The sequence below is a fragment of the Globicephala melas genome, chromosome 10 (assembly GCF_963455315.2).
Source record: "Globicephala melas chromosome 10, mGloMel1.2, whole genome shotgun sequence".
NCBI classification, from domain to species: Eukaryota; Metazoa; Chordata; class Mammalia; order Artiodactyla; family Delphinidae; genus Globicephala; species Globicephala melas.
In genome coordinates, this window is record NC_083323.1 from 9,411,985 (window position 1) to 9,473,886 (window position 61,902).

At 55.0% G+C, this 61,902-nt stretch overlaps 2 protein-coding genes across 3 annotated transcripts; both read left to right on the forward strand.

Moving 5' to 3' along the window:
- Positions 1 to 368: 368 nt before the first annotated feature.
- Positions 369 to 23,812, forward strand: NPTXR (neuronal pentraxin receptor). Its single transcript, XM_030855425.2, has 6 exons — positions 369 to 389; positions 1,604 to 2,506; positions 15,166 to 15,391; positions 16,221 to 16,468; positions 19,033 to 19,212; positions 19,498 to 23,812. Exons 1-6 carry the CDS (start codon positions 369 to 371, stop codon positions 19,726 to 19,728), a joined length of 1,809 nt encoding a protein of 602 aa, XP_030711285.1. The 3' UTR covers positions 19,729 to 23,812.
- Positions 23,813 to 32,840: 9,028 nt separating this feature from the next.
- Positions 32,841 to 44,875, forward strand: DNAL4 (dynein axonemal light chain 4). 2 transcript variants are annotated; one of them, XM_030855948.2, is made up of 5 exons: positions 32,841 to 32,944; positions 40,396 to 40,603; positions 42,192 to 42,275; positions 43,503 to 43,601; positions 44,656 to 44,875. In XM_030855948.2, the coding sequence occupies exons 2-5, from the start codon at positions 40,535 to 40,537 to the stop codon at positions 44,824 to 44,826; spliced, it is 423 nt and encodes a 140-aa protein (XP_030711808.1). In that variant the 5' UTR covers positions 32,841 to 32,944; positions 40,396 to 40,534; the 3' UTR covers positions 44,827 to 44,875. The 2 variants fall into 2 exon arrangements, with proteins under 2 accessions (XP_030711808.1, XP_030711811.1); XM_030855951.2 differs by lacking the exon at positions 44,656 to 44,875 and having other exon boundaries at positions 43,503 to 44,642.
- Positions 44,876 to 61,902: the final 17,027 nt, after the last annotated feature.

Genomic DNA, 61,902 nt, shown 5'->3' on the forward strand with positions numbered 1-61,902 from the left:
AGATCCCGGCCCACCTCTCCACCGGGGAGGCGCTTCCTCCGAGCTGTGCTGCTTGGCGGGTTTCCAGGTCACTGCTCCAATGAGTATTCACTCGCATGCACGCACATACGGCTCTGGGGGTTCACCGTGTACAGAGCTGTCATTTGATTTGCTCCTACTTTACAACTCAGGTAACCTTTGACTCCCAGAGATCGGGTAAGCAGGGCAGGCATTATTCCTGAGGCTGGGGGTGGGGTGGGGTGTGTGGAACATGTGCCCAGGGACCACTGGGCACGATCCCCACAGCCAAACAGGGTCTCCCAGGGCTGTTGCCTCCTGAGGAATGTTCTGGTCTCTCCCCGCCACTCTGCAGAGACCACATGGCAGCCATGGTGGTCCAGAGCCGCAGAGTGAGCCTTCCCTTCAAGTCAAGAATGCAGGCTTGGAAGGTTGACAGGCCTGGGTGTGGCCTCGGCCAGTGCTCGCGCACGAGCCATAGCCCCTCTCCTCTATCCCAGCCTTCCGAACACCCTTCCAGCTCTGGGAACCCATGCTGGTCAGGAGATGCCTTGTGGAAAATTGGAGATGGAGCTGGACTGTGAAGGATGGTAGAATTTTTTTTAACATTTTTAATTTTTAATTTGCAACAAAATATATATAGACTTTTTTGACAGGAGAAAGTAGAAGCCTCCTGCATCACCCCCGCACCAGAGCCCTCTCCCACGCCTGCTTGTTCCTGCCAGTGCCTGATCCACATGCCCACCAGGGTCTTGCCATGCTAATGTAGTCTGCAGTGGGGAGAGAGTTCTTCTCTGGGACCCTCGATGTTCTGTGCTCCCAAAGATTCAGAGGAGGGAACTTGTGCTGCTCTCTGAAATCACAGGAAGATTTTTCTTTTCTTTCTTTTTTTTGCGGTACGCGGGCCTCTCACTGTTGTGGCCTCTCCCGGTGCAGAGCACAGGCTCTGGACGCGCAGGCTCAGCGGCCATGGCTCACGGGCCCAGCCGCTCCGCGGCATGTGGGATCTTCCCGGACCGGGGCACGAACCCGTGTCCCCTGCATCGGCAGGCGGACTCTCAACCACTGCGCCACCAGGGAAGCCCTTTTCTTTTTTTGAAGGGGAGTGACCTCTGCTCCTTCAGGGAGTTGGGGGTGGGAAATGACAGGCAGGTGGCCATAGTATAACGAGAGGTTGGATCAAAATCTCCAGTCCCCTGCCCCCAGCACTGGCCTCTTTCCTTGTTCTCCCCACGCCCACCCCAGCTCCATTCCATAGTCTGGGTCCAGTCAGATGCTCCTGAGCTCAAATGCTGCTCCAGCGCAAAGCAGCCGCGTGATCTTGGACAGCGACCTGACCCCTGTGGGCCTCAGTTTCCTCATTTGTACCGTGAGTGTGTCCACGGTGAGGCTTAATTGTAAGCAAGCTCCTGGCTCCCTCAGCACAGAGCCCGACGCGGAGAAGAGCTCCCCGCAAGGTAGCGGGCGGCATCATGGGTTCCGGGAGGGGGCCAGAGCACAGGTGGGGTGGGGTGGGGGTCGCCCGGGAGTCCGCCGCCCGGCCACCGGGTCGCCGCCCTCTGCGTGGTGACGGCAGCGGATAAGGCTCTCGCCGCATCCCGGGCAGCGCCCCCACTCGGCGCCCGGCACGGAACTGGTGCGGGGCTGGGCCGGCCCGGAGGAGCCGGAGGGGCGGGGCCGCCGCGCCAGCTCCCCTCCCCGCCGCCCGTCGCCTTCTCCTCCTCGCGCTTCCCGGGCTCAGAGCGGCGGCAGCAGCGGCCGCGGCAACAGCTTTGGCTCCGGCTCCTCCCGCTCCCGCTCCGGCCCCGCTCGGCCCCACTTGCCCGGGCCCCGCGCCCCGACCCCGCCGCCGCGCCTGCCGGGGGCCTCGGGTGCCCCCGCCGCCCGCCTCACGCTGAAGTTCCTGGCCGTGCTGCTGGCCGCGGGCATGCTGGCGTTCCTCGGTGCCGTCATCTGCATCATCGCCAGCGTGCCCCTGGCGGCCAGCCCGGCGCGGGCGCTGCCCGGTGGCGCCGACAACGCCTCGGCCGCCTCGGGCGCCGCCGCGTCCCAGGGTCCGCAGCGCAGCCTTAGCGCGCTGCACGGCGCGGGCGGCTCGGCCGGGCCCCCAGCGCTGCCCGGGGCTCCGGCGGCCAGCGCGCACCCGCTGCCGCCCGTGCCCCTCTTCAGCCGCTTCCTGTGCACGCCTCTGGCGGCTGCCTGCCCGTCGGGGGCCGAGCAGGGGGACGCGGCGCCGAGCGAGCGCGAGGAGCTGCTGCTGCTGCAGAGCACGGCCGAGCAGCTACGCCAGACGGCGCTGCAGCAGGAAGCGCGCATCCGCGCCGACCAGGACACCATCCGCGAGCTCACCGGCAAGCTGGGCCGCTGCGAGAGCGGCCTGCCGCGCGGCCTCCAGGACGCCGGTCCCCGGCGCGACACCATGGCCGACGGGCCCTGGGACTCGCCCGCGCTCATCCTCGAGCTGGAGGACGCCGTGCGCGCCCTCCGGGACCGCATCGACCGCATCGAGGTGAGCGCCGCGCCACGCGCCGTCGGGACCTGGCCGGGGAGTGGGAGGGGCCGCTCGAGGGAGTCGAGAGCGTCCCGGGGTCCCGCCGCCACCGCCGGCTGAGGGACCCTGGGGAGCCCCCGCGAGTCTCGGAGCCTCGGGTTTCCGTCTGTGCAAAGGGGATGGTTGGTCTTGCCTCCCAGGGGGAGAAGGGAGGAGTCCGGTAGCGCACACAGGCCGGAGACTGACACTGTGACTAAGGCACAGGAGGCACACGGGAAAGGCTCGCTCCACATCCTTTCTCCTCTGTAAGCCTCAGTTTCCGAGTCTGTAAAATGGGTATAACGGTGTCCACCTGTAGTGTGGATTGATGAAAATGTAGGTACGTGAAAATGCTACGCACGAACTAGGACCTCGTTAAATGTCCGTTTTATTTCCTTCTTTCAGACACCCCCAAAGCTGCACCAGCCACACACTCAGTCCCTATGGTCAGAAGATAGGAACGCTGTCCAAGGGTCTCAGGGTCCTCCTCTCCTGCGGAAGAGCAGGGAACAGTGTCTCATAAGCCAAATATGGGTGCCCCTCACCGCCTCCACCGCTAAGCCCCCCACCTGGGCTCGGACCACGGGCTTGATAGCAGGAGCTCAGATGGTGGTAGCCCAGACAAAATGCCTGGAAGCCGGCAGCTGTAGGGTGGGGGCTGAGTGAAGAATAGGGTCCCACCTGGGTCTCTCCCCCTACACTCACCTTTTTCAGATGTTCCTGGCCCAGGCTCAGGATCAGACAGAAGGGGTCCAACAGGGGGAATCCGCTCTTGGCTGTCCTGTGATCCTGGGCCAGCCATTTCTCCTTTGAAGCTGCCAGACCCCTACCTCCCTGTGAGAACTTATTTGGGGCCACCTGGAGGGGAAGCCGGACACACTAGGTAGGACAGACATCTGGAGACACTGACCACCCCCAGCCATCCACGACTTCAGACTGCAGGGAAGGGGGTTAGCAACAAAACTGGATCCGTGGAAGGAGGGGGGAGAAAGAGGCCACAGCACCAGCTGCCCCCTTTATTACCTCCTTGAAACTGAGCGCAGCTGTCAAAGGGAGGAGAATGGCTGGAAGGAAGGAAAGACAGGGACTTCTCCCTCTCCATGGCTTTCTCAGTTACATCCCTGGCCGAGCAGCACAGGAGATGCTGCTGGTATGGAAGGTTGGCCGTGCCCATGGCCCAGTGGCCCTCCAGAAAGTCCATGTTGGTGTCAGCACCCACCCTGCAGGGTGTCAGAGCACAGCCAGGCAGCTATCACAGCCAACCCCAAACCTGGGGCTCAGAGACCTCCTAAGGTGAGTGACAGAGACAGGAGGAAAACCCAGAGTCTTACCTGCTGGCAACATCCCTTTTCCCACTCCAGCTCTGGGGATTTCTAGGATAAGAGCTGAGAGCCCGAAAATAATCAGGGAAACACGGAAAGTCAACAGTGAAGGGAAGTCTCAGTTTTCCTCACCTGTAAAATGGGGACAGTATTAGCACCTACCTCATTGGAGTGTTAGGAGGATTAAGTGAGTTAATCTTTTTGGATTGCTATTTTTAACATTAAGCTCTAATATTACCAATTTTTTAAATAGCCAAAATTTAAAATGGGAACAAATCCTCCTTTTAGAAATAGATTTTATTAATGTAAAAAAAAAAAAAAGATCTGGTCTTCAATAAACTTCCCCTTGCCTGCCCTAGTCCCTGCCCCCACACCCAGATGGCGCCCATGGTTCCTCCCACGTCTGGGGCTGGCAGGGCTGGGCTTGCCCTGGACCTGCACCTGTGCATTTGGCAGGGTGGGCTCCCTTCCGGTTAGCCCGCTGAGGTTGGGGGTATCCTGGTGGCTGGGATTTGGCACCAGGTCAGCCTCCTAGGTGGGGGAGTCCTGCTTCCCTATACGCACTCCTGCTTTCTGAGTGCAGTGGACGTGGAGGGGCTGCCTGTCCTTCTGAGCCTGGCAGCCCCCAGAGCCAGTCTCTTTGGGGTGTTTGGCAGGGGTCAGGGTCTGGATCCCGACAGACTCGGGGTCAGACTACTGGTCTCAGCTGGACCCCATGCACCTTTTAGCCACTGACTAGTTTTTCCCTTGCCTTCTCATCCAAAAGCCTCAGAAGGATGCCCCCAGGTTTTCAGGGTGTACTTTCTCACCACTAGTCTCTCTCCCACTTTGGTACACTGAAAGTGCTCGTGGTGACGTCACCACAGTTGATAGATTGAATGGGAATGTTTCAGTCCTTATCTTGCTGGACCCCTCTCCAACATCTGACCCCATTGATCATCCCCGCCTACGAATCTCCATGCGGTTGGCTTCTAGGTACCTGTCACCTGCCCCTCCACCCTCTCTGCTTCTCTGTCCCCTCTTGGGTCCTCCTCCTGTAACATGTGTGCCCCTCCTGGCCTTCTTCTCACTTTCCCTGGGTGAACTCAGCCACACGCTGAGGCTTTCCAACACCATTCCACCGTGATGCCCCAAGCCAACTTCGTCTCCAGCCCAGGTTTCTCTCCAAGCTTCAGACCAATAGATCCAGCTGCTTCCTGAGCACCTCCCTCTGGATGTCCCACCAACCCCCTACCTTCATCATGTCCCAACCTGGACTCAGGTGCGCTCTGAGAAGCCCTGCTTGGCTCCTCCCCTCCCCCCACTTCAGTCGGCCTCGGCCTCATCTCTCCGCAGCTCCTTGCAGCAGCCTCCATGCTGGTCTCCCACCTGCCCAGACACACCCCTCCATCCCTCCTCCTCCAGGCAGCCCCAGGGATCTTCCTTAAGCCCACCCCGTGGAGCTCCCCTGTGGTGCACACTCAGCCTGCCCCCAGGCTGCCATTTTGTATCTGGCCCATCTCCCAGTTTCTTCTTCTTCTGCCTAGATTACCCCCAACATATCCATACTCATCATTTAAGTCTGCTCTGAGTACACCTCCTCCTAGAGGCCTTCCCTGCTCACCCTCTGTCTCCTTCCTACCCCCACCCCTGCACATCTCAGCACACCCCTGCTCACCTCTCTGCATCCCTCCCTTCCCCACCCCACTGGGCTGACTACCAAAGGGGAGGAAAGGTCCCCCTCGCCCACCCTCTCTCCACAGGCCTCAAGTTGGAGTCACATTTGAGGGCTTAGGAGAAATTGTTTGTCTTCTATGTTTTTATCTTTGTTGTTATTTTTGTTGTTAATTGAAAAAATGTCAGAAGATTTCAGGGGGAATTATATTTAATTCCACCATTTTATTCGTTTTTGCAGCCCCCCTTTTGGTCCTTTATCCAAGTGTAGACATTGTTCCTGAGTTGCCGGGTTGCTGGTAATTACCATTTTAATGATGCCCATAATATCCTCACATCCATCTCAGGCTCCACCATCCATCAATCCTTTGACCGTCTCCTGTTGCTGGAGATGTAGGTTGTTTCCGATTATTTTTGCTTCTAGATGCTCATTGCAGGATCGATTTCATGCAGATAGTTGTTTGTTTTTTTCTTTTTAAGTCTGTTGAAGTATTTGTTTAGGCTGAATTCCCAGGAGTGGTATTACTGGGTCAGATGCTATTGACTTTTATGGCTGTGGCCAAAAACCACTTTTCAAAAGGACCATTTATGGGGCAGCCAGCCATGTATGCATGTTACAGTGTTCTGTTTTTGCACTAATTTATGTGTAAAATGAAATTTCAAGATAGATTTAAGCAGCAATTTTTGGACATAAGTCACATTCTTAATCCTGCCTGGCAAGCTAGTTGCCTCCCCTCATCTTGGGGTGGAAGCCATGAAAAGGAACACCCTGATGATGGTCGCAGAGGCTCCTGGACTTAATAACAATTATAGCTCATGCTTCCTGAGCACTTACCATGTGTCAGGTGCTGTTCGCTATCTCATTTAATCCTGATAAAATCTCCATGAGGAAGGTACTATTCTATCCCCCTGTCACAGATGAAGAAACCAAGGTTCAGAGAGGTTAAGAAACCGGCCCAAGTTCACACAGCATTGGAACCTGGATCTGACCCTGTTAGTGTTTGGCTCCAGAGCTCTTGTTTTTCATCATTAGCTCTAGATCCATCTGGAGGGGTCAGACCTCACCTATCTTCAGGAGAGTGAGAAACACAGGTGAGGGAAGTGCCTCTTGTTGGAGAGTGCCCTGGACCACTTCTGCCTCAGAGCGTATAGAACGAGAGTGATGAGGGCCAGTCCTCAAAGGCTTGTCGTGCTGGCTGGCAAGATAATCAGGAGGCTGAAAACAATAAATAATGACAACAAGTGATGTTTATTAGGCACTTACTATGTACATGTTAGCTTATTCAGTCTTCAGACCTATGAAGCAGGCTGTATGCATTCCCATCTTTCAGATGAAGAAATGGAGGCTCGTAGAGTCTGGAGGAACCAGAGCCAGACAAGTCACCTCCCGCCCTCCCCACCCGCGGCTTCCGTTTCCCCTTCATAAAATGGTCAGTGGGCAGATGCTCCCTAAGCACCTTGCAGCTCTACATATTCACTGAAATAGGAAGGCTGGGTGGCGTAAAGTTGAGTTCTTCTTGCTTGTGACCTTAGGCTAATCACTTTCTCTCTCGGGGCCTCATGTTTTTAATCTGTAAAATGGTTAGGAGGGGCTGGGTTTGGTCTGGGCCCTTTGGGCTCTAAATTCTGAGTTCTTGGGCCGATGTTTCCTGATTAGGAATTGTAGTGGGGAGTATGCAGATTCCACGTTTATGTGGCCCCCGACTCCCCAGCCACACACTCTCAGACCGCCAGTTCCTCAGCGGAGTCTGCAGATAAAGCGGCTTATAGAATCTTTTGGTGCCTTTTTAAAAGTCTGTTGGTTGCTTTTGCTTTCCTCTTACATTCCTGCCCACCCTGGAAGCTTCTGCTCTGCAGGGGCTGGTTCCCTTGACCCTGCCTCTTTGGCCACAAAAGGGGCCAGCAGAGTGCAGTGAGAGAGCTTCTGCCCATAGGCCTTTTGTTGGAGGACGTGGAACCTAGTGCCCTCTAGGCCACCTGCAGACCCCGACGGCCCCTCTCCCTGTGGCTGGCCTCCCCCCGTCTCTAGGTGGGGCATCCATACTGAGAAGCCCTTAACCCCTCCTCCTGCCAGTGTGGAACCTGCATTCTAGCAAGAAACCTTGGTTTTAAAAAACCCAGCTCTGCCACCTGCTCATCGTGACCTCAGAAAATTCCTTCTTCTCTCTGCTCCTGTTTCCCCATCTGTCAGATGGAAGCGTGGGCAGGACACCCAGAGAACCCCTCTTTCTCTGTCATCCTGTGCCCTGGAGGCCTCTCATCGCTGGCAGGCCCTCGCCTGGGAAAGGGGACCCTTCCTGCCATTCCAAGCCTGGCACGAGCTGCTTGGGCGGAAGACAGGGACTTACCTGTGGGCCTTTTTTTTTTTTTTTTAAGGTATATCTTACATTCAATATATGTAAGAGCTCACATATCTTACTTTAAAAAGACACAAATCTTAAGTGTACAGCTCAGTGAAAATTTATGTATGGCTGCATCCATGAAAGCACCACCCACATAAGAGTCAGGACATTTCTGGCACCCCAGAAGGCTCCTTTGTGACCCCAAAGTCCATACTTCCCCAGAGGTACCACTGTTCCAGTTTCGGTCACTGTAGGTCAGTTTTCTCTGTGTTTGAACGTCACTCAGATCGACTCAGAGAAGCTGCACCCCTTTGTGTCTGGTGTTCTCTTTCAACATTGTCTGACCTTCAGTCGTGGTGTGTGTGTCTGTGGTTCGTTATTTTTCAGTGCTGTGTAGTGTTTCAGTGTGTGGAGATACCCTATTCCTCTGTGGATGGACATTTGGGTTGTTTCTGGTTTGGGGTTATTACGGATAAAGCTGCCGTGAATGTACTTGTGATATCTCTAGTTGGCTAAAAGTCCTCATTTCTCCTGGATGTATCCCCAGGAGTGGGATGCTTGGGTCCCAGGAGAGGCATATATTTAGCATTGGGAGTTTCTGCCAAACGCTTTTCCAAAGTGGCAGTGAGTGTTTGCACACCCACCTGCTGTGAAGCTTGTCAACCTTGCTACGGTCATTTTAAAGACACTCCCCGTCCTGGTGGGTGTGTAGTGAACTCATTGTGGTTTTAATTTGTATGTCTCTGATGACTCATGATGTTGAGCACCTTTTCACATGTTTTTTGGCCATTTTGCGAAGACCTTGCCTGTGGGAGGTGGACCGAGATCAGTGGCTGGTGTCCCCCACCCCACCCCCCCCCGAGTGACAATGCCGTTGGATTTCCCAAGACAGTTGGGCACGTGATCCCTCCTGAACTCGGGACAGAGATCGAGGCAGCCAACCCGAAGCGGAAGCTCTTAGGTGCCCCCCACACCCCTCGTTTGACTCCAGGGGAAGCTGAGGCTCAGAGAGGCTGAGTGACTTGCCCAAGGCCACACAGCACGGCAGAACTGAGCCAAGATGACAGCCGGGATTTTCTATGAAAATGGGCTGAGGGTGGGGTCCTCAGCCTCTGCTGCAGATTCTTGGCCAGGGCCCAGACGGTGTGTGGGCAGGCAGGGCCTGAGAGAGAATTTTGTGGCAGCTTGACAGGGAGTACTTGAAGGGAGAAGAGAAGGGGCCTGGGGTTGGGATGCCTAGTCACTTGCTCTGGGGCCTCAGAGCCCAGGAGGGTGTATGGGCACACCCTCTGTGAGCCATCTCCCCTTCCTCCGGCCTCCTCCCCTCCCACACACCGACTGGCCTGACCTGGCACCCTTGGTGCACAGAGGTCCATTTGTCTTCTTTCCATTCCAGCTGCAAATTGGCAGTGGGGACCAGAACAAAGATCAGTCCGGCCTCTGCCACCTGCTCTCCTGCCCCTTCCCTGCCAGGGTTAGATGGAGACAGAGCAGCCCACTGGGCCGGCTCCTGGGGAGGAAGGCGGGAGCAGGACAGCCCCTCTGAGAGGCCTTCTCCGACTCACCATGCCCCCGCCGCCCCACAGAGAGCTTCTTGCCGGTGCTGTCGCTGTCACAGCTCCCAGACAGCCTCCCCCCAGCTGAGAGCGCTGCTGTGGCCGGCGCTGGCCTCATTTGCCTAGGGAACCACAGCACCTTGCAGTTGGTAAGAGGCATCAGGGCTGAGCGTGCCCTCTGTGCCAGCCTGTTCTAAGGGCCTTACAACTTAGTCCCATGAGAACCATGGGACCGTTACTCTCCCCATTTCACAGATGAGGAAACGGAGGCTCAGAGGGGTAAGAACCTTGGTTAAGAACCGAGGCTCGGAGAGGTTAAGAACCTTGAAATCTGGGATTTCAATCCTTAGCAGTCTGGCTCCAGGGCCCACATCCACACAGTTACTACTCACCACGCTCTCCTGTTCTCTCAATAATAGCAGGAAATAATAATGGTTTTGACTCTCTATCAGCCATTTTTATATGCCAGGCTTTACATATTTTTTCATTTTGTATATCCTAAGATGTAGATACTGTAATTATCCCCATTTTACAGTTGAGGAAACCGAGGGTCAAAGGAGTTGAGCAGCTTGCCCAGGGCCACAGATCCAGTAAGTGGGGAGCCTAGGAATGACACGGGCCTGTCTGACCTGAGAGTCATGCTGGTACCCATGGCATCGTGTTGCCACAGCACATGTTGACAGATGGATGCGTGAATGAGTGAATTAATGAGTGAGTGAGGACTCACAGTTCCTCCAGAGACACCCTCTTTCCCTTTCCCTTTGGCGCATCTTAGCTGAGCCGTCAGGGAAGCTGCCATCTGGAGGGTGAGGAGGCATTGGCCAGAGGAGGTGGGATGGGGGTGGGAAGAGTGTTCTTGGCAGAAGGAACAGCATGTGTGGAGGCCCTAGGGTGAGAGGGAGCTGGGGACTTTCAGTCGGAATGAAGTGTAGCTTCTGGGGGTGCATCAGGGCTGAGATTAGAGGGGCGGGGTATTTACTGGTGGGAGAAGGGAGCTCTTGCAGGATTTCAAGCAACCTGCTTGGATTTGCAGTTAGGTGCCTGCCTCTGGCTCCTGTGTGGAGAAGGGCCAGCGTCGGAGCCTCACGATGGTGGCCTGGGCTGGGGTGGGGGACGCAGGAGCCGAGTGAGGCTATGGTTAAGATTCAGGGTTAGATTCCACCCTGAGACTCTGCTTTTGGATTTTCCCCCGTTTTTTTTTTTTTTTTTTTAAGCCCACTATATTTTATTTTATTTATTTATTTACTTATTTATTTACTTTTTTGTGGTATACGGGCCTCTCACTGTTGTGGCCTCTCCCGTTGCAGAGCACAGGCTCCGGACACGCAGGCTCAGCGGCCATGGCTCACGGGCCCAGCTACTCCGCGGCATGTGGGATCCTCCCAGACCAGGGCACGAACCCATATCCCCTGCATCGGCAGGCGGACTCCCAATCACTGCGCCACCAGGGAAGCCCTTCCCCCGTTTTTTAAAAGAAATTTATTGTGAAGTACCTCAGAGATATACAAAGGTATAGAGACTACCATCCAGGTCCCCACCCAGGCTCAAGACCCAGACGAGTTGCAGACAGCTGATGCCCCTCAGCGTCTCCCTCAGGTGCCAGAGGGTCACCACTGTCCCGAATTTGTATTTATCTCTCCGTGCATTCCTTCATGCTTTTGTATATACGTGATCTAGTTTGGAATTTTTGCAACTTTGTGCGAATGGCATCTAACTGTTCTTCTGTAACTTGCTTTTTTTCTCAATATAATGATTCAAAAAAAGATTTATGGGTGGAGGGGAGGCTCCTTCACGAGGTGTTTCAGTAGGTATTAAACATACATGTGTAAGTAGTAATAACCATAATAATAACTGACGCATAGCACGTCACGTGCCAACTCTAAGGGCGTTATAGCTATTAACTTATTTAATTCTCACTACAATGCTATGAGATAATATTATTTTTGTACCTTTTTTTGCTGATGGGGAAACCGAGGCATGCCAGCTTTACATAACAAGGTCACTGGGCTGGTGGAGCCTGGGTGTGAGCCCGGGCCGACTCACACAGGACTTGGGGGCTGAGCAGATGTGGGAGATAGGAGGCCTGACCCACACCGCTGCCGCCGGGCCTGCTCTCTTGCCACCCTGCCCTGCTGCCCCTGGAGCTGGGCCTTGTGCTGTCTGGGCGGGGGTGAGCTGTGCAGAGGGTGGGACCTTGACCCCAAAATCCAGCACCTTCCCTCTGCTCCCTCAAGGAAAGGAGTTGTCCCCACTGGGGACAAGGTGGTAGGGTCTTCCCCACGACCTCTAGCCTCAGAGCCACCCTGCGTAGGCAGGTCCCTCGCATCCAGGCCCCTCTGTGAAGCTGCCCCGAGGCACGGTCTGACACCACCTGCCATATCCTCCCAGCCTTCTCACGGCACTAAAACCTCTTCTGCTGGCCCTTGAGGCAGGCAGTGCAGCCGACACCGTGCCCATTCGGCAGACCAACGAACTGTCAGGGTAGGCGTGAAGAATGGAACAGGTTCTGGAATCAGAAGGGGCTGGACTGGGGTCCTGGGTCTGCGACTTCGCAGCGGTGTGACCTCAGGCAGATGACTTCACCTCTCTGAGCCTCTGCTCTCTCGTCTGTAAAGTGGGCCTCCTTACTTCCCCAGGTTGGCGAGAGGGGTTGTGGAATGTTTGCACAGTGCTTCTGGAGTGCAGGGCCTGGCACGCGGTGCGTGGCAAGGAGGACAGCTGCCTCTGTTGGCCTCTTGTTACTGAGCGCTAATGAGCCCAGCACATTACCTGAGCTGGACCCGAATGCTGGGCTCTGGCTCCAGACCCCACCCTGGACTCCCAGCACGACAGGAGTGTGTTCTGAGCCCCCATCAGGACCCTCGTGGGGTGATGGCATCATCGTCTCCCTATCGTCTTGTGCTGGGGGCCCACTTGGCATCAGGCCGAGCCCACGCGGCACAGCCCGCGCCCGCAGCAGATGGGAAAGTGGGGGGAGTCATGTTCTTCTGATTCAGACGTTGGGGTGGGGAGGGGGCCACACAGGATCCAGTGAGCCCACCTCCTCCCTGGCCTTCCTGCAGAGCTGGCGGCTCTGACAAAAGAACAGCTTGTGTGCCCACCTCCCTCGGCCTGCGCAGTGTCTCCTCGCAACAGCATTTGTGTAAATAGCACTTGACGTCCTGTTCCTTCCTGGCAGGTCTTTCTCGCTCCAAGGGAGGAAGACGCTTTGCTAGAGAGAGAAGGCTTTGGCTCCAGAAGGGTCAGCTTTGCCCAGCCCCATCACTGTAGAAAATTCAAAAGGACTTCTGTCTCGGTTTCCCCATCTGTGAAATGGGGACACTAAGAGTACCATCCAAAACAAGTGGCTGTGAGGATTCACGAGGAAATACATGGAACGTGCCGAGGGCGGGCCTGGTGCGCTGTTCTTCAGCGGTGTGCCCCTCATGCCCAGCTAGGCCCAGTGGAAGGAGGGAAAGTGAGGCTGGAATGGTGCTGGGGCCGAGGAGCCCCAGCCCCGGCCCTCCCAGTGCTGATGTGGAAGGCAATCCATGAGCTAATTGCCTCAGCCCAAGGTTCCCGAAAGTCCAGCTGCCTCAGATGCAGTGGGTGGCTGGCCCTATCGCTCCATAAGCTGTCTGTGGTCAAGGGAAGATTCTGGAGGTAGCGAGCTCCCCATCAGCTGATGTATACAAGCCTCACAGTGTGCATTCTGCTTTTACAGTCCACGAGGACCTGTTACTTCCACTGTTCCATCCTTACATCTGTCCTGTGGATGGACAGAGTGGGGCCCGTTGTCCCTGTTTTACAGAAGGGGAGACTGAGGCTTTGCGTTTAGTCAGCACCAGAGTCAGGATTCATACAAGGAGCCCCCCGGATAGTGGAAAGTGAAGATTAGTGTAACATGGGTGGGGCCGGGTGTACCGAGCAGCTTATCCATCCGTGCCCCGCCCCCCTCACCTGGCCTCCCCACCTGGTGGGCCAGAGCAGGCGTCTTAATGGGTGGGTGGCTGTGTCCTCTCTCATGGGACTCTGTGAGGGATAAAGTGGCCCATGCCGGGCCAGGCTTGGGCTCCCCTGATCACAGCCCCGCGAGCCAAACCCTCCAAGTCCCCACTTTATAGAGAAGGACAAATGACACCAGAGAGGTTAGCCCACCTGCCGCCGCTGTTGGGGTGGAATGGAGGAACCAAGTGTCAGTCCCTCCAACTCCTCAGCGCAAGGTCACGTCACTGTCTGTGGTGGCCGCTCCCTTCTCTCAGGCGCTGAGTGTGGCAGTGCCACTCTGCCTGCACTGCCCTCCGCACCCCCAGCACTTTGAAGCAGGGGGCACATTTATCCCCTCATCACATGGAGCTCAGAGAGGCTAAGGGAACTGCCCAATGTCACACAGCAAATGACCAACAAGGCCAGGATTGGGCCAGTGAAGCTGGGAGGGGTCTTCTGCACTTGCCCTGAGCTGTGGGGCCATCCCTGCAGGCACGTGGCACTCAGGGAATGCTAGGCTGTGCTCTTGGTTTTCTGTTCGGCCCTCGGCTGTCTCTTCAGCACCTGGTGCAGTGCCGAGCCCGTAATAGGTGCTCACTGAATATTTGCTCGGTGAAGGAGTCATGAGAATTCAGTGAGCTCAGGTCTGGGGCTAAGCCTGTGGTCAGGGCCCAGGGCAGGTGGAGTGGGAACCGCCAGGGCCCCTGGGCAGTGAGGAAGCATTGGGCTGTCAGTAGGGAGCGTGGAGGAGGAGAAAAGGGAGATAGGGGACAGGGATGGTCTAATTTGGCTCCTAGAAGCTCACTGAATTATTAATTTCCTACCCACGTTCCTGTGATGTGTCTGCCAGAGGCTGCCCCCCCCCCCACCGGAGTCAAGACTCGTGGCCTCACCTGCATTCCTCCACCCCAGAAGGGGCTTCCTCCAGCAGGGGAGGGGAAAGGAGAGGTGCCCTGGCTTCTGCCCCAGTTCTTCCCGCTGGGGTCTTAAGACAGGAAAAAGGGGGACTCTAAACACTTTGTCCTCATCCTGGGCAGGACGAGGGTGTCAGAGACCACCCTGGAACACGCTGCCCTGGACAGTAAGTGCAGTAAACGGGCTCTGTTCATGGGCATTTACCGCATGTAATCATCCCCACAACCCTTCTGAATAGGTACCGTTGTCCCGTGTTGCATGAGAGGAACCAGGGGTTCAGAGAGATGGAGGCATTTGCCCCAGGCCACACAGCAGGTTGGTTCTCAAGCTGGATTTTAACCCTGGGCTGTATGCCTCCAGAGTCTGTGATCTTAACCACATGCTAACCTGAAGCGGCCGCAGCGCTGGAGCAGTATTCCAGAAGCCCCTGATTTGTGTCCCCCCGGGTCTGCCCAGTAGAGAAGCTTGACATGTGACTAAGTGAAGACAAAGACATTCCACCCCTTCAGGGCCCATTGGGATATAGCCTGCCCACGATGAAGGACTCAGTAGTGGCTCTCAACCCCAACTGCACGTTCGACCCCCCAGGGGACTATTACAGCTCTCTACTGCCAGCTCCCCACCCCACCATATGCTGAGCCGTCCTGAGGGCAGAGGCCAGCCTGCTTTCAGCTCCCCGTCACGCATCAGCACTGGAAGCAGCCTGCTAGACACCAGTACACGTTTGTTGCCTGGAGCTGGTATTGCCATCCCATTTTACATATGGGGAAGCTGAGGCTCACCTGGGGTCACTCAGCAGGGGTGGTGGGCATCTCTGGGCCCTTTGTCTCTTTCCTTCCTCCCTCCAAGTGACCTCGTGGTCCCTTTCTGTGCCCCGTGAGCAGCAGGAGCTTCCAGCCCGGGTGAACTTCTCAGCGGCCCCAGCCCCTGCGCCCGTGGTGCCCACCGCCCTGCACTCCGAGATGGACGAGCTGGAGGGGCAGCTGCTGGCCAAGGTGCTGGCGCTGGAGAAGGAGCGTGTGGCCCTCGGTCACAGCAGCCAGCAGCAGCGGCAGGAGGTGGCGAAGGAGCTGGACGCCCTGCAGGACCGTGTAGCAGAACTGGAGCGCGGTGGGTCCTGAGCCCCACAGAGGGCGTGGCAGGCGAGGCCTTGGTCCTCAGATGGGTCCTCAGGGTGGCAGATTCACTCAGAAAGCATTTTCATGCTCTCCAGAGGCTAAAGCTAGATGGGATGGTGGGGAAGAGGCTGTGAAACACAAGAAAGAGAGAATAATTGGGAGAGGGCGTTATCATTATTGTTAACAGGTAGCATTTTCTGGCCCTTATTGTATTCTGGGAGTGGGCTAAGTACTTGATTCATCAGCTGGTTTAATCTTCACAGACCATACAGGGGTGGTAGTGTTATTATCCCCATTTCACAGCTGAGGAATATAAGGCTCAGAGAGGTCAAGTGACTTGCCCAAGGTCACACAGCCAGTAAGTAGCGGATCTAGACCTTAAACCAGGTCTGACTCCAAAGTCCATGCATTTAACCACCACCACAATAGCACCTTCAATGTCAGAATTTTGTCATTTGTTTAACACCTGGGGCTGGCACCGCCGGGGGGGTCAGAAAAACATGACATATTGGACAGTGTACAGGTGTGAGCATCAGGGGACCTGGCTCCTCATTCCACGGCTGTCACTGGCTTGCTCTGTCGCCTTGGAAGCTCACCTCCTCTCCCCAGGCCTCATTTTCCTCATCTGAAAGATGTGGATTTAGGACTCATGAGCTCTCAGGGACCTTTCGTCTTTTAAACTTTGTGAGGAGCACCCTTAAGAGGCTTATAGATGACTTGGGGCTGCCAGGGGACTAGTAACCCTCATTCTGGAGTATGCCCTGCCCACCCCCCATCAGTGTCCACTGACCCCCCCGTGTCCACCTTGCTCACCCCCTCAGGGTCCTCAGCCTACAGTCCCCCAGACGCCTTCAGACTCAGCATCCCCATCCGCAACAACTACATGTACGCCCGCGTGCGGAAGGCGCTGCCCGAGCTCTACGCCTTCAGCGTCTGCATGTGGTTGCGGTCCAGGTCGGGCGGCACTGGCCAGGGCACCCCCTTCTCCTACTCGGTGCCTGGGCAGGCCAACGAGATTGTGCTGCTGGAGGCGGGCCATGACCCCATGGAGCTGCTGATCAATGACAAGGTGAGCGGGGGGGGGGGGGGCCGAGTGGGGGGGGCGGGGGGCCCTTTCAGGAGCACCTGTACTGTGCTGGGCCCCAAACAGCTGGGCCCTTTCAGTTCTCCTGCTCAGCAGAATCAGCACACATGAAATGCTTCGTGTGTGCCAGGCTGGGTTTGGGGATTTCAAGACAAGCCAGACCTGGGGCTGCGAAGAGGAGCTCATGTCCAAGAGAGGCTGTCACCGGTGGTGCGCCGCTTACAGAGGGGCCTGTGAGGCTCACAGAGGTTCAGAGTCTTCCCCAGCGATGCAGCTATGGGAGCAGGGCTGCAAGTGCCTGCCCCCAGGGCCCTGCTCATTCTTCTGGACAAAGGACCTCTCTGGGGAGGGAGGGAGGAAGGGCGGGAGGGAGTGCTAGTGGATTCCTCGCCCCCCTCCCCCCTGCAACCAGCCCCATGCGCCTCCCCTACGTGGTGAGTAGGACACTGCCATGGTCAGGCTCTGGGCTGCATGCTGGATGTGAGGCCTCGTTCTGCCACTTACCCACTTCGTGACCTTAGACTAGTCACTTACCCTCTCCATGCCTCACTTTCCTCATCTGTAAAGCAAGAATAACTCTCTACCTCATAGGGCTGTGGGGAGAAATGAACGGCTTAAATACACGTAAAGGGCTTTGAGCAGAGCCTAGCATTTAACAAACTTCGATGAATGTGGCCTGTGCTACTAAATACTTTACCCATGTTACCACCCTTGACCCAACTGCACCAGGAGGTAGACACCCCATTATCCCCATTTTGCAGATGGAAAAGCTGAGGCTCAGTGAGGGCAAATAGTGCACCCTGGCCACATAGCCGGTGAAGGGGTGATGATGTGAATTGGGGTCTTGGGCTCCAGAAACCACCTCTTAATCCCTCCACTGTTCTGCCCTTGGGTCACCCATCTGCCCCATGCCCAGGACTCCCACCCCCTCACCCCTCCCCCAGCCTGGCTTCAGGGCAGGATAAGGTAGGGGGACTGGGGGGAGTGATGTGGCAGGAGCATGGCGATCAAGGGGGAAGGAAGGAGAGCATCTTATCACCCCATTCCCCCAAAATATCTTCCCCGGCCTGCCACATTGCTTTGGGTCTTGCAGGCATGGTGGTCTTTTGAGACTCCCTGAAAATGCAGGCAACATATATTGCACCCACTTGTGACCAGGCCACGGCCACAGAGAGCTGCTAGGAGTGGCTGACACCCAGCAGAACCCTGCTTAGCAGGAGGTGCCTTTCATGGGTGTCCTGAAGGAGGCAGAGGGAGATGGGCCCAGGGGACAGTGAACTTCCCTTGTAGCCCAGTAGGTCCTAAGACCACCAGGGTAGCTGGATGACATCTAGATCCTGCCTCCTGGTTCCCTTCATGCACCCCCTGGCTGCCATTTTTGCCTCTGCCCACGGTTAGCACTCAGTTCTAGTGAAAGGAATTCAGCACCCTGGACAGGGCCCAGTTCCCTGAACTTCTGGGACCTTTTGAGCACCAACCTCACAAGCTACTCACAGTCCTCATTTTATTCCAGCCTCTAAGCCTTTGCCTCTGCTGTGCCCCCCGCCACTTGCTTTGCCTTGCAGCAGAGTTGCCAGAGTCCATTGTACTTCCAGATGTGTTTAGCTTTCACATCTTCTGTTCCCACACCCCTCTCTCCCTCTGGGCCTTCACAGCCTCTGTACCTCCCAGATGGCCCCTGTTACTCTGTCTTGTAATATCATCCCTGAAGTGCTTCCCTCCTGTGCAGACTCAGCTTTTTTTATGACCAGGACCAAATCCATACCCCCAGTGTCCAGAACAAGGCCTGGCACCAAGTAGGCCTCAGAGAACGCTGCAATAAATTGTGATCTCAGAGAACTTGGGAGATGAAAGAGCCCTTTGGGAGCCCCAAATCCAGAGGCAGCGAGTACCTTTCATATCACAGGCCAACTCTATCAACCATCAGTGGCTTCTGAGAGCACTGTGATGAGGAAGGTTCCTAGGGTGAGTCTAGGCTCATGATTGATTAGCCATGTCTGCCTTGGGTGGAGGAGGAGGCAGAGGTGGCTGCATATTTGCTATCCTTTTCCCAAACCCCTGACTTTACGGATGAGGAGACTAAAGCCCAGGGAGGAAAGGGCAGCCTCCCCAGGATCCCACAGGGGGTTGGTTGGCAGTGCCCGGCCTCGGAGTCTAAGGCTTGTTCTACCGCCCCCAGTACTTCTTGAGCCCAGCTGTGTGCCAGGCACTGTGTGTGGTATTCAGGGGAAGGTGGGCTTGTGAGATTCAGCTCCCACCCTGCATGACCTTGCAGGCCTGTTAGAGAGTGAATAAACCACCTAGAAACAGCTGAAAACCAGCACTGAGTAGTCCCTTGTGATCTGAGTGAAGCTGCCTGATTGTACTGATATATTGTGGGGAAAGGGGAAAGAGTGGTCGGAAAGACACTGAGCTGGGAGCAAAGGGAGGGTCAAGCCTTGGGTCAGTCCCTGGAAGGAGGGACACCGGTCTCCCCATTCCCCATCCCACTGCTCCAGCCTCGGGCCTTGTGGCACCTCTGACCTGGGGCTGCGGGAACCTCTTTTCAGGTGGCCCAGCTGCCCCTGAGCCTGAAGGACAATGGCTGGCATCACATCTGCCTCTCCTGGACCACAAGGGACGGGCTGTGGTCTGCCTACCAGGATGGAGAGCTGCAGGGCTCCGGTGAGAACCTAGCCGCCTGGCACCCCGTCAAGCCTCACGGGATCCTTATCCTGGGCCAGGAGCAGGTAAGGCTCAGGGTGGGATGCAGCTAGATACCCCACCCACTTAGGGCCCCTGAAAGCACAGCAGTGAGCTCTCAGTCTGGCCCAGCCACTCTGCAGATGGGTAGACTGGGTGAGACCCAGGGAGAGCAGAGACTCACTCAGCGGGCTAGAACCTTGGGGCGGGGCTAGAACCTGGAGGGGGTGGGACTTCAGCCGGGACAGGGGGTTGACTTTCTGAGTGCCTGCCTGTCTCTGCTGCTCCCTCACTCCATGTCTCTCTTCTTTCTCTCTGCTCTTTTGGTCCAGGATACCCTAGGTGGCCGGTTTGATGCCACCCAGGCCTTTGTGGGTGACATTGCCCAGTTTAACCTCTGGGACCACATCCTGACACCTGCCCAGGTCCTGGGCATTGCCAACTGTACGGGGCCGCTGCTGGGCAACGTCATCCCCTGGGAAGACAAGCTGGTGGAGGCCTTTGGGGGTGCAACGAAGGCCGCCTTTGATGTCTGCAAGGGACGGGCCAGGGCCAAGGCATGAGGGGCCGCCTCGTCCAGGGCCCCTCCCTTGCCTGCCAATTCGGGGGCCTTCCGGGGCGGGGTCACATTGCTTCCTCAGCCTACCCACATACTGGCCTCCTCTCTTGCCCCACTCCTGGCCACGCCTCCCGTTTCCGCCGCCTCCACCCACACCTCCAGAACGCCCTGCCCTTGATGGCTTTCCCCTAATCCCACTCGGATGAGAGCAAGCAGCTCAAACCAACAGGTCAAGCCTGGGGGGAGTCCAGGGCCTGGCAGTGGGTGCGTAGCAGTGCCCACGGCTCTTCCCCCTCACGGCTGCTGGCATTAGAGTGGAGCCGTCTCTCACCTCCCACTGCACCCTGTCTGTCAAGCACAACTGATTCCACTGATCTCACAGCTCCTCCCATGAGGTCGTGTATGGGGGACGGGCCCCCTGTCTCAGCGGCAGGACTGGTTATCTGCCCTCTTGTCCTCCATGCAACAGGCCTATCCCCTTCCCTTCAGGGCCATAACAGGCTGGAGAGCTGTCCCCTAGCTGAGAGGGAATGACAGAACCATGGGCAACTCAGATTCAGCCCTCCTTTATCTTTCTACCAGCTGCCGGTCAAGGGCAGTGGGATCCTGATGGAGCCTCTCCCCCCACCCCACCCCTACCCACACCCCTCTCTTCCTCCTCTTTCCTTGTTTCTTCGTGTGCAGTGGTTTGAATGTGGGTTCCATGCCTGGCCCAGCCCCACCTCAATTTCCAGGACACCCCCTTCCCAGCTCCAGCCTGGAGGGTTAGGGACCAAGACTCCGGGAGGCCAAAGGGCCATAGTCACCCCTTGCGCCCATCCACAGCTGTGCCCACTGGCACGGTCACCTCTCCCCTTCTGCAGCCAGGACAGGGCCTGGGCCACTTCAGCCTGGGCTGGGGACAGCATGGGACAGAGGCACATGCCCCAGGGGACCCACAATACCTACCCGCTCTGCATGGCCCTGCAGCCTTTGGGGGATGGAAAGACGGAGCTGAGAGGGTAGGGAGAAGCGTGGCGTAGTGTGCAGAGTGCTGCATAGGGAGGAGGAGCCCTTGGTTCCTGGTCAGCCCTGCCGCTGACCTGCTGTGTGGTCTTCTGTAAGTCCCTGCCCTCTCCGGGCTGACCTTCCTCATTTATGAACTAAGGCCCTTGCTTCCGTCGTTTCTGAGAGCTCTCCAGATCAAAAGTGAGACGGTCTGTGATTTCAGGTGGATAGGGTGGGACAAGCCTGAGAACCTGCCTAAGGACTGAGGGGCACAGCAGGGGCAGGTCCTGGGACTGGGCGGCCGATGGGATCTGGCTAGGCTGGGTCAGGGTCAGAAGCTGGCTCCAGAGAGTCAGGGGCAAGGGCAAGGGTCAAAGCAGACCAACCTCACACACAGATTGTAAAGATCAGCTCTTCTGGTTTCCCCCAGCCTGGCACCCTTGCCTCTCTGAGTGTCTCAAAGGGCTGGTGGCGTCCTGGTTCCTACCCCTTAAGTCCCCACCAGCTCCCCCAAGAGAGTAGGAGAATATCAGAGCTGAGAAAAGCCACCCAGTCTGACCTCTTGCTTGTACAGATGGAGAAGAGCTCAGAGAGGGCAAGTGACTTGCACAGGATCACACAGCACGATGGAGCAGAGCCAGGACTGGAACCCAGTGCTCTTTCCCCCACACCCTATTTCCTGCCCATGAGAGTCTTTTGAGTCCAGCCTATACCTGAGAGAATGGATATTTGAGAGGTCAGAATGCTTTCCAGCATGCCCACTGGCCCACCTTCCTTTATGAAACATACAAACATCTTGGCATTCCCACCCCCCACCCCCAGAAGGTAGGGGAGGAGAGGTGTGATCCCCGGGCACTCTGGCAGGAATGGAGACCTGAGAACACAGGTGTCCCTCCCCTTGCCAGTCACCTACCAGGTGTCTGGGCAGCTGTTGGCTACCTGAGTCAGATGGGCACTGGTGGCTTTTTGCCCCCCTTTTGGGTCCCTGTCTCCACTCCCCACGTCCACTTAGCCTGAGGCACTAGGCAAGAACTGCAGACTGTGGGTCCCAGGGCCATGGAGGCTTTTCCAAAACTTGTCGCTTCCAGCCCCCAGATCCTCGTTTCCATTTCAAGAGCACAGAGAGACCTTTCAGCCCCTCCAGCCCAACTCCGCCTAGAAGGAGTGATGGTGCACTTCAGCCAGAACCTGCCGAGGTCTGGGTTGTCCCGGTAACAGCCAATGACATCAGCCTCAGTGCGGGGTCAAGCGTCTCATAAGGACATACACTGTTGCTGGGGTGACGACGGAATTCGGAACTTAGATTTCGGAGACACTGGGTTTTACTGGGTTTCTGTTATCGTTTTCAAGGGAACAGCTCTTGTGGAGGCCTTGGGGCAAAGAAAGGGTCTTGAGAAGGAGGTGAAAGAACTTGTTTGATCCCTTGAGCCCACCCGAGGCATCATCCCAAGTCCTTTATGCTTTCTCATGGTGATCATGAGACACGTGGCCTGTGCTGAGTCACCCTGGTCATCCCTCCAGAGGGAACAGGAACAAACTGGAGACACTTGTAGGCTCTGAGTCTGGGCCATTGGTGAGTGGCCTGGATCCTCGTTTCCATTCCGGAAAGATGAACGCCCCAAAGTCCCCACCTCTCCTTCATCTACTATTCATCCTTCTTACCTTTGCCGAATGCCTGCTGTTTGGACTCCAGATTTGACCTTCAGCTGCTCCCAGGCACAGCCAAAAAGACCGGGAAGAGAAATGGTGCTCGGTTGCATCCTCCAGCTACTCCTGGCTGAGAACGAGGCTGGAGCCGTGTCTGTTAGGCCCTTTGTAGGTGTCAGGCGTCATGCTGAGCACCTCACGGGACCAACTCATTTATTCTCACAACAGTTCTAAGCTAGGACTGTTCTTAGCCCCCTCACACAAGTAGAGAAACTGGGACCCAGTGAGGTTAAGTAACCTGCCCATGTCAATCAGCCAGCAAGTGACGGAGTCCAGACTTCAAACCAAGGCAGGTGACATCCAGGACCCACCCCTCAGCCTGAGGGGACGGGCGCTACCGCCGTCTGTGCAGCGGGATTTGGTCATCCGTTGCTCCTGACCCCATTCACCCCACCGAGAGGAACAGAGATGCAGGATGGGCTGACCCCAGGGCCAGGGTCCCCTTGGGTGAGGCCGTGGGAGGGTTCTCAGCCCCTTCAGGGAACATGTCCCTGTGCAGGGTGCCCTCCTCTCACCAGCTGGAGTTTCCAGGAGAGCTGAAAGGGGAGAGGAAGATGGGCGTCTCCTGAGAATCCCAGGCTGCGAAGGGGAGAAAGTTGATATTTCTCAAACCCCTGCTTTGGGCCCAGCCCTGTGCCAGGTGCTTCACAGCTCTTATCTGCCAGTGTTCCCACCTTGTGGCACATGGTGCCCCTAATCAACATCCCAAGGGGGCAGATCACCTTGCCACCATTGTGCGTGACCTAGGACCACAGATTTGGGCAAGAAGGGCTCTAAAGCCCTTGTTTTACAGATGAGGATGCCAGGGCCCAGGGAAGATGAACAGCATTTGCGGACACCCAGCCGGGACACTGGGAGACCTGAACCCAACCTTCTGACTCTGCATTCAGTGCTCTCCATGATGCAGTGGCCCCAGTCCCCGTCCCCGCCCCCCCGCCGAAATGGGTCCCTCCTTTTCTACATTTCCCAGCACCCTTGCTCTGAGCAAACTGGGGAAGGGACACCTCTCCCAGAGATGGACACTCTCTTCACCCTCTTTGTCGCAGCTGCCTACCACTCTAAACCCCTCCACCCAGCACCACCCCCGACCCCGCTGGGTGGGGAAGGGGCTCACGTGGGCCCAGGCTGAGCAGTGAGAGAGCATGTCGAGCTGTCAGACACTGTGAAATTAGTGCATCCTACTGGCGACCTGCCTCCCCCTCTCCTCCTCCTGCCTGATTTTGTACATAAGGTGACATGAGATGCAACATGTGTGCGTGCGTGTGCGTGTGTGCGTGTGCGTGTGTGTGTGTGTGTGTGTGTGTGTGTGTGTGTGTGTATGATATGTCAAGGTTTTGTTACTTTTTTGTTTCTGTAAATTTGAATGTTCGAAATAAACATGATGTTTACTCTGAGGCTCTTCTGGCAAGGGTGGGGCTACCCTGGGGGTGCCGGAAGGGAATGAAGCGGCTGCTACTTGGGGCGGGGCAGTAGGCAAAGCCAGAACAGATGCCACCTTGGGGCCCCAAAGCCTCACCCAAACCCACCTGTGCCCCCCACCCAGGCTCTGCCAGGTCCCAGGTGTAGACACACCACTTTTCCCAGGATTTATGCAGGAAGGATGTAAAGAACACAGGTCCCACATGGAAAGTGCCCTAGTTCTGATAACTGGGCTTTGGCCTCATTCCTAACGCCTCATCCCCACCTCGTGCCCCAGTTATGGGAACCAGGTCCCTGACTTGTTCCCTGAGACCCAATCTGCCTGAGTTACTTGCCTGGACCCCAGAGTGTTGCCTCCCTTGGGGTCCTGGGGAGATGGGGTAGGGGAGAGGGAGGGCCCTGTTGTATTTCAACCCGTCCCCTCCCCACAGTCTACCTGGACTCCTCTGACTCGTGTGGCCTCTAGACTGACTCTCGGCCACAGGGTCTACTACCCTCATCCACCCCTCCAGGCACCCACCCCATCCCTGAGAGGTCTTGATCTGGTCCCCAGCCCTCCCTGTGCCCACCATCTTAGGGGCACAGCCTCCACCCTCCTGCTCCAGCAATATTGTCACTGCTCTTAGCTGGAACTTAGGTGGTCCCTGCGAAATGCCAGGGGACCAGTTGGGTAACGGGGGGGGGGTCACACCAGCAGAACAGCTTTCTCAGACTTTTCCAAAGTTTCCCAAACTTCCAACAAGAGGAATTCACCTCATAAGGAGCAGGGGTATAGCCGGAAGCAGCACTTCAAATAGGAAAACCATATTTCAAGTCTACCGAGTAATCAGTAAAACTCCTGTTCTTTCCACATTCTACTCCAGAATGAATCCAGATTTGTTTTAAAATATTGCTTTTAATTACTTACCACTGGGCAAAATGAAGCTGCAGGCAGATATGCCTTGTTTATCCTCTCTTGCACTGATTTACTTACAATCACCCTCTCTCCCTCTGTCCCACTCAGCTGGCACTGTCCAACCTTGGTTAAATCCCACTGTCTACCTGCTCATGCCAGCACCTGCACAGCTGAACGCTGATGTGGAAAAGCACAGGGCTCCGAGGTGTGTTGACTCTCATTTTAAATTCATGGGCAGAGATCTCCAAGGGGCGTTTCTTCCTTTCCAGCAAGTAAAGTCTCTCTGGAGGAAAATAACATCACCCAAACTCACATATTTTGTTACACAAGGTTTGGCATTCAATAAGAAATTATCAGACATATCTGGAGACAAAACTGAATGACTGAAAATCAAGAGAAAAAAATTTTAAGGGCCAATAGACCTACACATGTAAAATTGCATGGAAGTAAATAAACACACACATATGCACACGCACAGGCACACATATACACACAGGTACGAGTAAAACTGGGGAAATTGGAATAATATCGTATCAATGTCAGTATCTTAGTTGTGATATTGCGTTATAGTTTCGCAGGATATTACCATTGGGGGTAACTGGATAAAGGGCACATAAAATCTCTCTATTATTTCTTGCAACTTAATGTGGATTTATAATTATCTCAAAATTAAAAGTCTAATTTTTAAAAGATCTCTAAAGGAGATTCATAGAGTGGAGTTATAAGACCCAGGCTTGAAAATAATTATGATTAATATAACTAAGAATGTAGATGACAAATAGAATTTCAACAGAGAACTGTAAACTAAAAAAATAATCAAATGAAAATTCTAGAACTGAAAAATACATTAACTGAACTTATGAACTCAATAAGTCTAACAGCAGCCTGGACACAGATGAAGAAGGAATTGTGAACTCTATGATCTCAAAAGAAATGATCCTTAAGAAAGACTGAGGGGAAAGAACGAAAGTACAGGAAAAAAAGCATAAGATTAATAAGGATAAACCCACGCACATATGGTCACCTTATCTTTGATAAAAGAGGCAAGAATATACACTGGAGAAAAGACAGCCTCTTCAATAAGTGGTGCTGGGAAAACTGGACAGCTATATGTAAAAGAATGAAATTAGAACACTCCCTAACACCATACACAAAAATAAACTCAGAATGGATTAAAGACGTAAATGTAAGGCCAGGGACTTCCCTGGTGGCGCAGTGGATAAGAATATGCCTGCCAGTGCAGAGGACACGGGTTCGATCCCTGGTCTGGGAAGATCCCACATGCCGTGGAGCAACTAAGCCCGTGTGCCACAACTACTGAGCCCACATGCCTACAGCCCGTGCTCTGCAACAAAGAGAAGCCACTGCAAGGAGAAGCCCGCTCACCGCAACGAAGAGTAGCCCCTGCCCTCCGCAAATACAGAAAGCCCGCGTGCAGCAACAAAAACTCAACACAGCCAAAAATAAGTAAAATTAAATCTTTTTTTAAAAAGTAAATGTAAGGCTAGACACTATAAAACTCTTAGAGGAAAACATAGGCAGAACATTCTATGACATAAATCACACACAGCAAGATCCTTTTTGACCCACCTCTTAGAGTAATGGAAATAAAAACAAAAATAAACAAATGGGACCTAATGAAACTTAAAAGCTTTTGCACAGCAAAGAAGACCATAAACAAGACGAAAAGAGAACCCTCAGAATGGGAGAAAATATTTGCAAACGAATCAACAGACACAGGATTAATCTCCAAAATATATAAACAGCTCAATATCAAAAAACAAAAAACCCAATTCAAAAATGGGCGGAAGACCTAAATAGACATTTTTCCAAAGAAGACATACAGACATACAGATTGCCAACAAACACATGCTCAACATCGCTAATCATTAGAGAAATGCAAGTCAAAACCTCAATGAGGTATCACCTCTCATCATCAGAATGGCCATCATCAAAAACTCTAGAAAAAATAAATGCTGGAGAGAGTGTGAAGAAAAGGGAACCCTCCTGCACTGTTGGTGGGAATGTAAATTGATACAGCCACTATGGAGAACTGTATGGAGGTTCCTTAAAAAACTAAAAATAGAACTACCATATGACCCAGCAATCCCACTACTGGGCACAAACCCTGAGAAAACCATAATTTGAAAAGAGACATGTACCACAATGTTCACTGCAGCACTATTTACGATAGCCAGGACGTGGAAACAACCTAAGTGTCCATCAACAGGTGAATAGATAAAGAAGATGTGGTACATATATACAATGGAATATTACATGCCATAAAAAGGAATGAAATTGAGTTATTTGTAATGAGGTGGATGGACCTAGAGTCTGTCATACAGAGTGAAGTAAGTCAGAAAGAGAAAAACAAATACCTTATGCTAATGCATATATATGGAATCTAAAAAAAACGGTACTGATGAACCTAGTGGCAGGGCAGGAATAAAGACGCAGACGTAGAGAATGGACTTGAGGACATGGCGGGGAAGGAGAAGCTGAGACGAAGTGAGAGAGTAGCATTGACATGTATACACTACCAAATGTAAAATGGATGGCTAGTGGGAAGCAGCCGCATAGCACAGGGAGATCAGCTCGCTGCTTTGTGACAACCTAGAGGGGTGGGAGGGTGGGAGGGAGTCTCAAGAGGGAGGGGATATGGGGATATATGTATACATATAGCTGAGTCACTTGTTTTACATCAGAAACTAACACATTGTAAAGCAATTATACTCCAATAAAGATATATTTTTTAAAAGATTAATATGGGACATAATGAGAAAATCTAACATGTAAGGAGCCCCAGAAATGGAGAGAGCAAATAGGGCAGAAATAATATTTGAATAGACAATGAGAATTTTCCAAAAACTATTGAAAGACATTAAGCCAGAGATTCAAGAGTCTCAGGGAACTTCAAGAATGAGAAATGCAAACAAAACCATAACTAGGACTCTGATAGTGAAACAGCTGCAAATCAAAGACAAAGAAAAATACTTAAATGGTCTCAGAGAGAAAAGATGCATTACCTTCCAAGGATGGATGACCAGAACAACCGCTAACTTCTCAATAGAAGGAATGGAAAAAGGAAGACAATAAAATGACATCTTCAAAGTGCTGAAAGGATATAACTGCCACCCTAGAACTCTATATTCATTGAAGACCCTTCAGAAATGAGGAGGACGTAAAGATGTTTTCAGACAAAGGAAAATCAGAATAGTTATTACCAAAGTTTTTTGTTACCAACAGAGCTTCTCTTAAAGGACAGACTAAAGGAAATTCTTTAGGGAGAGGGGGAAAAGGTCCTGAAAGGAAGTATGGAAATTCCAGTGAAGAACAAAGGAAAGGGTGAGTATGTGGCTAAATCTAACTTAATATTGATTGGAAAAAAATTATGTCTGTGAACTTTGAAATTCATGGCAGCAACAGAATTAAAAAGTGGGAAGAGGTAAAGGCAATTAAAATATTCTAATGTCCTTGCAGGGTCCTGGAAGTAGTAAAAGTATTAATTTTACATTAGAGTTGAACAAGTCTAGGATCGATATTGAATTTTCCTAGGGTAGTCACTAAAAAGACTGTAAAAGAATATGTAACTAACCAGTTACTACAGGAGAAAGAAATAGAATAATAAAAATCCAAAGAAGGCCAAGAAAGGGGGAAAAAAGGAACCCAGAAAGGGAAGGATAAGTAGAAAATAGTGAGGTGATTGACTTAAACCTAAATTCAATGTCAGTGGGTAATTACATTAAATATTAAAAGATAAATATTCCAATGAAAATATTAATATTGTCGAACTGGACTTTAAAATAAGTCTGTAGGAAAGTTGAAATTAAAAGGGTAGAAAAATATATACCATGCAAACACTAATTCAAAGAAGGTTGGTGTAGCTATACTTAGTTCAAAGTAGACTTTAAGACAAGAATCACTGCTAGAGATAAAAGACACATTTCGTGATGATAAAGAGTCAGTCTCTTAGGAAGATATAACAATTATAAATTTGTATGTGTGTATTAACACAGCATAATTATATAAAGTAGAAATTGGTAGAAACAAAGGAAAAGTTGACAAGTCTGTAATTGTAGTGGGATATTTGAACACACCTATCTCAATAATGTATAGGGCTAGCAGAAGAAAAACAATTCAGCATGAGTACAGAACATCTGAACAAAATGATAAACAAAGTTGACCTAACAGAGCAACTACAGAATAGACATTCTTTTCAATTACATGTGAAAATTTTACCCATACTGACTATAGTAAGTAAAATAATGCCCTCCTCCCCCCACCAAAGATGTCTACTTCCTGATCCCCAGGACTTGTGAATATGTTGTCACATGGTAAAGGGAAATAAGGTTGCAGATGGAATTAATGTTGTTAATCAGATGACCATGAGATAAAGAGATTAACTAGGATTATCTGATTGGGCCCAAGGTAATCACAAGGGTCCTTAGATATGAAAGAGGCTGAAGAGTCAGTGTCAGAGGAAGGCAGGAAGTGTTTAGAAACTGAAAAAGGGAAAGAAATAGCCTTCCTTAGAGCCTCAGGAAGGGACGCAGGCCTGGGGATACCTTGATTTTAGCCTGCTGAGACCCATTTCAGACTTCTGACTCCAGAACTGTAAGATAATAAATTTACGTCATTTTAGGTCACTATCCTCCCAATATCTGTTACTTGCAGCTGATGCAGTTGCTAACTGATTCCAGGGTGTCCACCATTAACCACTCTAAACTGCAGGAGCAGTGCATGAAGAGGTGTAGCTAGAATGTAGGCTGAATCCTGGGGACCGACAAGAGCTGAGTCTGAAGAAGTAGGGTAGGATCCTATCCCCCCATTCATTTATTCATATAGTTATTCATGAAACATTTACAAAGCCCCTACTCTCTGCTGGATCCTGTGTGAAACACAGAGATGCAGACGTGAATAAGACCAAGTCCTTGCTCTCAAGGAGCTCACAGGGGAAGACGGAGAATTAAACTCAAGTACAAAACAGTGGAGAAGAGCCGTGGCGGGAACATGCACCAGATGAGACGGGAGTACAAAGGACTTTTCTGGTTGTAAGTGGTGGAATCCCAACGTGTGCAAGCTAAGACCAAAAGAGTATGGGCTCCTTTAGCCAAAAAAGGAGGGACGGGCAGAGGAAGAATGTGGGCAGAGAGGATGTGTGAGCAAATGCAGGGAGGTGAGGAACAGTGTCGAGTGTGTGGAGAGCCATGAGAGCTGGAGTGGCTGGAACATAAACACAGGGGAAGGAGAGGCAAGGAGATGGAGGTGCCCACGGGCCATGCCACAGGCTTGAAGGCCAGGTCGTGGCATCTGGATGTCACTTGGTGGGCGCTGGGGAACTGTGGAGGGAGGGAAGCAGTTGTTAAGGAGAGGAATGCAGTGGTGAAATTTGGGTTTTAGAAGTATCGCATTGACTGTGGTATAGAGAGTGAATTAGAGAAGGGCAAGACTGCGGTCAGGTAGTTCTATTAGGAAGTTATTGGCAATAATACAGGTGGGATCATGGCGCTGTGCACATGAAGAGTGCCATGAAGATGGCCAGAAGGGGCTGTAATCAGGACATAGGAGTTAGAACCAGCAGGCTTGTGACTGATTTGAGGTGGGTGACGGTAAGGGGAAGCGGGAAGGACAAGATTCCCTGATTTCTGACGTAGGCAACTGCAGGTGGTGGTGGTGCCGTTTACTGAGACAGGGATGCAAGAGAGCAAGTTGGAGGAAGATGGATTCACTTTGGGACACTGAGTTTGAAGGGTTTGTGGGACATTCTGGTGGAGATGGCTAGGGGGCATTTGGATATTTAGGCCTGTAGCTCCAGTGAGAGGCCTAATCTGGAGAGAGAAACACAGGAGCCATCAGAATCTACAAGGACATTGACAATGGAACCGTGGGAGTGGATGAGATCCCCAAAGGACAGTCCTTAAGGTGGCAATTCTCAACAAGATGTGTGTGGGGTGGCATAACTCCCTGGAAGAGTGTTTGGAATCACCAGAGAGGTTTTCCAAAATACACACCCAACCCTCAATTCCAGTAAATACTCTACGCAGCAGGACCAAGGGAAACTCTTCCTGATGAGGCGGTGACCTAGGGTAGGAAGGAATTTGAGACCATTGATAAGAGGAGGGTCAAGGTGGGCACAGAGATCAAAGGAAGAAGGAGCCAGAAGGGAAGAGAGTTTTGAGGAGACCCAGGAGAATGAGGTGCCCCAGGTGTTAGGATAGAGCAGTGATTCTCAATGGTGAGTGCGCACCAGGGGTGCTTGTGAAAAATACAGATTACTGCCCTTCACTATTCTGATACTTTGGCGCCTTGGAATCTGCATTGTAAAGAGTTCTGCAGGCACTATCTTTGGGGTGGAGAATTTCACGTAGATGGGTGTAGTCGACAGATTTATGCCAGCAGGGGGATGGGTCCACTAAGATAAAGACTAAAAGGGTCTATTGGATTCTACTCTTCAGGAGGTCACTGGTAACCATGGAAGAGGGAATTTTGGTGGTGTCGTGGGAGTGGAAGCCAGATTGCAGTGGGCTGAAGAATGAATGGGAGGTGAGAAAGAGAAGACAGCAAATATGGACCCCTTTTGGGAGAAGTTTGGATCAGAGGCGGAAGCAAGAGCTTCATCCCCCTCAAAGGCCACCTTCCATCTCTTGGAGAAACTTGGCAAAGAGGATTGAGGAAATCTGGAGGCTGAGTCACATGTCCCGTGGACCCTCAGAACACACCAGGGAGGCAAGCTGGGAATCGGCAAAGGCCTGGCGCACCTCAAGCTTCCAAGTCTCAAAGCTGAACCTGCTGGGCCTGCCTTCACCTACCCATTCCAAATCCAGTCTACTATCTTCTCCATCCGAGTGATCTTTCCATAACCCAAATCTGCCCGCGATTCTGCCCTACTTAAAACCCTCCAGCAGCTACTCTCCCGCACTCTCACCTCACTTCTCTGAACCTGGCATTCAAAGCCCTACTTCCCTCTGCATCTTCACTTCCACTGTCTTCACCATCCCCCTTCCCACTTGCACCACATTCATCATCTACCCAGGCCTCATGGAGCCACCAGCAGTTCCCCAGTGAACTGTGTGGACCCTCCTAGCCGCTGGTCATCTTAGACTCAGCCAACTCAAGCACCACCTGTTCCGAGAGTTAGTTCCTCCCTCCTTGGAGAGAACCGGCACCTTGCCCACACCTCTACCAGAGCACAGGTAGAATGAATTACTCTCTATCTATTTGTTGACATGACTTTCCCCACACTGGACTGTGCCTTCTCTGGGACTAAGGTCCTCATCTTACTTCCCTCTGAATCATCAGCACCTGGCCAGGACTGAGTTCCCAGTAAATGCCAATGAATGTGAAGTGGGGTTCCACCCTAAGTACCCATCATGATAGGGTAGATGGTTAAAATATGGAACACCCCACTGACCCTTTGATCCACCAATCAAATAATTGAATCTGCAGGTTCTTCTCCCCTCCCCCCTTTCCCTTCTCCCTAGTTGTACTCATATGTTCAGATTAATTTCTCCTAAGGGAAAGAAGAGGCAGGCTCTGGACAATGGTATCTTTAGGTCAGATGGTACAATGTCTCCCACGGGCTAGGACTAGGCAACTATAAGAGGGTGTGCTGCTGTGCAAGAGCCCCTGGGTTCCTTCTCCAGGAACTTAACCTTGATTTTTTCCTTTTACAAGCTACTTAACCTCTCTGAACCTTAGTTCAGATGGATGTGGTTACGAATACTATTCGAATGGTGTTCGTAACCACATCTCATTGTGGTGAGAATCAGGTGCGATACTCATTGTAATGCTACTTAATATTAGGCTTTTGAGATCCCAATAAAGTGGCATCTTAGGGTCACGACACAGACAAATTGCATTTGTTATTTCGAATGACTAAAAGGAACTCTCCAGGCAATACTGCTTTTCAAAGTTTCTCTAAAATGAGAACTTCTTAAGGTACCCGGCTCCTCAGGCTCACTTAAGACAACTATAAGTGAAGCCCCACCTCCCCAACCTCTAAGCCACGCCCCTTTCCGCACAAATCTCTACGTTGTGGGCCCTTCAACATTGATTGACGTTTTTATTGACCAATAAGAAGTAAAATTTCCGTCAACGTCCGGTGAGGGGGCAAGACTTCCTTGCTGTTGCTAAGACACTCTTGTTTCCCTCCTTGACAACCCTGGCGGGGGTGCACTCGCTGAGGCCCTGGCTCCGGCCCCCGCGGGAGCAGGTGAGGCCCGGGGGAGCGGTGGGCAGCCGGGCGGGGAGGGCCGGCCCGAAGCGGGGCCGGGAGACATTGCGGGGCGGGCGGGGCCTCGCCTACCGCGGAGGCCCCACCTCAGCCTCCTGCCTGTTGGTCCCCAGTTCCAGGTCCTCCCAACCCCCATTTCCCTCCACCACCACTTCGGGGACCTGCGAGCTCTGTCGAGACAGTTTCGCCGTCGCGACTCTGCAGGCCGCTCCTCCCTACCCTCCCGAGGTCCCCTCCAGCTTCACGATCCCCCGTCCTCCCTAACCCAACTCCTCCTCGCGCCTTGATCCCCTGTCTTTCGCAGGGTAACCCCCTCCTCCCGTGGGTGGGCCGGTGGTCGCCATCGCCTCCCCCCAGACCGCTTGACTTGGGCAGTTGACGACGTGCTGGGACTCGAGGCTGGTCATTTCCCTTTTTGGCCTCAGTTTCCCTATTTGTAAACGGGAAGTTAGGTTGAATGATCTCTAAGGTCTCTTTGACGCTGACGTTCTAAGATGTGATTCTTTGACCCAACTGTAGGCTTCCCTGACGATGTGGTCCTTTTGGGAAGTTTCGGGTATAGTGAAAAGGACTTGGCAAACCTAATTTGGATTCCCAATTACAGGACCCTAGCAAGTTACCTAATCTCTCTGGAGTCCAGCCTGAGTATATATAGAATTAGGAACCTGCAGCACATCTCCTTTGGGGATTCTGAGGATAATATGAACTTCCTTCCTTTGTCTCTTATTTCCGCACATTTTCCCCGTCTGAGAAGTGTCACCAGCTCCCTTATGGTCAGCTGTCATTTCTCCGTTTCCCCTACAAATCCACATCGCTAGCTCTGATCTTTCTCCTGGGCTTCCGTGGTTAGGGAGAGTTTGGGAGTGGGGGTTGGAGTAGAGATTGATATATTGATGTGGTGCTTGGCCTTGGTGGCTTCCCTCCTGCCCTGATAATCCATTATTCCATGATTCCCTGCTCCTGATGAGACACCTCCATTTGTGTATCTCACCAACAGCTTAAACTCAGCAGTTCAAAAATCAGACCAGCCCGCGTCTTTATCTATCCATCTGTCCTACCTGACTTCCCCTGTCTGTCTCAGTGGCGTCACCATCCTCCTGGGGCATCCTCCATCACTCTGCCACGCCCGTCCCACTTAGGCAGTGTCAAGTCTTTGATTGGGCCTCTGCAAGGGTCTCACATTCTCTCTATGCCTAAAGCCACCGTCCTGGTTCAAGTTTTTAATGCCTGTCACCCGGGCCATTGCTGTAGCTTCCTAACTGGTGTTCCTACCTCCAGTCTCTCCTCCTGTTAACCCAGCCCACCAGAATAATTGCCCCAAAACACAACCATGTCACCAGCCCCCAAGACACTTCCAAAGGGCTTCTCTTTCTCCACTAAAAATATCCATACTTCTTAAACCTGGGTCTTAGGGCCCTGCTGTGTATCCACAACCTGACCCCAGTCTTTCTTCCCAGCCTACTTTCTCTTTTCTCCCTTGCCAAGTTCTGTCCTCAGGCCAAATTGGACTGTTGGACTTCCCCAGAAAACGCTTTGAGCTTTCTGCTTTGACATCACTGTGTGTGTTCATCTCTCTGCCTGGAAGGTCTTTGCTCACCTCGCCCACCCATCAGGATTCCCACTCACCTTTTAAGGTCTGACTCAGATGCTGCCCCTACCACCAAGCTTTTCTTGCTGTCCTCTGCCGCCTCCAGAATTCTCCTATTTCCTCTATCTTTGCACCCGGCTTGTGGCGCTTACTGCTCTCTGCCATGAACCGTAGTTAATTCCTTGTGTATGTGTGTGGGTCTGTCATATTGGATTGTATCCTCCTTGAAAGCAGAGACTGTCTCTTGTTTATAGCAGAGTAGTTGGAAAAGCTTAATCCTGAAGTCATATATAGCTGATTGAATCCTAGCTCCTCCGTTTATTAGCCGGGTGGAAAATCACTTTGCTTTTCTCAGCCTGAGTGTTCATCAGAGAAGTAGGGATAATAGTGCCCATCTGACAGAGTTCTTAGGGGGAGTAAATGAACACCCGTCCTGTTGTCTTGTTCAGGGTCAGTGCTTAATAAGTGTTATTGAATGGATTTGATAGGTCCTCTCCCTTCCCAGGGGGCAAATGAAATATAATTTAATTACAGTTTAGATATTTGTTGGGCTTCTGCCATGTGTCAGACATTGGACTTGGTGCTCTCGGTGTTCAGGAGAACAGAGCAAGTCGTTCAGCCCCAGGTGATTGTCTGGACTCACGAAGCACTGCTGAGTCGTGACTGGTTGTGAGATGTCACCAATAGTTAGCGATTGTGACTGATTTTTTAAAAAAAGTAAATCAGGGCTAACTCCAACTCATTTCTGTGATAACGTCATTCTCAGTCCCTTACGTTCAAATCTGTTCTCTTGAGTGGGAAAGGAGGGGGTAGGTGGGAAAGTGGGGGGTGGGAGACTGTGGAATCTGCTGTCTGTAGTAAGCATCTGTTCTCCTGTGGAGCTGATGTCTGTGATAGTTATGGCTTTTTGTTGTACTTTGTATCCTGACAAAAATGTTTGGATTTGGGTATGTCCGTGAGGGTGTACCACACGAGTCAGTGTTGTTTATTACACCATCTTATACATAAAGAAAATGTCTTGATCTCTACCTCCTCATCTTTCTCTCTTCCTCTCTCCCTCTTTCTTTCCTTCCCTCCCCCTGGTTTAAGACACATCAGAAGTTTTCACTGGACCTCAGTGAAATGAGAAAAAAGAAGGGTGATGTGAAAAAAAAAAGGCTTGGTGTGCATGAAGGGTAACTCTTTTCTTGAGCAGGACTGTTCTTTATCCTGCGATCGTCTCTTTCTTACTCTTAAAACTTTCTTTTATAGTAGATGATGCATTTTTTAAAATAAATTTATTCATTTATTTATTTATTTATTTTTGGCTGCGTTGGGTCTTTGTTGCTGTGTGCGGCCTTTCTCTAGTTGTGGCAAGCGGGGGCTACTCTTTCTGGCGGTGCACGGGCTTCTCATTGCGGTGGCTTCTCTTGTTGCGGAGCACGGGCTCTAGGCGCGCGGGCTTCAGTAGTTGTGGTGCACGGGCTTCAGTAGTTGTGGCGCGCAGGCTTAGTTGCTCCTCGGCATGTGGGGTCTTCCCGGACCAGGGATCCAACCCGTGTCCCCTGCACTGGCAGGCAGATTCTTAACCAGTGCGCCACCAGGGAAGTCCCAGGTGCATTTTAAACTGATTGTGGAATCCACATCTTCCGTGTTGTTTCCTGACGTCACCACTGACATCTTAGACGAACGCTCTCAAGTCCTTAGGTTCCTTTCTCCTCACCTTACGAGCTTTGCCCTTTGTTTGCCAGAAGGCAGAGGGCGGACGTGTCAGGGAAAGGCAGGAGGATAGCCAAGGTGCCGAGTGTGTGTGTAGCCCCGATACGGCTGGAAGTCGGAGGCCTGCCTGGACAGGGGGCTGGACCAGTGGCTGCCGAGGATTGACATTGTTTGTGTTACTGTCTTGTTTCCTACTTGCTTGTGACAAGAAAGCAAGCACAGAAGGTAGCGTCAGAAGAAGAGACATGGGCTCCGCTCCTGGCTCTGTCATTGCTGGCTGTGTGCCCACAGGCCAGCCCGCAAACCTCTCTGAGCCGCAGTGTCTTGTCTGAGAACTGGGAGCGGGTGCTGCCCTCACAGGTTGTTACGGGCTGAAATGAGGCAGTAAGTGTGAAAGCGCAGTGTCACCACACTACAGCCCCCGGCCCAACTGTGTTTACCAGATTTCCTTGTGAGTCCCTCCTCCTTCAGTACTAACAGCACCGGGGGGGACTCGGTGAGTGTTGGTTTGTTTGGCCTAGCATTTAGCTGTTTAGTTGGCTGGGATATGAACAAGGGCATTGCACTTCCCCTTCCTTCCACACCAGTAGCAAGAGCTGACATTTACTGTGAGGCAGAGTCTATTCTTAGGCCCAGTTTCCAGATGAGAAAACCAAGGCCTAGAGATGTAAACACTTACCCGAGACAGACCGAGGTGTGAAGTCAGACCTGCCTGTGGAGCACGATGCCGTGCACCAAGCGTGTCCTCCCACCTCTCGGATGCTGGAAGGTGGTAAAGGGGTGGCGAGCCGTGGTCCACGAGCCAAGCGTGTTCCAGGCGCTGAGTGGCTTGGGGTGGGGGGTCGGGGTGCTGGCTGACACTTTTGACCTTATTTCCCAGAATTCATTCATTTTTCCTTCCTCCTCCCCACATCCCCTAACCCTCTTAAGGATTCCTCCCAAACACTTCAAAAGCAAAATAATAAATAGTGACTGAGGTCATTGCCACAGAAGAACAAGGGGCACAGGCTTTGACAGGAGGATAAGATGGAGAGCCCTGCCTCTGCCTCCTGTTGCCTAGGAGAAGCCTCGCAGCAGACATGGGCGAGGCTGTGTAAAGCTCCAGAGGGGCCCTTGGGTAAGGAGGGGACTAAAGGGCAGAGAGGGAGCAAGGCTGCCACTGGCTCTGTGTGCCAGGACAGGCCCCGGGACGGTCAAGCTCTGGTACCCAGGAGATTCAAGTGCCCTGGCCAGGGGCACGCTTCCATTATTAAAGGGCTCTCTTTTAGACCTGACGCAACTTCTTCCTGGCCTGATCCTGTCAGGCACACACTCATTTGCATGGAAGATTTATAAGGTTATTAAAACCTCTAGTTCTGCTATTTTCGGTAGCATTCTATCGGCAGGGTTTTAAAATCGTGGCTGAATGACTGTAGCTGTACTATAATGATACAGCATCATAAAAAATTCTCCTACCTCTCTGGATTTGGAAACACATAATCTATAACTGTTCCTTTTCATTCTGTGAGTCTCATTCCTTTTGGATCCCCAGGAGTACGTGCAGTGGGTAGGAAAAGTATTTGCAGTCGTGGTCCTGAATAAATGCGGTTGAATGAGATTGACGAAGTGCTGGCTGCTAACATGGTGGCTGTAGGGGCAGCGTGATGCTGAGCGCGGGGAGCTCCGCGATTTCAGAACGCTCACGTGCATCTGCTTGGTGCTCTCGACAGCTCTCTGAGAATGAGAAGGTGGGATTATCCCATTTCACGGAGGAAACCAAGACTCAGGAGGTTAAATTACTTGCCCAAGGCTGCAGAGCAAGGAAGAGGGCAGAATTGATTTCAGTTACAGAGCTAGTATTCCAGCCTTAATATTCCGCCTCGTGATCCTGTACTTTCTCTTCTCTACAAGGTGATGTCCCCTCTAAAAAAAAACTGTCCCAGTGGCTTTTCCACTTTGTTCCTGAAGAAGGGGCTTTGGTAATACCTCTGAAGTCTTGTTTCATCAGGATTCTATGTGTTGAGTCCAAGCAGCGGTCACAGACCCTGACCTCCCCGAGGGCACACGTATGCACAGTTGCCACCGAGCTCCCCTCCACACTAGCGCTTTTTAGCCCAGAGGATGAATTGGATTGAGTTGAAATATTCAGGTGGAAGGGCCCTAAGCAGCTGCTTCAGCATTGTAAGTTGTTCCCGCTTGAAAACCTCAGGAGGCAATGGAAGCTTAAAGCCCTTATTCTTTTATCATCAGTGTGGCCCCGCACCTTCTGTCACCCCTTGGTGATGTGGAAGAGGAGGCAATAAAGTGGCCTTTACCGAAGACAGCTAGGGGGACAGGGCGCAATGGGACCCTAACATTAACGAGAAAGGACGAAATGATTCACTGGCTTTTGTGAAGTAAGACACTTCAGCAGAGAGCACAATGAGATTGTACTTGGTAATTTGCAGGCTTATATATAGAGACAAACAGAAACTGCTAATATCTGAATGGTACAAATGCCCAGAACGATGAGGTAACAGGGGCTGTCTGTCCGCTGGGAAATCAGAACATACCCATGCTGTGGGGCGTGGGGTCGGTGCCAGGCTTCCAGCCTCGCTCGAGGGAGCCGAGCACATGGAGTGGCGCTGAGGACTTCTGCAGCATCAGAGAGTGGGATAAGCTCGAGAGCACAGCCCAGAAAAAGTGCACAGAAAGCTCAAGGCTTGGCCAAACAAGGGTCAAGTTAGCATCGGAACAGCAGACACCGAAAGGGAAGATCAAACCTTCCTCTCACCGCTGGGCTCACAGGAGCCGTGCTAGTGGTCACGCCCTAGAGGTCAGGCGTGCGGGTGCCCGCTGTGTGTCGTTGCCATGCAGAGGCCTTGTGAGGAGGGGTTAGGGTGACCGTGCCCAGATCAAACCCCAGCTTTGCCGCTCAGTAGCTGAGCGACCCTCCATTCATGCAGGCCCTAACTGGTGGGGTCGTTGGTGGCATGGGGCTGAGTAAACACACATGGAGCGCTTAGAACAGTGTCTGGCCCAAAGGAAAGCCAAGAGACGTCGCTCGTCGTTACCTGCCCGTTAGTTGCCCGTTAGTTACTACGCTAGGCATCTTCAGGGTTTGGTGGTCGTGCACTGAAAGCAGATGTATTTGGAAATGTGAGAAGTGCTGGAATAACATTATTTGGCTGTATTTGGCCAATAAGGATGGTCACAAAGGGCTTAACGACATGGCAGTGTGTATTTATTTGTGTTAGTAGTACTTCTGAGATTAAAAGTTCTTTGAATTATAGGATAAAGAGAAACACCAGAATTTGCAGCACTGCTTCCAGTCTTTTAGGATCCAGGCCCATCTCTTTAGAAAAAGCCCCATCTGTTTTTCCATAACTAGATTTGGAAAGAAAAAAAAAAAATCTATACATGTGTATTAGCTTTATAACTTTTCAGTCATATCCTTGTATGCTCCCCCCAGGAGCCAGAGGGAGGGAAGCACAATTTACTGAATGCCTACCATGTGCCTGGCGTACATTGTCTCATTTGATTCTCATAACAGCCCCATGAGATAGATTGGACTACCTTCATGTTACTGATGAGGAATCTGAGGTCCAGGCCATGTAGCTAGTGTGCGGTAGCACCGGTACTAATGCCTCAGCCTCCCAACTCCTGGGCCGGCCAGACGGGTGGCCTGAGGGAGTGGATGAGAAGAGCTGGGCTGCCAGGTGTGCCAGGGAGGGCACAGAGCATTGCTGGTCCCCTTCCTCCCACAGAGCAGGGACCTGCGGAAGGAGGCACTTGTTTGCCCATAAACCCAGGGCTGTTGAACGTGACCTGACATCTCACTTCCTAACCATGTCTGCTGGGGAGCAAGGACTGCGTACATAGTGGGCATGCAGAGAAGCTACGTTCCTTAATTGCGAGCTCAAGGCTCCACCCTCAGCCTGGCCCGCAGTCAGTATTTGTCTTGGTAATGACAGTGTGGGCTTGCAGCCTCGTACCCACGTGTTCTTAGCTGGGTCCCAGCATCTCGTGTTGACTCATCCTCCCGTCTGCAGACTTGCTGGCCATTTGGAAAGGATGCAGAGGAGTTGAGATGGGGAGGTGTCAGATTGTTACTGAGACATTTCTAATTTGCGATGTGTGGTTTTTAAGCCAACTCGTTTCTCCTGGTTTTTCCTGTTTTCTGCAGCACCCCTTGGGGAAAGACATTTTCTGCTCCCACCAAGCTGGCTGGGCCTGCTTCCTGAATCTCCTGGGTGTGTCTTAATTACCAGTCCCAGCACCTCCTGAAAGCCCCACTCTCTCCTCCTGGTCACAGAGGAAGGATCATGGGAGAAACAGAAGGGAAGAAAGATGAGGCTGATTATAAACGACTGCAGACCTTTCCTCTGGTCAGGGTAAGCCCTGGAGGAGGGAGCCAGGTAGCCAGCAGGCCCCACAGAGCCTTAGAGAGAGGCAGGGGGAGCTTGTCCCCTGCAGAACAGCAGTGGGAGGAAGTTAAGAAGGGCTCTGTTGGCCAGATCTAGAGACCGAGGGGTCAACAGTGATTCATCCTTTCATTCATTCATTCACTCGACAATTATTTATTTAGGCCACCTGCTATATATCGGGCACTGTTCTAGGCACTATGGATGTAGGAGTGAACAAGAGAAAGGCCTGGCCCACATGAAAGAAAGGTTTAAAGAACATAATTTCAGGTAATGAGTGCTATGAAGAAGAATAAAGCAGGTATAAGGGGCTGGAGAATAGAGGATGTCTTCTAGAAAGGTTTCTCTGATCAGAGACCTGAATAAAATTAGGGAGCAAGCCTTGTGAAAGTCTGGGGGAGAACACTCCCCAAGCAGGGGAGGCAGCAGGCACAGAAAGCCTGAGTAAGCCCAGCGTTTGGGAGGAACAGCAAGAAGGCCAGTGTGGCTGGAACAGGTACTGAGGGGGTGGCAGGACGTGAGTGTCAGCGTGACAGCAGGGCCAGGCCCCAGAGACCTGGGGGCCACGGTGAGAAACGTGGATTCTATCCTGAGTTCAAAAGGGAACAGTAAAGAGCTTTAAGCAGAGGAGTGGGAGTGCTGTGATCCGTTTTACGTTTAGTATTTCTAAAAGATCACTCTAGCTGTTGGAAGGAGAATGGATTTTAGGGAATCAGGGTGGAAGTGGGGAGACCAGTCAGGGTGCTATTGCAGAGGCCCAGAGAGATGTGGGTGGCCGGGTCCAGGCCACAGAGCAGATAGAGGTGGCAAGACATGGTAGGATTCTGGACAGATCTTGAAGGCAGAGCAAGAGAGTTCACTGGCGCATTGCATGCTGGGTACGGGGGAGGGCAGGCCAAGGGTGGCTGCTAGGGTTTATTTCGTCCTGAGCCTGGGAGAGAAAACTGTGTTGATTACCAAGAGAGGGAAGACGGAGGAATAGGTTTGTGGGAAAAATCAAGAGTTATCTTTCAGACATCTGAGGTTGTCAAGTAGGCAGTTGGACATAGGAATCCGGAGCCCAAAAAAGAAGTTAAAGCCAAGGATGAACATGTGGGAGCCCTCCCCGCATAGAAGATGCATGAATCCGTGGAGCGGGGGGGGTCCCTAGAGAGCAGGTAGCTGGGTGGAGACGAAGCCCAGAAGAGGAGACACATCAGCAAAGCGGCCCGAGAAGGAGCGCCCAGAGGGGCCGCACCGTCTCTTCAGGCTTCTGGGCGCGTCAGCTGTGCTCTGAGGCTACTGGTAAACCGTTCCCGTGGCCGGCAGGCTCCCGCCTGGGCCAGCCTTCAGCCCATGCCTGTCGCTGTAGCACGCTGGTCGCACAGGGGCCCGGGGCCTAAGAGCCCGCGAGGCTTAGCATGATTCCGTCAGGAGATGGGTCATCTCTCTGGGCTGTGCCCGGGGCTGTGCCGGGGCAGCTCCCCGGTGTCCGTGCCTTACGCTTGGGACGGAGGCCAGCCCAGGAGGCAGGTCACAGGCTGAGGCTCTCTCTGTTTGTCCCCTGCCTTGTCTCCAGCACTCGGACATGCCAGAGGAGATGCGAGTGGAGACCATGGAGCTGTGTGTCACGGCCTGTGAGAAATTCTCCAACAACAACGAGGTATTGCCATCAGTGCAGGTGGCCCCTCGTGTCTTTGGTGACCCCTGCGGCCCCAGTCCCCACAGCGAGCCCCAGAGAGTCCTGCTGGGACCAGGCTAGAGCCTTCCTTGGAAGCATTCGCACCGTGGGGAAGGCCGGTGAGGGGAGAGACCGGTGCTGTCTCCGGTACTGATCCGATGCTCACGACCAGCCCTAGAGGGAGAAGAGCCAGAGGGCTTTCCGTGACGCCCCTGCCCGCGTTCCCCGTCTCAGGCGGGCTGCTGAATAGGGCACCTTTCCCCTTGGCTCCGTCCCTGCGGAGAACAGAGGCCCACCCAGGTGCTCATTCATGTATCCATTCATCCATGCAAGAAAGATGTTAGACACGTCCCTGTGCCAGGACCGTTCTAGCTGCTGGCGATAACGACAAATCAGCGTCGACACAGGGATGTCACTCATCAGTCTGGTGGTGAGCAAGAAAGAAGTCGGTGTCATGGCAGCTTGAGTGATGAGGCCGACCCTGGCTAGTGAGAACCCAGGCTTTGGGCCAGGGAGGCCCACGTGCACATCCCATCTCCAGCCCCTCCTAGCTCTTGAACCTTGCACAGGCCATTTCTTATCACCCAGTGGCCTAGTCTATGGCCAGGGGTGAGGGTGCTGCCAGTGCTCAGCAGGTGCCTAAGCACGGGGCTCACCCCGCAAAGGCCGGGCCTCCGCCCCACCCCCAGACCTCTTCTCGAAAGAGTGAGTGCGGGAAGGAGGGAGCCAGGCCAGCTTCTGTCCCAGAGCCCACCAGGCCCGTCGGGGAAAAGCCTTTCTGTTCCCTGAGGGGAAGCCTGACACCTCGTGGTGACGATGGTAATCCGTGCAGTCTGCGGCGTGCTCTCCGGGCGCTTGTTCACTGAGTGCTGAGAACAGCCTTGTGGCCCTGGCACTGGACGCGGGCACTAAGGGCAGAGCCAGAGCTCCAGCCCGGGGCCCTGTGTCAGGCCCGAGGCCCGCTCTACCGCCTCACCAGTGTCTTCTGACTGATGAGGTAGTGTCTGGTTTCCTGTCCCTGTGTAACGACAGCCCCTGGCAGGAGGGTCCCCGTGCGGAAACCCTGTCCGAAGGTTCCGTAAGCAGAACAGCGATATCAGGCAACAGGCCTTTCTTCTTGCCAAGACTTGTGCTTTCCGGAGAGGCGCTGACTCATGCCCACTCTCTCCCCGAAACCTCCCTCTCTGATGAGCATCCTCTTGGTTCCAGAGCGCCGCCAAGATGATCAAAGAGACGATGGACAAGAAGTTCGGCTCCTCCTGGCACGTGGTGATCGGCGAAGGCTTCGGCTTTGAGATCACACATGAGGTGAAGAACCTCCTGTACCTGTACTTCGGGGGGACCCTGGCTGTGTGTGTCTGGAAGTGCTCCTGACACTGTCCCCCACCCCTGCCCCCGTCCCCCGCAGGCCTTTTCCTGCTATTCCTCTGGGATGGGGAGCAGCCCCAGGCAGCTCCTGACTTTCCAAAGGAAAGCGGGCTCTCTTCTGTTGTCCTGGGTACCGTTTCCTGAGCCGCGCCCAGTGTGTGAATTCGTTGACATCTCTGCCCCGGGCTCGCAGCCATCTCACGCTGAGTCCCAGGGTGTGAGGGGGCGGCAGGGGAGGGGTGGGGAGATGCGACAGGGTAGAAGGAGCGGGGGAGGTGGAATTGCTCTCACAGGGACATGCGAGCCCCGCCTTTCCGGCTGGCTGCTCACCCCTCACAGCCCGGGAGCCCCTCGCTCCCACCCGCAGCACTGCAGGCAGGTGTCCGCTGTCCTCATCTTTACGGGCCGTATGCAGACGGCCTCGAGAGGGAGTCTGTCCTCGGGGGTCGCTGGCGTCTCTCCTTGTCCTCCGGAGAAGTGGTGACCCCCACCCCACCCCAGAAGCCCCTTTCCCAGCCTGACCCCGGGCTGAACAAGGCACTGCATCTCGTTGGGCTGACAGCTCCACAGCCCCGGGCTTTGACCTGAGGCCCAAGCAGCCTGTCGCCCTCCGTCCCCTCCCCGCTCCCCAGCCGCCAGGCTGCGTGAACCTGTTACCCCGCCTCACCCATGCAGTTGGTAACCAGTGGCTGAGGGTGTGGGAGCTGCGACTGCGCAGTTCCTCGAAGTGTCACTGACCTCCGGTGAGACGCCTGGGCCAGGAGTGCCCTCGCCGTGAGGCCCGTTTCAGCAGGGAAACCTGGCCTGCCACTTCTCATCAGGGACCGCATGCTGATTTGTACTTCTTATCTCTGCTGGCTTTTCTATATTCTTTTTGAGTGTGGGGAGAAGGGTTTTAGTAGAAGGGTGAATCCTATTTTACACAGCGGTCTAATTTATATGAATGTCTTGGTTTTTACAATTAAAATAACCAAAAACTGATCTTGATCTACAGTCTCTCGAGGTTGGAGTGAAGGCAGGCCCAGTATCCTCAGGCTGTGCTGGGTCCCAGGAACTCGGGGAAGCTTCTGGCCGGACCACAAGCCTGCCGGAAACCCTGTGCTCAGGCACGGCCCCGCGCGCCTGGGCCCTGCCCCCTCCCCGTTCCGTCACGGGTGCGGACTGAGCGCAGTTGGATGGGGCCCCGTGGACGCTGACTGAGACACCCTTGGTGGCCAGACTGAGCCACTATAAAGACGTTTTCGGTCTCACATAATGTAGTTCAGTTCAAAGATGTTTATTCAGCAGCACTGAGTGCCAGGCCCCGGGAGTGGGGACGCAAAGATGGAGAAGCCACAGACCCTGCCCTCAGTGAGCTCACAGTCTATCGCAGAACACTTGAACCCGATTGTTTCAGCGGGATGTGAAAAGTGGTGTAATAAGAGAGGACAGGACGTGGTTGAGTGGAAGGAGGTTCCATGCCCAGCCCAGAGAGTGAGGGGGAGCCTCCGGGGCGGGGGGAGCCCTGAAAGCCAGTTCTTGAAGGGAGAGTGGGATTTTCCCCAGGGAGGAGATGCTCCAGGCCAAGGAACGGTGGGGATAAACGCACAGAGGCGGAAATGGCTTGAGGAGGAGGGGCTGCCCTGCAGGCCCGAGAAGCCCCTTCAGCTCAGGGGCTGGCTCCGGAATCTGAGTCTCACACCCCAAAATGCCGGGTCTGGGCAGAGCTGGGGCAGCCTGTTCTCCCCAGCCCACTGTCCCTGCACTCACGCGGCCTCCTGAGATGGCCCACCTAGGACATTCAGACCTGGCAGTCCTGGCCCCTGGCCCTGTCACAGCCTCCTGAGGCTGAGAGTCCAGTTGTAATGGGATCTGTCAGCAGCTCTGCTGGACGGCATCCTGTCAGTCAGCTAAGCTCTGCCCAGAGACCCGAGCGGCTGAGCTGGGAGGAGAGCATCGTCGGCCCACCCGAGAGCCTCACAAGTGCTTGCTGGGTTGCTGCTGTGTGTGGTGGGGTCCTGAGCTCAGTGCGATGGGGAAGAAAAGGAGAAGTCAGGGTCACTGCCCCAAGGCTGACCACCTGGATCTAACTGTGGAGCGGGTCCTGGCCCTCTGGGACTTGGGGGGCGCGGGGGGCAGCTCCTTGACCTCAGACCTGCGCTGGCCCGAGCCCTGTGCCGCGCTGGGGGCTGCCGGGAGATTGGCGAGGCGTGCAGATGGGAGTACAAGGAGAGGGGGTGCCGAGGCCTGGAATAGCTGTGGTTTAGTAACTGCCGGCTTTGCGGCTGTTCTCTCCTTTAATCTGCCACACGTGGGTGCCAAAAAGTAAGACAGGCTCAGCCCGCATCCCAGGCGGCGGGGTGGCAGTGGGGAATGTGGGCTCTGAGGTCCACAGACCCGGCTCCGGCCCAGCCCTGCTCTTGCTAACCTCTCTGTGCCTCAGTGGCTTTGTCTATAAAATGGGGATAAAAGGAACCAGCTCCTGAGGTTGCTGGGAGTCTCAGGCCTGCACCTGGCCCTGTGGTGCACACTGTGTGTGCTTGGGCGTGCTGCTCTCTTCCCGGCTGGAGATGGGGTGCTGACACCCAGCTCCCCCAGGACGGGGTGGAAATTCAGCAAGATTTTACAAGCCGGCACTGTACTGAGTGCCGGCCCCAGCAGGCACTCAGTACAGTGGTGCCCCTTCTGTCTGCTGCGGCGGGCCCGTCCTCGCAGAGGGCCGTGCGCCCACTGTCGAGATTGGGCCGGGTGACCCGGGGCCGTCGCCGCTGTTTCCCAGACACTGCTTCTCTTGACCTCAGTGGCTTTCCTTCCCTCTGCTCCCTGAGACCTGTGCCAGCCGTGGTCACCCTGACCTTCCTCCTAGGCCCCTCCCTGCTCGTGGCCAGTGATTCAACAAGCATTTGCTGACAGGGGCTGCAACAGGAGAGGGTCGTGACGATGTGGAACGCGTCGGAACACACTGGCCTTGGCAGTGGCTGGCAGTCCATTGAGGGAGGCAGACCCAGGAGCAGAAAAGCAGGATGCCTTTAAGTAATCTGCTAGTGGGGAGGGAGGGTGGGGTTCAGGGGAATGCGGGGTTCGGGGAAGGGAGAAGCTCTCACTGCCCAGAGCACTGGGGGAGGTGTCACAGAGGAGGTGGCATTGAACTAGGCCGTGGCATTTCCAGGGGAGGGATGAGACGGGGGAACGCCTGGGGAAGGCACCCTCGGGTGAGGGGGCAGGGGCATGTGCAGAACAACGGGGGCCTGAGGAAGCTGGTGAGATGGATGTGGAGGGCAGTGGAGGATTTGGGGGTGCAGCTTCCAAGAGGGCGGAGGGAGGAGGAACGGGATGAAGACGAGGGTTTTTTTTTTGCGATACGCGGGCCTCTCACTGCTGTGGCCTCTCCCGTTGCGGAGCACAGGCTCCGGACGCGCAGGCTCAGCGGCCACGGCTCACGGGCCCAGGCGCTCCGCGTCATGTGGGATCTTCCCGGACCAGGGCACGAACCCATGTCCCCTGCATCGGCAGAGGGACTCGCGACCACTGCGTCACCAGGGAAGCCCGGTGAGGGGTTTCTGGGGTTGAGGACAAGGAAGCTTCCAGCTGTTGAGTGTCCCCCACTTGGCAGGCACTGGGCTCCCTCCCTTACGACCGCGATGTCCTGTATCCTCAACAGACCTCCGAGGTGGAGATCACCGTCCCCATTTACAAATGAAGAAACTGAGGCTGGGCGGGCGAGGTATCTCGCCCAGGTCCAGTTAGGAAGCGACTTCAGCCGGGACCTAGACCCTGGCCTGCCGGCCTCAGCGGCCCTGCTTGTCAGGGCACAAGCTGTGTCCACAGGCCTGCTGTTTACCTCCCGCCCAGTGGACAGCTGGGGTCCCCACGGCCAGTCCACACCTCCGTCCATCGGGCTCCCAGCTGCTTCCTTCCGCCGGCAGCAGGCCTCCACCTGCCCTCTGCTCGGCCTGCCGCAGCCCCCGGCATTCACTTAATGGTGGCAGCGACCACAGCCCTGCAGCCACCGCCAGCCCCGGCCCCTCCGGTGCCGTCTGTGCGTGGGCAGCGGTGACTCGCCCACCGACACCTCAGTCTCCTCTGCCGGGCCCAGCCAGAGTAGGCGTAGGGGAGATCGCAGCCTTCTCTGGACACGTCAGGAGGCCGAGTCACAGGCCCCAGCCCTCTGCCTGGGAGAGCAGTGCGCACCGGCCAGGGAGAATGAAACGCTGGTCACCGCACCGGGGCCCGCGGGGGTGGGGGTGGGGGTGGGGGTGGGAGGGGGCCAGGGGCACCGAGGCAGTCGGTGGGAGAAGGTGAAGAGCAAGGGCTTGGTAATGGGGCCCGTGGCATCCAAGGCGGCGCGCACGCTGCCAAGGGGACGGGCTGCCCTTGAAGCTCGCGGGGGGCCTGTGGAGAGATCTTCTGGTGATATTTAATGTTCTTGGAAGCGATGCAGAGAAGCTCCAGGATCCCGCCTAGCCTACTTGCTGCTCCTCCGGAGAACAGAGCCTACGGGCAGGCAGGGGTGTCCCCTGGCTTGTGGGCTCCCCAGCCAGCGCCTCCCCCTCCCCGCAGCAGGACCGACGGAGCTTGTGAAGCAAGGCTTAGCTCCTTTCAGGACAGGGAGCAGAAACCGGAGGGTGTCCTGCAGGCCCCTCCCCCGAGTCTGGGAGGGGAATTGTTCAATTTTAGCCATGAGCCACCACCCTGTTCTATGTTCCTTTTGTTCTCCTCATCTCATATTTAAAGCAACCACCTCCCACTGCCAGCTGCTGTCTTCAATCCTTAGAAAGATGGGGCGGGAGAGGGCGGGTGGGGTAGAAAGAGGGCAAGCTGCGGAGGCAGCAGACCTGGATCTGTATTCATAATATTGCCAGACTGTCGGGTGCCCCAGGCGTGCCAGGCCCTGCACTAAGCATTCTCCAAACTCGATCTCATTTAAGTCGTGCATCCCCCCTGTGAGGAGATACTCCCAGCATCCCCCTTTTACAGATGAGGCATCCCAGAGAGGTCAGGCTCGGGGTCTCACAGCCAAGATTCACCGTAGGCCTACAGGACACCCCAGCCCAGCTCTTAAACCTCTCCGGGAGTCTGCCCGCCAGCTGGGACAGCCACTGTGCTTCTCAGATCTCAGTTTTCTCACCTGCAAAATAGGGTTCCCAGCTTCTGCCCTGCCTCCTTCCCAGGGTTACTGTGGGGCGCCAAGGAGATGGTGGCCATGGAGGTGGAATTGCTTTAAGGTTAGAAGTGCCGATTGGGGATTGGGGTCAGGGCCAGTCTGGGGAGCCATCTGCTGCCCTCGGGCCCCCACTTCTACTGGGAGACTTGGGAGTGTGGAAGGTGGGGCTCAGCAGGGCAGGTAGGTAATTACCTCCAAGGCCCTGTCGGCACGGGTGCCCTGCAGGGTCAGAGCGTGAGGGGCAGGGTGACCACACACACACACATCCAGTGGCCAAGGAACCCAAACAGCGGGGACCAGAACTTCCGTCTGTGTCTGTCCTTCCAGCCTCAGAATGGCCGGGGAAACTCCCTGAGGAGCCCCTGCCCTAACAGTAGGGAAATGGCTTCCTAGAGAACTTGGGATGTGCCCGAAGCGGGGGCTGGCCTGGGGCAGAGGTTTCTCCTCCACATACCAATAGCCTCAGAGACGTGGTAAGAGTGGTGTCAGCTCCTCTAGGACTCTTCCCCCCCTGTGGTCCCTGGGCACTCCATCTAGAGGGTCACTTTGTCCCCACGGTGTCCCCACGGTGCCTCATCTTCTGTCCTGGTATCTACACTTGCTACGTTTTATTGACTTGATGGTGGAGACTATGGCTTATCTCTCTATCACGGGGCCTGATACGTATCAAAGATGCATTGTGACTAGCGAGCAAGTGAATAAAGATGGTTGGAGGGAGGGAGGGATGGATGGATGGATGGATGGATGGGTGGATGGGTGATAAATGAGAGGAAAAGTCTTCTCCGGGAAGCTCAGAGCACCAGGGCACACGAGGCAGTCACATGAGTGACAGCTGGGTCAGGGGCGTCCCTTGACTTCTGATGCCCTCGGCCAAATTTCCTGGCCCCTCACAGGAGGCCTCGGGTTTATTTGGGACTCAGAAAGTCACTCCCCTTTGATCTGGTTCATAAGGAAACTGAAGACTCAGAAGCAGCGTGCGTGGGTTCCCAAGGCTAGAAGGGCTTGCTAAGAGCAAGAGGTTGTGCTCAGACCCGAGTTCCAACACCAGCTCCACCGCTTGCTGGCTGTGTAGCCTTGAGTGAGTCCCTTTCCCTGAGCCCCATTCTCTTCATGGGTAAAGTGGGGTGAAGTCCTTGTCCTCCTATCCCAGAGGTCACTGGGAGGGTCAGGCCTATGGAGCAGCAGTTGAAAGGGGGTCAGGGGTGAGCCACTGCCATTAAAGCCTCTGCCAGAGCGTCGTCATTGGCAGGGGAGCCTTCAACGCGGACCCTGCACCCCCAGTTGGCCTGTGACGACCGCCTTCTGCCTGCTGTCCTGGTGCTCTTCCCAGCCATCACTCAGCAATGATTTAATGAGCTCCGGAGGTGCCAGGCCCTGTGCAGAGGAAATAGGCACCCACTGTGGTCCCTTGCCGTTGGGGACACAGTCTAGGGCAGACGAGCTCTAAAGAGGCTTCCTGGAGAACGCTGTGCAGCCCGAGCAGAGAGAAGCTGGTGGGTGTCCAGCAGACGCGTGTTCCAGGCAGAGTCCCCTGCGGAAGCCCCCGATGGCCCTGGCAGGTGCAGAAACTCTCCCTTGAACACTGTCTAGTCTGGAGCTTTTTCGGGAGCCTGGAGCCGAGGGGCTTTGCATTATATAACCCCCTACAGGGCTTAGCACAGGGCTTTGTACACAGCTGGTGCTCAATAAATGTTAAGTGAATGCCCTTATCATTTGCAAAACCTTTCAGCACATTCTTTGTGCTGCTTCTGCTGGGGTCAGGGACATGGGACAGTGGGACACGCTTGCCGACCCGGAGGAGCTTGCAGTTCCGCAGACATGGAGCTGGCAGGACAGCTCCACGTGCAAAGTGCCATTGTGGGCATGGGTGCACCCAGGAGGGGCGCTGAGACAGAGGAGGAACATCAAACTGAAATGGACCTGAGTTCAATGCGAGGGGAAGGAACTGAGGCAGAACTCGGGATGTGTACACAAGCCCTGAAGACAGAGCGTGACATTTTCAGAAAACAAGGCCATTTGGTGGGGCGGGGGCGGGGGAGATGAGCAGGTTGGGGCGACAGTTGAGAGACGCCTCCGGAGAGTCAGGCAGGGGCCAGGCCTTCGTGGGCCTTATTCGCTGCAGTAAGGATGGAAGTGGGGGCAATGAAGGAGGTGACAGCATCCGCGTGGCAGGGTCTAACTGCCACACAGCGGGCAGGCTGGGGGTTCAGGGGGAGGCCTGCACCGGGATGGAGAGGGTGCTGAATTGGGGGAAGCAACAGTGTGCAGGGACCCACTGAGTGCTGGGAACGCAGGGCTGGATGGAGGGCCTCGAGGAGGCATGGGGAGGGGTCGCTCAATCCTTCCTTGGGCTGGGTGGTCCTTGCATTTCCCCCACCCCAGCTTAGAGCCCCTGTGGACCTGGGAGGGGCAGTGCCACCCTGGAGATGGACCAGCTTCTTTGGAGGTTTGTCCAGGGCCAGGAGTGGGGCAGGGTAAGCATTCTGTTATTGAGGAGCCCGGAGCCCAGCCCTGCCTTCCCCTTGGCCCCTTGACCTGCGGCCCCTTCTCTTATCAGTGCTCCTAACCCCACCCCAGCCTACCTGGCTAGGGCTCCCTCCCTTGCCCCGCCTCCACTGCATCCCCAGAGCCTTGGGCCCTCCCTGGACTCCATCTCTGGGCACCCCTGCAGGAGATGGCCCTCCCTCCGTGGCTGGCTCCAGCAGATGCCACCTCACTCTATCCTCGCAGTATCCGCACCCCCTTTGAGGCTACCTGGGCGACCTAGCTGCCTGGCCTTCCAGCTGTTTGCATAGCGGCCATGGTACCACTTCCAGATCCTGGGACTCATCTCGGTGGCCCTGCTGCTACACTTGGCTTCCCCCTCCTCTTGGGCCCCTTTAGGTGGCCTTGTCACAGCCAGGGCATGCCTTGCCTGATCCCCCCTGCCCCCAGTTCGGGAGCCCCTGGAGGCACTTAGCCCAAAGCCGTGGGGGCTTCAGGAGCCGCAGGACTTCAAGGGTGGCAAGGGCTCTGTGGAGAGAGGGGCTGCCCAACAGAGCCTGGGGCCACAGTCCTGCAGGAGGGCCAGGGCGAACGGGGTGAGCTCTCTGCCCACCCCATCTACACAGCCATGTCACGCTGGGGGAGAAGGACAAGCTCTTCCATGTCACCCAAGGAGAAGTTCGCTGACCAACAGCGAGAGTGCCGAACGGACATTCAGGGACTCGAGGGTGGGGCTCAGCTGGTTTCTCCCTCGCCTCCGGGCCCCTCTGTCCCAGACTCCCTCTGTCCTCTCTCCGACATCCCTCTCACTGGATGCTGTGCATGCTGGGCCAGTCCCTACATTCAGCAGTGGCTCTAACCCCGGGCCATGGCTGAGAACCCTGCTAACACGGTGAGCGCTGAGCTCCCACAGGATGCGGGTGCCAGGGAGAGGCCTTGCTGCCCAGACTGGCCAGGAGGGCATCTCAGAGGAAATAGCATTTGAGCTGGGCCTGGAAGGGGTTCCTGCAGGTCCCAGGGAGGTGAGGAGGGGTCAGGGCATTGCAGCTAAAGTCGCTGTGGGTGGGAGTGGACAGAGCTGAAACCGAAGCTGGGTGAGGCATACACCTGTCATCCAACCGGCAGCAGCGAACCAAGGAGGGCTTCTTGAAGGATCATGATGCCAGAGAGCCAGGAGAAAAGGTCTCCCGGCCTCTTCTCCCAGCTCGGAGGGCTGACAGGAGACAGCCAGTGGGCCAGTCACCTGCCCTGCTAGTCAGTGTGAGCTGGGCTGTGCATTATACTGTAGGCCCAGGAGACCACGGCCTCCTAACCCAGCTCCCTTACCCACATCTCACTCACCCATCATGACTAGAAGGACCACGCTGCTCCCTGGTTTAAGCTCCACCCAATAGATTCCCCACTGCCCCAGGATAAAACCCAGCTCCTCACCCAGCCCGCAAGGCCCAGCATGGCCTGGCCTCACTGCTTCTCAGCAGGGCCCAGCTGCCTGGGCATCCAGCACCAGCCCTGCCCCTTGGGTGTGGGGTTCCAGGGTCAGTGAGGGCCAGGCCAAGTTGACAGAGCCGCCCGACCCCCTGGGGTACCTACCTCACCTGGTAATGCTCCCACATCAAGGAGGCCGAGTTGTACCCCCAGCATGACCAGCTGGGCCCGTCCTGTTGGAAGAGGGGCTACCAAGAGGGTCGTGGCCTTGGGTACAGCCAAATAAACCCCGTGGCCCCACCCTATGCTCCCCATCCACCAGCCCTGCCCTCCCCGACCCCATCTCCACCTTGCAGTCCACAAGTCTAGGGAAACCCAGACAAAGCAGCCCCAGCAGCAGGCCCTCTTCAGATCCAGGAGATGAGGACCTGGGAGGGGAGCTCTAGGCTCTGCCGTGGACTAGCTCTGGGTCCCCAGGACCAGCCACCCCGCTCTGGGCTCATTTCCTCCTCTGTACCGCTTTTGCAGTGCCCTCCGGCCAACGCTTCCATGGTACAATTTTCCAACTCTGCTCGGGCCGCATCCTGCTTCCTCCAAGGTGAGTTCCTTCCTCCACCACTAGGGGTCCTCTGGGAGGCTGGTCTCACTGCTGCTGGCGGTGCGGGGCGACCTCTCGTGGACACATGTGGGCATAACATGGCTCGTCCCTGACTGCCCCGGCCGGGACCGCAGGAGGGCGCTGGGAGGGCCGGCCCGGCTCTGCCCACACCCTGCTCTCCTCCCAGGCCCAGGGGGCCACAGGCCACCTCCTCGGGTTCATTGGGCCCAAGTGGGAAAAGGCGTGGTGGCTTTGAATCAGTCGGACCTGACTTCCTTCCGCTCTTCACTGGCAAACACTGAGCACCTGCTGTGTGCCGCGCCTGTGTGGGTACTGAGACAGCCACCTAAGAGCAGGCAGGTCCCCACTGTTACTGAAGTTGTGGTCCAGCCAGGCCCCTGTGCCTCCACTTCACACTCCGAGCCCCACGTCCCTCCTGTAACTTTGCCTGCTCGACAGCCCCACCTCGCAGGGCTGCCATGACAACAGAGGTACCGGTGCTCGGGCCCTGGCCCAGGGCAGACACCCGGGACCCAGTGACTCCCTCGGTAGGTCACCAATCCCTCCTCCCCCACCCCCCCACTTCCACACTCTGCTGCCCCTTTTCCCAGAGGGTTGTTCCAAGGGCTTCCAGCGGGACCCCCCGAAATCCCAATGCCTGAGCACCCCCATGCTGGGCCGCCTCTTCTGGGAGATCATTTCGGTGCTACCCCCGCCCACCCAAGGAAGGGGTCAAGTTAATAGAATTTGACTGCGAAGCTCTTTGTAAAATAAAGATCCTTTCATAGACTGAGGGAGTGCTCTAAAGTTTGCCTTTCAGGCCCCTTTGGATTTTCTGCTCAGTGGGTTTGCTTAAAGCGGGGCAGTTCTGAGCCCCTCCCCCTCCAATGGCCAACCCAGGCCAGAGCATCTGGGCTTAAATACTGTCACCCCAGGCCCCAGAGAAAAACACAGGCTGGGCCAGTCCCTCTCAGCCCCCAGGGAGCCCTCCCAGAAAGCAAGAAGGCAGACCCTTGGTACTTCATTCTGTGTCTGGGAGTGTCCTATCCAAAGCAGGGCCCCCAACCCCAAGCCTACAGTCACCCTGAGGAGGGACTCTTGCCATGCTCCACACTCCTTCCCAAAAAAGAAAAGAAAAGAAAAAAAAACAAACCCAGGGACATTCCTCACAGCCACTCACACATCTGTAATTTACCTGGTGATGCAGGGTGAGTACACTGAAGCACAGAGAGGTTTAGTATCCTGCCCAGGGTCACACAGCCATGGGAACTTCACAGAGAAGGGAATCCAGAGCAGACTACAAGTGCAGTGTTCTGCAGAGACCCCAGGCCCATTTTCCTGGACCATCTGGCTCACCTTCAGAAAGGCCTGCCTGTAGACCAGTTTGGGAAGGAAGCCAGGGAGCCGGCAGGTAAGTGTGAGGCTCCCTGCTGGTTCTCATTTCATCCTCACCACGGTCTCTCAAGGTAGATGACACTATTCCACTTTTGACAGATGAGGAAACCAAGACCCAGGGAGGCAAAGCCACACCCACAGTCACACAGCTCTCCCGCAGGTGCCGGATTCTGTCCCTGCCGCTGCGGGCAGGTTGCTGACATGCCCCCTCCACCAGGACAGCAGGTCTCTGGCCTCTGACCGCTGGGCTCTGGGGTGGAGAGCCAGGTAGGGAGTGGGCAGGGGGCCTTTCCATCTAATGTCAGGCTGACCCAGGAGCAGGAGACCCCTGCCAGCTTCTACTTCTCTGACGTGGAGCAGCACAGTTCAGAAATGGCGGCTTTCCTCCTGGCTGGTGCGCCTCCCCCGGCCAGGTTCCTGGCAGCCCTGGGCCTGCGCCTTGGGAGCACGGACAGATCGGCAGACCTCCTCAAGCTCATCCCGGCCCTGGGGTTCGCTGCCCCCACCCCGATTCTCCAGGGACAGATTCTTCCCCTGATGCTTGGCCCCGAGCCTGGGGACCACCTGGGGGCTGGCATGTCAGACCCTCTGGCCTCATCATTCACCAGATGCTTTCCTTGGACAAGCCCCTTAATTTCTCCAAGCCCAGCTTCCGGTAAAGGTGATGGTCACCTTACATCTCACTTTTCAGAGATTTTAGTGAGCTAATAGGGGGTAGGAAAGTTGCCTAGCACCTGATTAACAGGCACTAAAGAAAAGCGTGTTTCTTTCCCTTTCCTTTCTTCTGGGGCAGAATCCTGGATTTCTGGAGGTCCCCGTGGCCGTGGGCCAAAGGGTGAATATTATCAAGGAGATCTGAGACGTCACCACTAGCAAGAGAGCTCTGCAAAACCTTCTTCACGTCCCCAGGTGAGTGGGCCCACCTCTCCAGAGTCCCCGGCCTGGGGAGACAGGCGAATCGAGAGCCCTCCTCGCGCTGAGCCACCCCCTGAGGCCTGCCCCTGCCCACTCTGTCTCTGAACAGAGTCTGTGTGTCTCGTATGTGTCTCTGAATGTGTCTCTTGTGTTGTCTCTATGGGTTTTTTTTATATTTATTTATTTGGCTGCGCCGAGTCTTAGCTGCAGCATCGAACTCTTCACCGCAGCACGCGGGACCCAGTTCCCTGACCAGGGATCGATCCCGGGCCCCCTGCATTGGGAGTGCGGAGTCTTACCCGCTGGACCACCGGGGAAGTCCCTCTCGATGTGTTTTTTTGTGTTCGTGTGTGTCTGTGTGTCTGTGGGTGTGTCTCGGTGTGTGTTTGGAGGTGACCACAAACTTTCCTCTGTCTCTCCAAGTGCCAAGGGAGCAGGGGAGAGCTGCCCCGGGGCTGTTTTGCCCACTGTCGCTCTGAAGACATCCACGAACCACCACAGGTGAGGTTCAGATACAGACACTGAGTTTCAGGCCTGGGGAGACCCAGAGGATACACAGCGCCACCCCTTCTTTATCCTAAACTGTGCAGCACAGATTCATTCATTCAGTCGTAATATTTCAAATGAGTTTTTTAAAAAAATCATTTGAAATAAAGATCATTTCATGTAACCCTCACAATAACCCCATGAAGCATTATGTCCCCAGAGAGGCAGCTTCGAGGGCTCCACGGCCCCTGCTACACGAGCACCAACAGCTGCTTCCTGGCTCATTGCGAAGTTGCATCAGTGGCCTCGCCCGCCCCACCCCGACCCTGTTTGAGGCCATGGCTGAGTGGGCTACAGGGACAATCAGTCCCCTCCTAGTCCCTCCAGGGCAGGGGGCCACTGGGCCTGAGGCCAGGGTAGCTCCATCAGAGAGCCTTGTGGCCCTTGGTGATGTGGCCTCCCTCCTGATGGTCAGGACAGCAGCGACCACCCCAGGATGGGCCCTGGAACCCCAAGGACTAAGGAGGTTTGGCTTCTAACAGCCAAAGCCCCGGTTGTTTTTCTGTCCTTCTCGAGTTCTTTCCCTGCTGGCCAGCCCGGTGTCTTTGCCAGCTGCTGCAGACCGTGGTAGGAGAGGGCATCCCCAGCCCCTATCCAGCCAGGAGTATTGTTACCAAGACATGAATCAAGTTCAGGTGTCCTGCCAACTGTCACCAGCCCGAACCTCAGGCTCACTGCACTTCACAGATAAGAGGGCCCCCCAGAAAGCTACGTGCAAAAATCAGTCTTTCATTTATAACGCACACAAGAGGCTTGTTAGTGACAAAGAGCTCGAGAAGAGAAGGGGTCCTCCTTCACCTCCCCTGGTCAAGTGAAGAAGCTTTTGAGAACGGAATAACCACCTCCTAACTGCTTAGGGATCCTCGTATCAGCCAGCACAGGCCCGGGCACACTTGTGCCCACAGCACAGGGTCACCAATGCCATGGCAGAGGGCGGGGGGAACTCGGAGGAGGCGGCCTGTGTCCTGATCTTGCAGGTGCAGACCGGCCCGCTAGGCAAGCGGGGAGGTCAACTCACAAAGCAGGAGGAGCAAAGGCGGGGTGGCGCGAGCAGCCCTGGGGGTTTGGGTTTTTTAAGTAAATAGCTCTTATGTATTGTTTTTAGATTAATTAGTTAATTTATTTATTTTTGGCTGCACTGGGTCTTCAGCGGGCTTTCTCTGGTTGCAGCAAGCAAGGGCTACTCTTTGTTGTGGTGCGCGGGTTTCTCATTGCGGTGGCTTCTCTTGTTGCGGAGCACGAGCTCTAGGCGCGTGGGCTTCAGTAGTTGTGGCGTGTGGGCTCAGCAGTTGTGGCTCACGGGCTCTAGAGCGCAGGCTCAGTAGTTGTGGTGCAAGGGCTTAGTTGCTCCGCGGCATGTGGGTTCTTCCTGGACCAGGGCTCGAACCTGTGTCCCCTGCATTGGCAGGCGGCTTCTTAACCACTGAGCCACCAGGGAAGCCCCCTTCACGGAGTATTTGAGGAAGGGTCAGTGTGCTGGGGCGCCCCAGAACACCCCAGTTCCATGATTCTCTAGGAGGACTCACAGGGCCTGGCCGAGTCGTAGTCATGGCTATTTTCGCAAAAGGATACAGAGCTTGATTAGCAAAGGGAAAGGGTGTGAGGGCCACGTCTGGAGGAAACCAGGCTCAGGCCTCCGAGGGTCCCTCCCAGTGGAGTCACAGGTGCTTAACGTCTGCTTAAGGAAGATCATTCTGGAAGCTTTATGGTGTCTGGAGGGGAGCGGGGACAGCCAGGGGAAGCTGCAAAAATCACCCAGAGTCCAGTTCTGGAACTGGGGTTCACTGGAGAGGACAACAGCACGAGAGGCCTCAGCCGGGCAGAGGGACTGTTGGGCGGGAAGCGGGAGGTGGCCCTGTGCTGACGGGTCCCGGGGGGCAGGGGGGCAGAAGGTGGTACAGGATCCAAGGAGCCTGTCCTGGGAGGGCGGCTGCTGGTTAGGGGTGGGGGTGGGCTGGGGCGTGAGACAGGGGATCTGGGGTGGGCGCTGGCTGCTACACAGAGGCCGGAAGAGGAAGGCGGAGAAATTGCCCGAATTGTGAATAGCTTCAGCCTCCTCGGCCCCGAGAGCAAAACTGCTGCGAATTAAACACAGGAGAATGGAGTGACTGAGAAGCAGGGGATAGGACAGGGAGATGCAGGCGAAAACAGGAGCATTTGAGCACGTCAGACAATAAGCAAAACAGGCATCAGCTCAGGCCCCACCCCGCCCAACATCCCCAACACCTCCCAACACCCTGCACCCCTCCCAACACCCCACACTCCTCCCAACACCCCCAACACCACCAACTCCTCCCAACACCCCCCACCCCTCCCAACCCCAACACCTCCCAACAGCACCCACCCTTCCCGACACCCCAACACCTCCCAACACCCCCCACCCCTCCCAACACCCCCCAACCCCTCCCAACACCCCCCACCCCTCCCAACACCCCGCACCCCCAACCCCTCCCAACCCCAACACCTCCCAACACCCCCCATCCCTCCCAACACCCCACCCCTGCCAACACCCCCCACCCCACCCCGTGACTGAGCTGTCCACGTGCCGCAGGCACTGTCCTGGGCACGGAGTCACGTAACTCACTCCCAAGCACGTCCTGGGGGCTGGAAAGGTTCGGGGAGGGTGATTGGAGCAAAGACAGGGGCAGCTACGGCAGTGGGGAGGGCTGAGCCTGGGGTGGGCTCTGGAAGGGACCCCAGAGGCAGTTCATTCAGCCCCTGGGTGGGCAGGCTGAGGCTTGCCGCAGGTCACGTCACTCCCAAGTAGCAGCCCCGGTCTACCATCCGTGTTTTCCACACCCTCAGGAGTGTGCACGTTTGCACACACACACACCCCAGCTGCTAAAGGCAAGTCCCGTCTTGGACGAGTGGGGTGAAGGGGCAGCCCCAGGCCATCCCTCCCTGGACCCGCCCTCCCCTCCCACCCTTCGGAATCAAGGAGTCAACATTCCTGAGCCCACGGCTCCGGACCGCCAGGCCCAACAGCCCGGGCCGGTGGCTGCAGGCCATGCCGGTTATGATGCCCAGGGGCACAGACTGGGGGCCCTGGGAGGTGTTAGTGGAGGCCAGCCCATAGGCCTGAGCCAGGTAGGTGACCACATTTAATCTCTGCAGCCCTGCCTCGCTCCACCCATGTGCCACCAAAGCCAGCCACCCAGATTCCCCTTCACCTGGAGGGCTCTGGCTCCCGGGAAGTAGAGACCTCCAGGAAACGGGCGGTGGGGGCCATGCTGGGCACAGAAGGTGGACTGAATGAACTGGGGTCCCCAGACTGAAATGCCCTCAGCCATGACCCAGGGCCCGCCAGCCCTGCACCCTCTCTGGGGTCCACACTGAGTGCCTCGTGATGGGACATGCCTCCCCAGGCAGGCTGCAGTGCTGATGGCTGGGTGCTGAGTGCCCCTCCGAGGTCTGTCCTGCCTGGGCGAGGCATGCCGGCCACACCAACAATAACACTGTGGCAAAGACTGGCCACCTCTTGAGGACTCATGCAGACCCTTCTCCCCAGGCCTTGGAGAACAGGGAAGGGCGGCAATGACCCCCACGCCCCACCCCACCCCGTCATGCAGGCCACTCCTCCCGCCCTTCAGGTCACCATCTCTGGCAGCCTCTGTGACTCCCCAGGTCTGGGTGAGGAGTCACAGCCAGACCTTACACGCAGCAGGCACGATGTCAGGGCCCACCACACTTACAGGGCCCACGGAGATGTTTTAATTATTTTTATCAACCAGAAGGGGGGAAAGTGGATATAATCCAGCCTGGATTATATTCTTCTTTATAGCAGCACAATCACAAAATAGAATTTTTAATCCGTTTTTGGAAGCAGGGGCCCACAGAAGTCATACTGAGGCCCTGGTCACGGGGGACCCTTAGAGGCCTGTGTGCCTCCCGGGGCCTTGCTGTGTGGTGATGATCTGCTCACTTGATGGCCTCCTCCAGAAGGGCCACGGCTTACTGTCAGAGCAGGCACACAGTAGGCAATGGGTGAATAAATACACGCTTGTAAACTAAAAAGTGGTTTGCATTGACTGAGCACTTGCCCTGTGCCAGGCACCGTGCTCAGCTCCTGAGAAACAGACATGCCCATTTTACAGATAAGGACATGGAGGCTGAGAAAGGCTAAACGACTGGCACGAGTCGTTCACCAGGAAAGCCCAGGTGTCAAGCCTGCACCACTGGCCAGCAATGTCCCCACAGGAGGTGGAGCAGCTGGTGGATGTGTCATTTCCAGGAGGGACAACCTCACATAGATATCAGGCAAGTCCCCCGATGTCAGCCTATGAGTTCTGACACATGGGCCAGCGCCCTTGAAGGCCCCAGCGCCGCCCTGACCTTCCTCCAGGCCACAGCCCGTGCGGGCTGTTCCTCCATGCGCCCAGGCGCTGTGCTGGGGGCGTGATGAGTGATCATTGTAGCCCACACTCTCTGTGTACCGGGCACCAGCCCGTCCAACCCTCATGGTACCCCTGGGGGCTGTGACTGTTATTCCCGTTCCAGAACACCGCCTGAGAAGTGGGCAGAGACAGGGATGTGGGAGCCATTCCTTCCACCTTGGGAACTTGGAGGCAGGGAAGCAAGCCTTCATGAGACAAGAGACCTTTGAGTGCATCCATGAACGATTAGGATTTCATTAGGTAGAGAAACAGGGGGAGGGCATTCTAGGCCGGGGCACAGCCTGAGCGAAGGTGTGGGAGTGGAAGGGGCCCCGGGGCGCCGCCTGACTGCAAGTGAGGCCGCAGGGAGTATCGGACTGCTGGCTTTCCGAGGCTGTACGAGGGAGGGGGATGTTTGAAGATTGGGGAGCTGCAGTCAGGCGGGCACTTGGTGCACGTGTATCGAGCATTTATGAGGAGCCAGGCATTGTAATAGGCATGGGGGAACAGAGAGGACTAGGGCACGGTCACCCACTGGAACCTGCCTGGGAAAGTCCATCTCGGTGGGGATCCACATCTGTCCCTGGCGCCCCGGCAGGCCCCGGCGTCTTTCCCTCCTCGACTGGACTTCTTCCATAAAACAGGCCTAACTGCACTTGCCACCTGGTGACGGAGGCTCCCTGGATAAAAGATTCTGTAAATACAGAGCGCTGTCGCCAGGGCTCTGGGCGGGGTGGAGTAGGGAGGTCACGTCAGACTCCCAGGAGGCAGAGAAACAGCCCCTGGGGGGCTGAGGGGCCACCAAAATGCTCTGAGGTTTCCGCCTCTTGGTGGCTGTCAAACGTGTTCCTGCAGCCAGGAAGTCTGACATTAAAGTCCCCCCCACCCCCGCCCCCACCAAGGCTACTCTGCCTGTGATGGTTAAATGACAGACGCCAACAGGCTGGCGGGTGAGGACGGCAGGGAGGAGGAGATGGAGGGGCCTTGGTGGCTGGAGGCGTTACCCTCACCCGTGTGTGCATCTGACACAAGTGTATTGAGCACCTACTAGGATCAGTCCTGCTGCAAGTGTCGGGAATCCTGGGGGAGGCAGACAGGGACACGGCTCATTCTGCCACTACGTGGGGGGGTGGGGAACGGGGAAGCCCGGTCTCTGGAAGCACGGAGAAGCTACCTGACTTGACTTTGAGTCCAGGACAAACCCGTCTCCCTTCGTCTCTCAAAGACCCCGGCGGCAAAAGCCCTTCGTGCTGAAGCAGCGCCGCTGCCCAGCTGACCTCACACCCGAGGAAACAGAGGCCAGGGAGCCTCGCTGGCTTGTCCCAGGTCACACAGCCAGTTGTGTAACAGACAGGACAGTTA

What these genes read in the sequence shown, in the direction of transcription:
- DNAL4 (XM_030855948.2), top strand. Translation starts at nt 40,535, where the DNA reads ATGGGAGAAACAGAAGGGAAGAAAGATGAGGCTGATTATAAACGACTG. An exon ending in AGACCTTTCCTCTGGTCAGG is followed by an intron (nt 40,604 to 42,191) that starts GTAAGCCCTGGA and finishes CCTTGTCTCCAG; the next exon opens with CACTCGGACATGCCAGAGGA. An exon ending in GCTTTGAGATCACACATGAG is followed by an intron (nt 43,602 to 44,655) that starts GTGAAGAACCTC and finishes CTTGATCTACAG; the next exon opens with TCTCTCGAGGTTGGAGTGAA.
- NPTXR (XM_030855425.2), top strand. Translation starts at nt 369, where the DNA reads ATGGTGGTCCAGAGCCGCAGA. An exon ending in TGGTGGTCCAGAGCCGCAGA is followed by an intron (nt 390 to 1,603) that starts GTGAGCCTTCCC and finishes CATCCCGGGCAG; the next exon opens with CGCCCCCACTCGGCGCCCGG. An exon ending in TTATCCTGGGCCAGGAGCAG is followed by an intron (nt 19,213 to 19,497) that starts GTAAGGCTCAGG and finishes CTTTTGGTCCAG; the next exon opens with GATACCCTAGGTGGCCGGTT.